Genomic DNA, 72,089 nt, shown 5'->3' with positions numbered 1-72,089 from the left:
TTAAGTTTTCTGGTGGAAACACTAACGCACTAGTAAATGTTTAGCATTTTGATGGACAACTATCGTGCTTTATCTAAATAATTCACCAACAAATGCTCTAGGTAGACTTAGTTCTGTAAAGGTGAGTGTACCGAATGGACGAAACACGCGAGGTTGGAGATCTTTGAGATGGTAGTAATAAATACTCGAGTTGTAAAGTTTACTTACAAGTTTATTTCTGACAAACAAAACTCACAAGGAGCACTACGTAAAAGTTTGACTCCAAAATATACTTGTATATATTATTACAATTACCCCAGAAAAGATATATTACATACAGATATTGCGTATTACTTATTGCATTGACCTAAACATTTTTATATTTTTAATTCGAATAAATCATTCAAAGTCTTTGCACTTTCGTGTAGATACATTCTGTCCTATCGGTTTTTCACTGCAATTTATTGACAGTTAGTCTACAGTTTATAAACTATGATTTAAAATTTACAATTCATTCTTATTATTCTAACGATGTTACGGGATATTAGGGAATATTAATACATCTTCTTGAGGTATATTTTTCCTCCTTTTGTATAATATTGAGAATGTAGCAGAACTTGTTTTACTGAATATAATTCTTCTATCTAAGAATAATTACTTTTGAAAAATACATTTTCAAATCTCATACTTATTTAAAAGAACAAAATTATAGAGAGGAAAATAATGTAGGTAAATTAACGTTAATGTATATGTAAAAATAAATAGAAAAATATTAAATTTCATCAATACCAGCTTTGCACCTTATTACGGGCACGCTGCACACAGTATATTAGCTCGTATGTGGAAAGTTTTACAAGAGATAGAAGTCTTTTGTAAATCTCAAACGTTATCAAAAGTTCATCGATGGAGTGTGTTTGACTTCTGTATTTCACCAGCTCATATTGGCATTTTTCTCATATAAAGCAAGTAATGTCGACATTGTTTGCATTATTCTGAATGAATCCGTACGCGTTGTCCTTGGCAGGCTATCTCAGTATATGCCTCAACAAGTATATATTTTATTTAAAACTTATCGCTATTCACACTTAAAGAAATATAATTCCGGTAATTTTTTCCCTGCGTTAGTAATATAAACACCGTTTTACTAAGTGGGTCCAATTAGATTCTAGTTTTATCCAATAGCAGTGTTACTGACAATGATTTATTAACCAGTGAGAATCTCCGTTAGATTACTGTCTAGCACTTCATAGATTTCATTCGAATGTAAAATACATGAGACTCTTGGATGGGACGTTCTTTGAGCTATCAATATTCGTGGGAACGTTCAGCGGATCTTAAAATAATGATTTAAACTTAAGTTGGGCAAATCTAATTTGTTTGAATTAGTAGCTGTAACATAGTTTACTCTAATATTAGAACATACCTTCACCAAACTGTTTAAACAGTAGTCATAACACTCATCGCTTTTAATACTTAACTGACGGTGAGAGGTTGAAACTTTAGTAGCGTTAAGTCTACTGCTTGAATTGTTTGACGAAGTTATGTGTTAATATTAATTGTCTACCCTCAGTTAGAAGGCCATAATATTAAAAACATAAAATTTACGTGTTTTATATTATTTAAATATATTGCACATACTGTTTGACATATATAATTGTATATTTTATTATATCTATTGGTTATTAGCATGATAAAACTAAAATGCGTACGTAAACACTGCTATCAACATATAATTCCTAAGTTACTAGCTACAATTAACTTGCAGAAAAAAACCAACGAAAAATGTTTGTAAGACATTTAATTACACGAGATTTTTCAGTAAAATACTGTTTATATTAAATGTTAATTTAAATGGCAAAATAAAGCAAGAAAGATGATGACGGATGAGATATTTAATAGGAAACTAAACTTTCGCGTCCTTGCAACATTGTTTTTCTTTGCTTAAGTTGCAGTTTTATTTGAATATATCTTGTTATATCTTGAAATGTCTATAAAGTTTGACTTAAATCTACACTTTTAATGTAGCTTTTGTTTTGTACTTTTTATGATTATGTATATCAAATTATGTAATATTATCTAAAAAATTATTATTATATCGTTTATTACAGATGAGTGTTATATATTTTGTAACATATATCTATATCATATGTCCGAAATCCTATTATCCTTTCAAATCTTCCATCGTCAATAACATACTTAAAAAAAAAGCTTTTGGTAGTTTTTCGCAATAAATATTGTATTTATAGATTTCCATTACATGTTAGTTTATTTTTTTTATGTCTACTGGCCCTTCAAGTTTTAAATTGCTTTATGTTACTGGGTAAAAATATTAAACATTCATAGTTTTTGAAATCTAAGAGTTTACCCCTTAAAAATTATAATTCCGTACTTGTTTATTATATTGTCCTTTTGGTATGGGTCTTGCCAATTTAATGATATTAAACATAGTTATTATTGAAGCTATTTCAACTTCAGGGAACTAAAATTGCAAAAACATTTAAATTATTTATACTTTTATACACAAATGTAAATAAAGCGAAAATAAAAAGAAATATTTTAACCATAATAATTTGTTGTAAGCATCTTGTATCTTTCTTCAATAGTTGGTGAAACAGTATTTATATTTGAGTAAAAAAGTAAATTCTAACTAATATTTAGAGACACAAACAGATTTTTGAAACCAGAATATATAATTAAAAATAATTATTATTATGAAAGTGTACACTTTTAAAGTAAGGTAGATAGTAAAATTAATCTAGTGACAGTATGCTGTTTCTAGATGATTTACATACATTCTCTGTTATGTAAAAAAAACTATATTCAATGTATATCTGGTTTTTTATTTCGTTTATATTTCTTGTTATCTTCCGTTGTGTAAAATTATAGTCATGTCCAAAATAGCTGTCTAATATTTAAGGACATAAACAATTCAGGAAAAAAGCATTATTAGGAGAGAAACTCTATCGTAATAAGCAAACGTTTATTAGTATGTAGCTTTGCATACCGCACATCATAGTCTCATTCAAGTCCCTTAGGCCCTAAACATGCATATGAGTATATGGGGACTTGCTTGTGGTCGGATATACATAATAGACAAACCATGCAGGTGAAATGCAAAGCTCTGCATTCATGTTGGGTTGTCTCTAGATCAATTTGGTAAAATGCGTTCATTTTATTAATATCAATGCGTTTTCTTAATACGGTAACATATGCTTTATCAAAACGTCGTTGTTGGGTACACTGACATTGATGATGGATAAAAATTACAGAAAATTAAATGTATTTCTTACAGGATGCGAGGAGAAATATGGATCTCTTTTTTCTATCAGCTCTCATAAATTACTATGGGTTTTGTACGTTAACGCGCATATGATATGCATATCTTCCTAATTGGCTTCATAAAAAGTAGGGAAGATGTTCACCTAGATAGAAAAGGCATACATTTTTGGGCTCTGATTAAGAAAAATTGAAATTTGGAAACTCTCAGCCTCCAACTTCCTTGATTTTTCGTTTTAATTGAAACAGTTTTCTACTAATGTACAGTTTATGGTAAGGTGCGGCTAAAATACAAACTGGTCCACACCATCGCTGATATAATTTGTAATTTGAAACGATCTAAATTTCCATCACGCTCTTTGTTGTATGATGCAACTAAAGTCTTAATCCAACATATTAGGTGATTTATACCGGTAAAAGTGATAAATTGATTCCTCTTTATTTCTGTATCCTTGATTATAAGGTTATGTATTAGTGTCTTTCATTGACTGTACAGTATAACTCTCCTAAATCAGTACGACACATTTCAAAACTCCTGTAATTGAATATAGCTGACGGAGTATCACTTTAGAAGCACTACTTTAAAATAAAAAATTAATACAAATTGCTTAAAGTTATTAAAACATTTGATCAATTTACGTAGTTAGATTTGTTATTTACTGAAACTACGCATTATCTGTTAATTATTGACTGTTATTCGATTAATTTTAATGCTTTGTCTTCTATAATTATATTATATTCTCGTATAATTTACTTTTCGTGATAGAAATCGCATTAGTACGATTGCCGTGCTATTTGAAAATTTTCTGAAAATTTATTTTGTTCAGAAATTTTGATATAGTATACATACAGTCTATAGTAGACATGAAAATAAGCAGAATTAAGGGTTAATATGTGTATGGCTTTCATTCAACATATTTATATCTGTCAAACATGTTTCGGTTTAACATGTTTGCTCTCACCAACAAAGTTGAAATATTTCATAAAATTAGTAGTAATAAGAAAAGTTTCGATACGGTGTGAAAGGAAAACATAGTGCAACTCTGAAATCAGACGCACTCACATACTTCAGTCCTGCAATCCAGAATCGTGTTCTTCTAAAGAAATCCAATTAAGTCGGCGGGAACGGAGAAGCTCAAACCGAACTCTCTGTACCTTTTCAATTTGAGATAACAAAAAGAAGTAATCTAGATAAAGAGCAACTCTCATTGTGTCACCAGGTACATTATTGAGTGCACTTTAATGTTTTAAACCCGAAACCAAGTCACAAGTATTATACAAATAACATAAAACTACTTACGTAAATTAATACTTACGGATTGGGCTGCGCCTGTGGTCGATGCGGTAGTAAATTTCAGTCTATAAACCTCATTTATTAAAGTAAATTTTATGTTGTAGCCCCAAAAAGGAATATATAAATATTTATTATGATTAGTTTTTTTAGTTTAATTATCGTATTTAACGATAATGCAATATGATGCGTTAGGAAAAACTTAAGCATTATGAATCTAATATTTAAGGTAGCCTTAAAGTTTATGTATACCTTCAGGACATAGTGTCAGGACAACATACAGGGAAGATGTCAAATGGATAGAAGGAAACACATTTACAAACCAGATAACTTTTTTGATTTTTGCAACACCCTGGTAAAAATATCTTTAAATTAAACAGTTTCCTTTACAAAATAAAGTAACTTGTCATTGTGTAAGAACTGAGAATATTATCAAACGCTATCTTTGTCTATCCTATAAAATTTCTTGAGGAAAATTTGATAAATGAAATTAATAAATATAGATTTGTAACGCTCTCCTCAACAGCGTTACAAAAAAATTTGTCCCTACCAAATATTTATTCTAGACAGATATCGGCCTGCGAATATCGGTTTTACGATATCACGTAAAACTGATTTGATAATTGAGTAGTTGCCGAAAGATCAAAAGCAAATGTCTATCAGAATTAATAAAAAGATAATGAAGTTGGACAAGCGAACAATCTACAAGCCAAAATAACGTAAACTAACGATACCAGTCAGTAATAGGCGACGCGACGGAGCATTTAGTGATTGACCAACTTTACAGACTGCGTCAATATTGATCAATGGGTATACACTGAGGCTAGTGAGCTGAGCTTAAAGTTTGGACTACTTTGCTACCGTTCATGGATATTTTACTAAAGAACTGTTGCAAGAAGTCTGCAATTATCTCTTGCTTGCTGTAAAATTTCATACATTCTGACATCCCACATTCTGCTCAACAGCGACCATTAATGATAAATAGTTTTTTTATTTATTTTACTCTGCCTTGATAACTTAATATATAGAAATCAATTTTTAATAATTCTACGACTAATTATAGCTAGTTATTTACATTATATGTAGGTTAAGGAAATAAAATGTGAATATATGACATCAAAACATAGTATTTTAAATTTAAATTATAAAATGATCTGCCTTTAGTAAGGGGCTGTGACTATGAAATAAAGAAATTAAAAAACTTATTACGCGATCTTAAAATGTCTCATATGCATTTCTCGAAGTAGTAAAATTTGTATTGGTGATGTAATGTTAGGCTATGGCTATCACTACGTTTGAGTTCGATGGGATATGTTTATAAAGTGCTTGGCTACAGTTATAATAAAGAATAATAAATATTACAACGTTATCACAAGGCGCCATCTTTTTGTCCATCTCACTGAATGTTTTTTCAGTTATATAATCTGTTGAGTTATGTAGGTTGCCCACGATTCAATGTTTAGGAGTTCGGTAACCAGAAGGATATCAGCATTTTTACATGACAGGAGTGTCAACTTCCTGTTCTTTCGGCTCGTCGAAATTGGCAGGCATAGTGTATATGAGTGGATTTTAAATAGGCGTACTGTATCTTAAGAAAATAGGATGTGATTATAAAAATAATCATTTGCAAAGATTTTGATTCTCGAAATAAATAAATATATATATATATATATATATATATATATATATATATATATATTGTCTTACTAAAAATCTGAGTTTAATCTTTCAAGTTTGTCCGAATTTAGCATACTAGTAAAATACGAGGCATATCCAGAAAGTAAGTGAATTGAGGCTTTCACGGTGAGAAGGATTTTCCTGTCAGATTGGGTATATTGGCTACAAGCCAATACCTGATTCCTTCTCGCCGAAACGGTACTAATGAGATTTATAATGAGGTAAAAACAGCATATGGTGATAAGGTTATCAAACGTACGAGTGTGTTTAAGTAGGGTGGGGAACTTTAAAATGGTCTCACGTCTGTGCATGATGATCAGAGGAGTGAATAACTCAATTGTGGGCCAAAATTCAAAGAAAATTTAACATAAGCTCCGTAACGATCGAGAATCTGACTGTGGAATTTCTGTTACTTTTTCACTAATCTCACGATCACTCAAATCAAATCAAATCAAATCAAATCAAAATCATTTATTTCTCATTAACATTAACATGTATCGAGAATTGTCAATATGTATAAAATAACTAAATACTAAAAATATTGCTATATCTGGTAAAGCTACAAATTAAAAATATATTGAAAAACAGTACTAATGATAGTTTTACTTGTAAGGTTGGGTGGGGCACAAAAATTCAGAGAGTGAGTAAAAACAGTTTTTCACAAGAAAGTCTTTTAGTTTGTTTTTAAAAGATGCAAGTGAAGTGCTGGCTTTTAAATAATCTGGCAATCTGTTATAAATTGTAGGTCCTAAATATTCTATTGATTTGCGGAACATATTGTTACTATGGTGGGGTACTGTTTAAACTATTTTTATTTCTGGTGGGATATATATGATTGTGGGTAGGAAAATCGGTAATGTGTTTAAAAGTGTAAATTGATACGGAATAGATAAAAATGGAGGGGAGGGTTAGTATACGTTTCTTGGTGAAACACTTGCCTACAGCTCTCCAGGCCCCTCAACCCAAACACTAAACGAATAGCCCTCTTTTGCAATTTTGAATACTCTTTGTAACAGAGAAGATGAAGCAGTTCCCCATGACATTATGCCATATGACATCACAGAGGAAAAGTAACCATCATATATCATTTTCAGTGCACTACTTTTCAGAAAATTTGAAAGACATCTTAAGGAAAACAATATCGAGTTGAGCTTAGAGCAAAGGGCCCTCCACATGCTGACGCCAAGAAAAACCAGCATCCAGATGAACGCCCAAGAAACATACTGAATCAACCTCAATGATGTCAACCTCGTCTAAAGCAATAAAACCCTTAGAAACTGTCTGAGATCGAAAGTGAAGAATGGATGTTTTGTCAACATTGAGGAATAAATTGTTGCGAATGAACCAAGAGTTCATTTTTTCGATTGTAGTGTTTAATTGAAGATTTAACGCTATTGAAGAGTCTGCCCGAACAATGACCGTGGTGTCATCAGCATATTGAGTGACGCGAGCCTCAGGGACACAAGAGCTTAAGTCGTTTACATATAAGGCAAAGAGAAGAGGTCCCAAGATAGAACCTTGAGGAACACCCATGGAGACTTCAACGACGAAATCTGACTGTGCCGTACCAAAGGAGTTGGTAACCTGGACACTCTGGTAACGATTTGAAAGGTAGGACCTGAACCACAGCAGGGGACAACCTCTGATGCCGTGTAGAGTTCAAGCTTATTAAGGAGTTTCAGATGGTTAACTGTATCAAACGCTCTCGTGAGGTCGCAAAAAACACCAGCTACGTGATTCTGATTGTTAAGATGAGTAAATACATATTTGGAAAATTGGGCAATAGCATCGGTGGTGGATTTAGAAGGAACAAATCCAAATTGGGTGTCACTCAGAATGGAATTTCTGATTAGAAAGTCTGTTTAGTCTAACATGAATGAGACGTTTCGAAGACTTTGCTGATGGTTGGTAAAATTGATATGGGACGATACTGTTGAGGCGAAGACCTACTGCCTTTCTTGAAAACCGGAATGACCTTAGAGAGCTTCATATCCGATGGAAACTTCCCCTGAAGAACTGAGTTGTTGAACAATTGAGTTAAAGGAGGGCTCAAGGGTGAAGCAACCCGTCTAAATTACTGAAGGACTCATTCCAAAAAAACGTCAGGTGTTGAACTGGTTTTCAAAGATGAAATAGTATTGGACATTTCATGGAGCGTTTGTTGGGGCTATGAAGAAACTTGATGGACAGTGTGTATTTTAGAAGAGCTGTTAGTGCAACTATTTGTTCCGTTTATGGTTCTAGCCAGTGGGGCACTCATAAAAAAATTTGGTTAAACATTTCAGCGATATGACGTGGGTCAGAGACTGCAGCTCCATTATCTTGTAGCTTCCTGAATATGTCTTTTCCTATCTGTTTGCTTTCCAGAGTTTTCAGACACTATGTTTCATACAGTTTTGGCAACATTCTTACTCTTATTCAGACGGCTTTCGATCTGAGATGTTTTCAGAGATGAAATTAGTAACTTGTAGTTTCTCTTATTGACCTTATACAATATCCTATGCTGTTCAGAAGGATAGTCACGCTGCAAAAATATACAGGTCCTTGAGATGTTCTTGACCAAGAGAACTTCTCCTGTCAACCAACCAGGCCTTTGACGTTTTTTACGCTTCGATGTGACTAAAGGAAAGGCCTGGTTAAAGCAGGATGATACTTGACTGAGGAATAACGAGTATTGGTCATTTAATGTCCTCGTATAAGAAAATATTATCCCAATCAACTGAAACTAAAAGTTCATAAAGAACATTAATATTTCTGTCTGAGAAAACTCGGTAAGGGGCAGAGTTACACCCCTTAGATGTAATTGACTGAATTACGGCTGTAACAAGCTGTGCTTCATGATCGGACAAACAGGAAGGGACCACCTCAGTTCTCACATGGTCAGGCTCGATATTAGTTAAAATATTATCGATGCATGAACCTCCTGTTGGTGATGGGCGGTCACTGATGAAATCTGAGCTCTAATTGAAAAACTTTGAAAAATGTCGGAAAATAGTAAAAACTGCCTGTCATATTGCCTATCAAAATGAACATTGAAATCCCCACAGACAAATATCCTCAGATCAGGTTTATGTAGGATTCTAAGCGATTCCTCAAAACATTTCAAAAACAATGAAAAATCGCCCTGGGGGGATCTGTAAATAGTGATGATAGTGGTGTTTAATTCAACTATGTGAATGGTGACGGATTCAAAATTAAGTTCTGAGTTCAGGTGAGAGGTAACCTGCTTTTCCACAACGGTATACGAAAAAGAATCACTGACCAGAGCACATACTCCGCCCCTGATCCCTATCAGACCTGCAGAAGCCACCTGCCACCCAATAGCCCTGAACACTCAGCGCAGCAAAGTTGTTTTTAGATAGCCAGTGCTCGGTTACACAAGCAATGTCGACATTCCTACTGTGTAGCAGAGCTTCTAAAGGACCAGTTTTGTTGGAAATTGATTGAATGTTTTGGTGCAGAATCTTGATAGGCGGAGTCTGTTGGACTGACTCTATAAAAAAGAGTTTGCTAGTATCCGAGAACTGTTGTATCACTGTTGTATGAAACCATCACAGAAACCTTCGGATAACATTTCGAAAAGAATACCTTCTACCGTGAGAGACTCAGTACACTGAATATGCCTCGTATTTGGGGATAACAATGCTATTCAAACTTATATATCAACAGTTTGTAAATCTACTATTGTACATACTACTGTTTGAATTTTCAAACAAGGAAATATTCACGAATATTCAAACAGTAAAAAAAATATTGTTTTGCACATAGTTACATATGGTTTTTATATAGCTAAGATTTATATAGCTGTTTCTTATCATAAAATCATACAACTAATATGAGTTTTTACGTTAATTTATTTCAGGTTGAACTGCATAATTAACACAAGTACACAATTCGTTCGTTATTGTTGTCTATGTCTGACACTAATTTTGTAAAGAAATATGGTACATATATAAATCAAAACATGGTGTATATATTAATCACAAAAATGTTCTTTAAGTATTTAAATTTTTGCTTATTCGATTAAAATTTATAAATCATTTGAATTTAACTGTGTTTTTACAATTCAATAAGGTAAGCTTGCCTTTTAAACTCCAAATACTGTTAAAATACGTTTGGAATAATATTCTACCATTGTTAACAATTGATAAATTCTTTAATGGCTTTAATCCATCCGTATCTAAACGTTCTAAAATGTTTTATAAATCGAATTCAGTTTTGCAAAGCTCTCAAGAACTGGATTGCCAAGTTTCTTTATGTATATTCCAAATCAAAAATATTGTGCAAATTTTATATACTGTTTTGCCTGTAGTCTGCACGTAAGGTTATGCACGTATAAAACATTAGGGTTTTTACGGGTTCTTTCATATGTCAAAAACCATAAGATACCTAATAAAATCAATGAGCTAATAACATCCACTATTAATTTTTTCATAGTCTTGTAAAAATTTAAGGAATGAAAATATGAATTGATTAAGTGAACTCATAAAATACTAGAATTAAAGAAATGAAACAATAATAAAGTTGAGTGTGGTAAATATATGTTTAATTAATAATATTTTCGTACAGTACAGAAAATTTAAAATTAAATGTCAAGAAAATATTAGCAAAAGAACATTTAAATGCAATCAATAAAATTGTTAACAAATGTTAAAAATTAAAAATATAGCTAGTAAATTTACTAAATTTAAATGCGCAAAAATCAGTCTTATTAATTAGCCGATTCACGCTACATCGCCGGGCTGGTGGGAGAGATGATTTCTCTGAACATTTTGTCTAAAAAAGATGTCAATTGAACCGAAAATTACGCTAATTTTTTATTTTTATTATGATTCATAACAAATATATATATATATATATATATATATATATATGTGTGTGTGGCAAAATATCTCAGAACAAAATACTTCAGTAGATTTTGGCGGAAACATGTGCCAATTCCAAGTCTACATTCGATCAAATTTCATTCCTAGGATTTTTGGAAGAGCTGAATTCTACCAGTGTGAAGTCAGCCATTGGATAATGAGATGGAAGGCTCACACTGGTTGCCCGCAGTGCATAAGGCAAAATTCAAAACGTTGGTTTTTGAATAATTTGTTAAGAAATTTTATTGGCCACAGTTGTTGCTGTGAAAAAAGCCTGTTGTTCCAAAACTCCTTTTGACTTTGAATTAAAAAATAGAGTCATATCACTGGCAAACTGCACCAATTTTCCATGCAAAAGCGATTATTTTATATCGTTGACGTAAAGCGGAAAAACCACAGTACTTAGGATAGTCGCCTGAGGGACTCCACAATTCAGCTAGGTTTGGACGATTTATGATATCCGGACAAATTGGGATCTGTGACTAGGAACGAACTAAGCCATTAAAGGGGCACGCCTCGAATACCGTGGGACTCAAGTTTGTCGAGTTGTGTACCGTTGTGAATGCAGTCAAATGCTTTTGACATGTCTAAGGACACCCACATTGTGTGGTTTTGACATTCAATCCCCTTTAAAATTATATCTACAACAGTCGCAACTGCGTCTGCTGTCAATTTGCCCTTTCTGAAACCAAACTGTTAACTTGAACGGAATTTGAGATATATTACCCAAAAAGAGAAGCGTTCATATAAGAGAAAACTTAAAAAAATTTGCTCAGCAATATCAAAGTTGAGACAGATCGATGGTTATTAATTGAACCTGGGTCGTTCTTGAAAATTGAATAGAAAATTGAATTTGAATAGTAAGGAATAGTTTGCTAACTGAGTTAAATGTTTGTGGAATTTTTTATGGGCCATGGGAATATTAGATTTAGTTTAATTTTCTGGCTGGCAATTTCTAAATTATTCGGTCAGGCTCATCTTCAGCGACTGGCGCTAAAGCTTTTGACAATATGGGCTCTTTCTTCGCATAGGGCGTAAATTTGTTAAACGGACTGGCAATCTCTCTTTCATTCTCCACAAGCCTATCCCCAACTTTAATTTTTTTAGTTTTGTGAACTTTTTTTATTTTTTAATGATTCCCTAAGTTGGTTTTTAAACGTGTTTGGAAAAGAAAATTTATTTTGAGACAAGATAGTAGCTTGGACCCTTTCCTGTATATTTTTTAATTCCTGAAAACATTTTAAACTGTATATTTTAAGTGTTTTTGTAAAATTTGGAGAACAGTTTTAAATTCTTTCTAAAAACTAAAATAACCTCTGTAACATAAATTTATTTTACAGTTTTGCAGTTACTCAGCTAATGCAGTAAAGTTCTCCAGAAAACAATTAAACATGTTCACGAAAATTACTTTAAATTATTTATTATAATTAATACCCTGTAGATTTGTTAAAAAAACGTTGCTCAGACCATCATAATGAGCAATCTCCTGTATTTATTCTGCATGTGATAGAGATGTGCAGCTGTTTTTTTTATCAAATATGACATTAAATAATGCCTGCAACTTTACCAAATTCATTACGAAAATGTATTACAGGTTTTTTACAAAAAATTTTGCTCAATAATTGCAATCTTTATTTTTTAAAGTAATTTTTAGACTTTATTTGACCTGCATACTCGTATATTGATTAAAGATCTAAAAGTAGAAAGATCCTGTAGAGTCTTTTTTTCTCTTAAATTCATCAGTAAAATACCTGTACCAAACGTGGATGAATTAAAGTTGGGTACATTACAATACATTATCGATCAAAGCAATTAATTAATAAACTTAGGTTACAAAATACATTTGAAAACCTACCTGCAAGTTATGAAAGAACTGGATTCTTATAGCGTTACTTATAATACTCTTTAAAATTCTAACTCGCAGCATGTTAAATATACCTCTTATGGTGCAGTATAGATGTACCCATTTAAAATAGCTTTTATGATTTTGAAATATAATCTTTCTGTTAATGATGCACAGTCGAAATCAGCAAAGCAAGCTGCTTCGTGAAGTGTAACAGGCACAATATCACAAAGCGGTGTTGTTGTTTTCAACCACAAAGTAGTCGACGCTTATCATTAAAACACATGGAACTGACTACCAACGTTTACCTATTTTTTTCAAAGGAATAACTGAACGAAGTGTTAAAAACTCAAACAAACCACACGCTGAAAACTGCAGAAGCAGCGTTTAGTGATTGTAAAGAAACAACATCACGGAAACCGATACTGAGTTATAGTAAGAAAGAGAAGCTAGGTTAAGAATTGGCGGTTTTTTGTGCTATCAAATTACTCGTTTTACATATCGAGCAATCTACTAGTAGATCGAATCATAGCTAGCGCATGCAAAACAAAACACCTTTGTTGCAGTAAACAGTTGTGTGCAACATTTTCACAGCCTCAAACTAAAAACAAATTCTTCAAAATAAAAACCAATGTTCTAAATTTTTCTTTTGCGATCGACAGACTGCGAATATGGTCCGGCCATCGTGTTGGATGAGGCCATATTATAAGAGGTCTGTTCCTCGAAATTCCTTGGAATTTACCTTGATCAAGGTTTGACATGGAATTTTCATATCGATAACGTTTGCTCCAAATTAGCCTCAGACGTTTATGTGCTGAGGTCTCTAGCTAAATACTGCCCTATTCAGGTTATGATGATTGCATATTATGGCTTGATCTATCCACATCTCACATATGGACTAGTGCTGGGGGTGCTTGTGCAATTAACCAATTTTTAAGAGCGTTCAAGCTTCAAAAACGAGCGATACGCATAATTGCAAAATTAAAATTAAGAGAGTCGTGCAGGCCAGTTTTCAAAAGATTGCAACTGTTGACTCTGCCAAGTCTCTAAATTTTAGAAAGAACGTCATATTGTTTGCTTAAATGCACCTTGACCAACGGACGGGATGTTCACTCGTACGGGACAAGAGGCAGAGAAAACTACTGAACCAGGAGACACAGGACGGTAGTTCATGAACGTTTGCCCTCACAGGCAGGAGTTCTTCTCATCAAAAGCTTTCCAAATGAAATTGAAAAATTCGCCTACGCATAAAGCATTTAAAACTCGTTTGAAACGCTGTTTAGTGTCCAACGCTTTTTATAGCGTGAACGAGTTTATGGCATATAACTGGGAGACCGCACAATCAGAAGACTTACTCTCGAATTGAGGTGGGTAAAAATTGGCGATTAATGGAGCAGAGTGAGTGTCAATGAATGTATGAATGAGAGGTCGATGTAGCATGTGTGTCAAAATTATTAGATACTTGACGTTTGCTATACAAATGTACTTTTTGTCTCCGCAATACTACTTGACTATTGACTATGTGTTTGTAAGTTTATGTTTATATGTGTGTATTTGTATTTATGTTTATGTATATGTGTTTACATGTTTATATGAATGTATATACGTACGCATGTTTATATATATATATATATATATATATATATATATATATATATATATATATATATTTTACATATAACCAAATGTATATTTTACATATAAATATACATGTATTTATATGTATGAATTTTTATCTTCATCCAGGGCAGAGACCTTGTATGTATTTTCCATAAATCCTGTTGCCTTCGTCTATTTGCACTTTAGCTAGTCATTTAGTGAAATTAACTCAATAGGGGTTTTTAATTTTTTATAAATTTAATTTAAATATGTATTTTTACAAATTAGAAGTATGAAAATCATAGAAAAAAATGTATAATGGTTTTAACAATATAACGACAATTTGTTACTGATGATTGTGGTATATGTTCATCTTACATCAAACTGTTTTCACTGACAACGTTGGAAACACGAAACTGTGTTTTCTTATTTCATATCATTGTGTTAGCTTGGCGAATTGGCTCAGGCAATCAGAGAAATTGATTAAATGAGTATCTCGGTGAGGAAGAGCGAGTACTTTATTTGTTGGCTCTTACACTCCAAGATTACCTTAGGGTGCTCTGTTGTTTCCATCGAAAACTAGGGTCTTATTATTAGTTGAATTTTCTTATTATATTTATTATTTTATATTAACAGAAATTAAATTAAATTGCGAAAAATAAATGAATACAGTAATAATGCGTGGATATCAGCACTCTTGTTTGTTATATGGTATGGAATGCTTTAATATATCACACGTTAGCAAATCAAAATACAAGTAACATTCTAATAAAGTGTACAGTTAAAGTCGTACATTGTAAATTATATTACAGATAACTTGGATACATTATCAGCATTAATTATCCATGGGGAAAACTATCAACACAATCTAAGTCTATATACAAATTCTCAACTTAAGAGAACATTAACGTTGTGTAGTAAACATCGGTGAGAAACGGCAAGTGTCTTAGATTTAACTGTTGATGTTACCGTAACGCTAAAAATGTTAAAATTAACATTGGTTTATCTCTTTAGTAAATGAATAATATAAGTAGTAAATAAGTTAAAAACTTAAATAACTTTTGAGTTTTTATGCATTTCAGGGATAACAACAAGGTTGTCACATTTAATATGATGTCTTAAAATCTCCATTACACAAATAAACTCACGTTATTTAATTATTTATCAAATATTCAGTACATTTCTAAAAATTAAATTAAATTTAATACCGCATTAACCACAAGGTGTATACAGTAAGACTGAGTGGATATCGAGACGATTTGACTTATTCAGTGTGAGGTGTTTCTAAAGTTTATATTTTTGCAAATCGAGATAAAAATTTAAAGATTTATAATGTTTATGGTAAAAGTAGATATTTGTTACAATATAGTATAAATAATTTTCTGTAAATAAATATCGATGAGAAATCTATCGCCATATTATAAGAAAATAGACAAAAACAGCCAAAGAGGGCATTAACATTTTGTAGTAAACATTGGAAAAAAACGGCAAATGCCTTTAACACATGATTATAATCATTATTTTGTTACTCTAATAAGGATTCTACATAGGTTTTTATGTAGAAATAATATCAATAATTTAAAGGGTTGAACATTTTTAATACCTGAATTATAATAACGTAATTTTTCTAAAAAAAAACTATAAAAGCAATATAACATTATATACAGTATAATCGTTGGTAAACATTTTTTATATTTATTTATATACATGTTTTGGCGGCTTACATTTTGGGAATCTAATGTTTATAATAAGCAAATATTTCTTGGGAATCTGGTTTTTAAAATAATGAAAAAATCTAGATTTCTATTAATATAATACCAATCAAGTAATACAGAAAAATAATTTTATTTACTTGATAATTTGTTGAAGTACAGTTTTTTGTGAGCATATTGTTATGTATCAATCGTGATAAGTATTGTATTTGCGTTCTTCTTAAAGATTCGTTTTGTAAGCGTATTTTACTTTTATCTAATTGTAAACGCTTCTCTTATGTTTCATTTGCAATTTTCTCCTCGTGATCTATTACATTTAACAGCATAGTACCATTAATAAACAATAATTTAAGCAATGCTTAAATTAGCTTTTGTTCACACCAGTTTGTGTATTTAAAACAGATTATTAAAAAACCCACTGTAGTAATACAAGCCTTTTTTATATTGGAAAACAAATTTAGACTATTTATTCACCACGCACGGCTTATTCAGATCTCTGCAACTATAGTAGCCAGTGGGTTTGAACATGGGCAATATGTAGATCTATTTTTTTTTTTAATGGCATGAGATGGGATGTGAGTGTATACGCAAAGTTACATTTCGATCGACTAATGGAAAGTGCTTTAATTTATACATTATAAGCGTCATAACCACAAACCCGCATACAGGGTTTGAAAGCTAATAGTTCGAATTGAAATATATGAAACATAAGAATGAGGATTATTTTAATAATCCAGATATTTTTAGGAACCTAATAACAACGATATACAGTTACAATAACAACAAAACAGACATACAAGTGCTACATATTAAATAATGTTATTATTTGAAACAAACATTTCCTTAGTTTTTTAATAAATACAAGAAATGTTTATTATTCGAACGACATAAAAATCACATGAAAGCCTCCTCTTTAGAACAAGCTTAAGGGAAATTTGACTTTAAAAACTTTCTCTTTGAATGTGCTGGTATTGAAAAGGAAACGTTTTCATAATGCATTCATAACATTGGTATTTTTGAAACCATTCAGTTGTTTTATAAAGTTTATGCCTGGTTATTAAGGTTGTGGGAGTTTGTTTTTATGATTATTTTTTATTTACGTATACATCTAATAATAATAACAGAAGCGTGTATCTTGAAGTCGCAAAAGCGTACAAACTCCTTGAAACCGTTGTTTACATTTAGTAACATAAGTGAATATCAATAAAAACTAACATTCAATTTGTATAGGATGATTGAATTTGAAAAATTGCAGTGTTTTAATTTTATAATAAATATAAATGCATTTGCTAAAGCAGCAATAATTTTTTTCCGGAGAAGCCAAAGAAATATAACCCTAAAGTAGGTAACGACAGTGATCCTGTCCTATCCTATCGGTTCACCTTTGGTAGTTAGTCGGATTTGGTTTTATACCGTTAGTCTTAATACTGAAAAAGGTTTAAGAACACGAACCATTATATAAAGCATTTGGTGTAGGTTTTAAAATGAAAACAGTTTACACGGTTGAAGACAAATGGTATAATTTTACTTTTTGGAATAATTGTAAAAAGTAGAATTCACCTAAATAAAATATGAATATAGTGGTACTATTTAAACCTTTTTAAGTGGCCTTACAACTGCAAGACTGTCCTTAATTATTAATCACTAAACAATATAAAAAGTGAAAGTAATAGTTTGAAACTATTTGCATCTACTTTTGCGAACTACCAAGCCGTGTTGTATTTTTAGATTTCAAATGAATGGATTAGGTTCTGAGAATCCTACTTTTATTGATAAATTACGTTTCCAATTTCTAAAACAATAATTACCTAACATAAAATACCATCTATTTAAGCCTTTTTTGTCTCTTAGGACAAGTAGCTTTATAAATTGCACTTAGTCATTTAAAAACCTTTGCGCTGCTTAGGTAGCGATATTCAGGATGGGTAAGGTTAGGAAGTAGGGGCCGCCTCCGATCGAGATCCATTTCGGTCACTGCATCTAAAGTCATGTATCCCCGGAAGAAGGGGAGAACAGCTCTGAACCAGCTTTCCAGTCAAAGTAAGCAGGGGGTGACATACCCTTGTTGAGGCTAGGACAAGAACCTCTGAGGTTAAGGAACAAACCCCACCAACTCCAACAGTCATCTCTCACAATAGACTAGACCTATCGAATTGCCCATGAACCCCAGAATCTCGAAATTTGCGGTTAGCGATGTACCACCCCTGGACATCCATAAGGTGGCCCAGATTTAAGTGATACATCGGTTTTTGGAAGGATTCAACTGAAAGGTTAAACCAGCCAGAATTTATCCCTTCTGGGCATATTGTAAGCTTTTTAAGACAAGATAAATACAGTAAATTTATTAAAATTCAGTACATAGTTCCTCCACATGTACAAAAAAGTGTTTGGGTTCATATTTACATATCAGACATATTTTGGATTGTGGATCAGCCACGATCCTAACCTTCTAATTCATGGGATAATCCTAAAACTCATAAATGCTATAAATAAATGGACCATATTTCTATAGAACAACATAAAATATACGCTGTATCGAGGGGACAAATTATTGCGATCTCAGTAGTTAATAATCAATTAGGGTGGAGTTATTGAGAGTACCTTACAGATATTACTACAAAATATGTATGTTAAATTATTTTAACATTATTTAGCTGAAATATATACACACAGTTTAGTAAATTGTAAAAATGCAGTTCGCATAGCTGAGAATGTATTATGAAAACATCTGTGTACTATCCATGCGTGTATCTATTTCTCCTTGGCTCACTGCCAGGACCAGAGAGCAGTTGACATAACAGGCCTCTAACAACTGCCGAGTGACATTAGTCAGCGGGAGTTTAATGTGGCTCGACATCGTTCAATCAATCGCCGTTTTGCATACACTCAGGACATTCAACGATCGTTCAATTTTGTAAACTACAATAACAAGTTTTGAAGCTAGAACGTTATTTGAAATTTGTTTGAGAAATGCAACCAATTTCACATTCTCTATTGAACTCATTTGTTGTCTGTCTTTTGCCCAAACATATCGAAACTGAATGCTTGCTGTACTTTTGGAGTTAATGTTATATTACATTATACATTATTAGGTATATTAGTAACCAGGATGTTCAACTATTTACAGTTATTTCTTAAATTTTAAACATGCAACACCATCGAATTCAGTGGACGAGTGTAAATTGATACCCTCACACGCTCTTTGCTTTAACCGGTGAAAGCGCTTTTAAATAAATTAAAATTGTGGAAGAATAGAAAAATGTCGTTTATATTAAATTCTGGTAACTTCCATCAAGCATAAAAAGCTGAAAATAGAAAACATTTTTAAACTAAAAAACATATATAATAAAACGTTTATAGATATCAAGTGTTTGAAAATGTTAAGCTTATTAGCGTAAAAAACAATAAAGTAACATATTTTTTAAAGAGTAATGAAGTTGCTACATTTAATTACAAACATTTTGTCACCAAAAACAAAAAAAACGTGTAACTAAACAAGGGAGATAACATTTGTTTTTACAGATGTAACGCACGTTCATTGCTGGCGTCAGCATTTAAACAATAATAATTTGCCGTGCAATATAACACTCCACTAAGCAATGGAGATATAAGCTTCTAATTGGTATAATGCATTGCAAATTATCATTGTTGCTTAACCAAGCAGCATAACCGTGCATTGCTAGAGTTAGTAGCTTACATCTCCATTTTTTAGTTAGTGATCTTAATTTTTTTGTCACATTGATTTTAACTAAATTTGACAAACTTTGTTATTCTTTATAAAATTTCATAATATTATTGGTTTTAACGGTATTAAGATTTAAAAACTTCAATCACACGATATCAATAAAGGTGTTATGATAATATAGTATTAATTTTTCTTTTGGTTCAAAACTGTTAATATAATAATAAAAACCACATATATATATACAGGTAGACTATAAAGTATGAATATCTGATCCATGTCTATACTACTTTTTTGTCCTGACGTGCATAAATTATCACTAAAATATTTTTTAAGAGTTCGTAAACACCCTGTACGACTTGAGGTATGAGACAAATATTGCAAGATTAACACTATACTGTTGAATAAGCATAAGCCAATTCCTCTACATCTGCGGATCAGAGAATCTATGGATGTTTGTTTGTTTGTATTAGTGTTCAATGTATATGGTAACGACCAAACCGTCTGACCTACTCTACTGAACTTTGATACGTGTTTGATTCTACTATAATATAGGATGAAATATCAAATTTAAAATTAAATGTGTAAGGTTTTCTTCTTTGGTTAGTGAACGAATTCGTATTTATTTCATAATCATTGTTGTGAACAGAATAAATCTTTACTAAACTAATGGTTTTGGTAAGCATTACAAATAACCTGATTCGTGCCTCAAAAACATATTTATATAATGAGGAACTAATCAGTCCATACACAGCAACGGTAAAAATAATTCGAATATTGCGTAAAAATGTGCACGATGATTTAAAATATAAGTAAGCAAAGGAAATGCTGGAGATATCGATGTCAGAGATAATTTATTATCAACCAACCGAATGAGAACTTTTATTCTCTTTATTTCTTTCGTTCTTGTTAACAAACTTATTTGTCATTTACGTGCCTGACTGTTGGTTTTAATCGTGTAAATTCACAAAAATAGGTTCAGGAAAAGGTTTTCGATTATTATTTTTATCACTTGCTGTATCAGTAAATTTTTCTTTTTTATCTAAAGTCTTTTTTTTTATTAAAGGAGAAGCCGATCTCCTTTTATGCCTTATTCTGCCCGTCCTCATGGGCCACTGGCCTGTGCGAGGATCTTATCAAACAGAAAACAACTACAACAACAAAAACTCTAGGACAAAATAAAGAATACATTTTTTTGTTTCAACATTTGAACGAAATGTGGTTATTAATTTGCTTGCAGTTGTTTATGATAGTTTAAATGAATAACAGATAAGATATACAAGGCATAAAGAATTGGTTTCTCAACCATAGCCTTTTACAAGAAAACTTTAAAACTAATCAGCTATACTTCCTAGGGGACATGACTTGAGATTTGTGCCCTAAATAAATCTCGACAGAAGGCGGCGCCCAACTCCCAACCTTAGACATCCCAAATATCCTGAAACACACCACAAGCAGCACAAAGATGCCCTCGTGGACAAGTGCAATTTTCCAGATTATTGTCCTAAGAGAATAGAAAAGGTATGCAAGGTGGGTGCGCAATTCGCTTTGAATCAACCCTTCCCTCCGTACTTATGTTATTCTGTAGAAAAATCGGTTGCTCCACAAGCGGAATCGTGTCTAAAACATCGTAGTGTACTCAATTGTAACACTTGATAGGACAATGAACACCTCTTCATACAACCTACACTTGATTTTGTAGCCGAGGTGTATCTGATGTTGAAACGATGCAATGAGTTCATTTTTAGGTTCTTCGTCGTCAACATTTTTGGATCTATTTCCTGACGGATGTTCACTACAAATTCAGGAGTGAAGCGAGTGACAGCGTTGGAGTTAACGCGTTGCACTAAGCGGAACGTAAAATAAAGTTGGACTTAATTTTCGTAAATACGGTTGTTTCTTTCGAAACCGATAAAAAAGCCCATCACTGAGCAAGAGTTTTTGACATGGTTACACAGTGTCATCAGTAATGACATGATTGACTGTGGGACATCTTGGTTGATCAAGCTCTTTCACAATTTATGGCAACCTAACATACGCTGTATACTGAAAAGTAGTCAAGGAAGAGAGACAATAATTAAATCAGGTATGTTCAATACTTTCTAACTACTTCTTTAAATTAACGATTTATTTTGAAATTATATTCAGTAAAAGGTGTAGTGAAAATAAAAGCGTTTTTTATACTGAAGTCAAATTATCGAGGCACCAACGACTGTTCAAAAGTGAAACACATCAGTTACATGTCTTTTAGTGAGACAAGAAATTACAATACCTTACCTAGGGAACCTCAGTGAACACAAAACAAATGCAATTCCTTAAGATGATTTCCCCAAGGGCTGGCATGGATAAAGCACTTTCTTACTGGTGCATAGACATACTGCTTTGATGTAATTGTTTAACGTCTTATGCCACTTGAGTTATTAACTAACACAATTATAACAAAATAAACTTCATAAATTCGCTTTTCCAAATATTCTTGTTTAAATATATGTATGTTTATCAAATAGGCTTTATATGTAAATAACTGTAATTTTAATATGATCTTAAATAATACCTTTTGGGTCTGGAACGAGAAGACAACACCTAATATAAATCAGATATAATGTTCAAGGGAGATACTTATACATTTTTATCTTAACCATTACATTATCATAAAGTTTGTAGTTTGTTCGTTTAAATGTGGAAAGAGGATTAAGTTCCTGTCGGATACCCGCAAACCTAGCTACGGGTTTTACGTTGCTCACTGAACGTTAAACCTTTAGCAAGTGATCCTGCTTTATAGTTAAGTAATTAAGCAGAGTACTTAAGCAGTAATTAAGTACTTATTGAGTGAATTATTAATCAAAATACTAAACTACAAGAACAATTCTTTGCATAATTTAGGTTATTGACAATTGATAATTTGAAATGATAATAGGAATTAGGATATGCTCCATCATTATAAATCAAGGAAACAACGATGATCAAATTAAATTTTAAGATTTAACTCTACACCCACCTTAAAATGTAAATTATCTTATTACATAAATGTGCCTACAAAAACTTAAAATCCAAAAATTGTAGCAATAGTATGACACTCAAACTTTAACATCTGACTGGTTCATTAACAGTACCAAGTTCTAACTGAAAAAGATAAACCAAAGCGATGTTACCAAACATAAGCAATTGCGCACACAACATGTAAACGGCCAAGTCTTCTACGCATTATATTACATAGGTATCCCGGATATTACTAATAGTTAAAGTTTAAAAAAACACAACTTAAGACTTAGATTACATTAGGGAATGGAAATGTGAGAGGTGGTTCGATCATTTTATTCATTTGGAGACTGGTAGAGTGGGGCCCAATGAGTAGAGCGCTGTAAATATCACCGTAGACGCGAAAAGGCTCGGGTTCGACTCTTGAATTGCGGTTGTTTATAAAATTATCCAGCCTGCCGTATCTTACCTCACTGCAAGCCATTACGCTCTTCTACGCTTTCCATCCCAACCTTCTCCTTTTAAAAAGCTTTCTCAGCCCACCTTTATTAGTGATACATCTTTCAATCTATAAGTTTTTTGTATAAAAAATTGTATATTCAGAAGTAAATGCACTAGTAACAATTACTAAACTGGGATGGTCAGATAGGAGTATAAGAAGTAGCAGGATTAAAAATCTTAATTATAACCAATGGGTAATATTTGTATGGACACGAAACTGTGCGTAATTACATGTTAGATAATATGACTGAATATAGATAGAACTTTTTCAAGTTTAATAATACATTTTAATACATGTTCATTGAAACGTAAAAGTTTTTTCCTTACTTAGAAAATTTGATAAAAGAATAAAACTAATGGTACGAAATAAAATACAAAATTAAAAAAAATTATAAAAAAATAAAATAATCAAACTCCCTGTTAAAGGTTTCAAATAAAATAAAGTGAAATCTTTAATTTTATAATCAAGTTTTGTTTGTTGGTTTGTGGTTGTTTGTTTTGTAAGTTTAGCGTTAGTAAAAACAATACGCTGTGTTTTTAGGAATACTACTCAGCAAACTTTTAAGGCACATTAAAAGAGAAATAATTAAGATATGATGGAGTTATTTCATTATTACATTTGGTACAATTCTGCAACGTAGAAAATATGATTATAAGTTGCAATGTGACAGATTGTTTATTACTGATAAATCATGTTAAATTAGTTTTCTTATATAATTGGTATCTAAATTATGATGGTTAAAGATGAGATGAAAATAGAGAGTAAGGGATGTTTAAAAGTGTGGGAATGGTGAATATATGACCAAAAATATATTTATTGTGATGCTAATGTATATAGAAATAATGTCATTCAATAGGTAACCTGAGAATAATGACTGTCATTGGGCAAATTATCACAAACGAAAATAAAACTACACCCTCTATCTTGTACCACAAGAATGGTTTCAGGCACATATTGCAACTGGATATTTAATTGTTCTGAACGCTTTGATCACCTTCCAGGTCAAATCTTTAGTCAATATTTGAACATGTCGCAACGAAATAGAGCTTAGTGAAGACAGAGAATTGGGGTATAACTTGTGGAAGTGCTGAGAGTATTTAAATTAAAATTATCACTGAACCGAAAATCGGAGAACTAGTTTTAGTAGGTCACTGTCCAGATTGAAACACTGAGAGATTAAAATATTAAAAAGCAATATTCAACTGTATTTTATATTTCAAAAGGTTTGTTCTTGTGAAACCTTTCTCTTTTGTGAATGCAACTATAATATTAGCTATTAGAAAATTATTATTTTATATCCATGTTAATATAAAAAAGCCTAATAGTGGGATATATAGAAATTAAAAAAGCAAAAATAAGTAAGTTAACGAATTGTGGTGGTGCAATTATTAAGTGTTAATTACAACTCAAATTGTGAGAACTACTTTTAAACTTAATAACTCTTTTTTATATCAGCGGGTAATAACCCAGCTTTTTCCAGCTAACCCATACAAAAACACCTTAAATAGCTTCAAGTTAAATAGCTAGTAAGAACGTTGAGCTCTGGATTCTCTCTAAGTGTTCTGAGAAACCAATGGTGAACCGGAAACGGAAGTCTTGGTTGCTCTGCTTCCTCTGAAAGTTAGCAACATTATGCTTCGAGAAATTTATACTCAGGCTTTTAGATTCAATTGATAAGTTAAAATAAAATTCAAGATTATAAAATCAGTTATTACATTATTATTATTACTGCGCGTTTTGCAGTAATGCATACTAAATACCAAGTTGTAGTTACTTCTAAATACGCAGAGAATCTGATATTATAATAAGGCTTGTGAGCTAGTTAGAATTCTTAAATGTGCTCTAGTAGTTATCAATTGTCCATGTATAATACTGTATACCAATGTATTGAAAGTTAATAGTGGCAGATTTTGATTTTTAAATATAAATGGAACAAATAATATTTGCAGAAATAAACCGGTACATGTCTCCATGACTTTAGAATTTAATCAAAGACACAATCAGCTAAAATATGTGTATGTTTGCATGCGCTAAGAGTCTTCATTGTAGTCAGTCAATGACAGTAATAATTGGGACGCCGCGCCGGGGAGGATAGTTTGAATGGCTGACGTGTTGTAGTCAAAATGAAATGTTGTAATTAACTAATTTACACAGATATCCAGTCAGATGTAGAGCTGTGATTTGAAGCTGCCTGTATCGTTGTTCAATACGATTATTTTATCTATCAGATAGTTAATTTATACTAAAGTTTATGTATATGTTCTGTGCTAATTAAAATTATAAATATTGTTGAGCTGGTTTCATATCATTATTGGTGGATCAGCTAATCTCGATAAGTACCTTTAATTGTAATAGTATTTTACTGAACTTGTCTTTAGTAGTAACATAGAAGAATTAAGGAATGTTAGTAGTCTAAATAATCTAGATAGTGGAAAATAACTCTATTGACTGAAAATTAGATGGAAATTATAACATTATATAATAATTGTACTATTTTTGTACCAATAAAATAATGCCACAATTTAATAATATAAACATTTTTTAGTACCAATAAAATAATGCCACTATCGGGGTTGCCTAAAACATCACATGACTGGAATTATTCAAGAAGATAAGGTTTATCCTGAGAAACAAGACCTGTGATATTATATCCACGATTAGATCTATGAACTGTTATACAAGAGTAGACCAGATTCCGTTACCTAAAGATTAATGAAAGAATATTGACTAAAAAGAGATTTAAGCTTTATTTAATCAAAAATTGAAATCATTTGCAACTAAACCCATCTTTGCAACAATTATTTTACTCCCTAAAAATATGTCCTGAACAAGACTCACCATAAATCTCCAGTTTTGTGACACAAAAGAATGCATTGTATAGTACATAAGAGTCCAATGTTTGCACAAAATATTAGTACAGTAGAGATCGTATTTATGTCAATGTAGAAGTTATATTTCATGCAAAATCTCAACTATTTGTGAAATATTTATCAGTATACATTTTTCCACATGAAACATCCAAATTTGTTCACTAAATTTAATTTCACATCAGTGTTTAAATGATGGAAGTCTCTACAGTAGGTACCATAAAATGATTTTGGAATTGTTGGGCTACCTGTGTTAGTATATTTTGTCTTTTATTCTATGAATAAAAAATGACACACTGTAATCACTTTTGCGTGTATTGGGTTAGCTTACAAATTTATTTATTCTGAAATTTTCTCGTTGCCTTTGTAGCTACCAATAACACCAATGTAAAACTATTCTCTACCGCTTAGCCAAATTCCATGCAGTGGTATCCACCATGATCGAACTCATGATATATAAATATGAAGCTTCATTCATAATTTCAGTATATGCATAGGTCACTTTATTTTCAAATGTATTTACAAATGTCTCTATAAATATATTTTTTTAATAAATCATTCATACCCACATTTATTACCACTCCATCCGCTATTCACGTCTTACGCCGACTAACTCGCCGAAATTTGTTCTAACAATTGAGGTTTCAGTAAGGCTGCAAACCGGTTTCAACTCGCAAGTGAATTAATAAAGAACTAATTTAGGAAGGAACTTTCAAGCTTAGCAAGCAGTAACGGAAACTGATGAGAATTACAGAAATTCATTCAAGCCAATGAGTGATAAGCTTCGTAAACGTTTTCAACTGATTGCTTACTACAATGGAAATATGACATGTAAATAACATGAAATATATGGTATAGTTGTGGCTGTCACAAATGACACACTAAACAAATAGTAGTTTTATTACATGATGATATGAATATAACCAAGGTGGTGTTTGAGATTTGGTATGTTCTTACGTTCCGCATAGAGGAAATTAAATTTAAAGGCCAGTGTGGCGGAGCTTTGAGGTCTGAGACAAAAATCCTTCCTTAGTGCATGAGTCATAGATTTCGATGGATAGACATCGTTGAGAAGACAAGAATAATTGAAATATCCATATTAAATTATTTCGTTGCTTTATATTCCCATTATATAGAAACCTATTTTTAAAGTTAGTGCAAAGGTTTCAAAAATTTTAGGACACAACTAAATCCCTCAATCATATTGGTACATAAGGTTAATTTTAACTTTTAAAACTACGTTTTATATTTAAATATTGTAACAAATATTACGTTTTAATAAAATCTTGCCAAAAACCAACGGGCACAAGTAAAATGACATGTTTTAGATATGTTACCTATTTATCAGTAGGCTTAAGGACATTACAACAGATAATATATGGTTATATTGGTAGTATTTTTACAAAGTAATTTGTTATGCATTTCAAAAGTACAAAGAAAAACTGCACTGTATAAAATTTAAAACGTATCAAAGCATGAAGGCATTTTCAGTATGATAATGTGGATTTTTCTACTATTGCTGCGTTTCGCAGAACATACTACAATACTACAAGATACAAAAATGATTGAAAGGCAGCTCTAGTGAGAGTGCTAGTTTTCTCGTTTTGATTATAGATGTAAATAATTATTTACTTTTTAAAATTATACTTACTATATAAATCTGGCATTTTTTTTAATATTAGTATCATAATTAGTACTAAAATGTATAGCTTTTACTGAATAGCTTATTAAATACCTCAATAAATTTAGATGTGTATTAACTACATAAATGTATTAAACTGTGTATTAAATTCAAGTTGATAAATAGGTTTCTTATGGGTAAAAGTTAATGTGATGGCCAGCTGTTAGTAAGGCAAGATTTCATCTAAGAATTGTATTAACAATTCATTCGTATTTTGAAAAGGAAAAAATAAACTAGATAGATGTGAAAAATGGGATCTTTTCAATGGTTTTTGTTTTAGAATCTGTACATTTTGACATGATATAAAGTCAATATTATTATCATATGGCATACAATACGCATGCCAATATGCATACTAATAAGTTGAAACCACTAATTACTATTGAAATTTCGAGTAACAGTTATTGGTCATTAGAATGTAAATTGTTTTGATGAGTGAAAAATGTAGCTGAGTTTAAATGGCATGTTTTAGTTAATAACGCTTGTAAATTGATGCCATGAGTGACAGTCAATAAGCCTTCATGAATATTGACCTTCATTTGTGTCCAAACAACCTTCACCTGACAAACTCTTCAAAAAGTATGACAGGGTGTCTTGTATTATGTATTGGTCCTAATGGAAAGTGTTCAGTTTTTCAGTTATAAAACACAGTAAATTTTTAATTATTCGCGTGTACTAATATAGCTCTGTAGTAAGTACGATGATAAATGGTTTTTGTTACATACATAAAGGAACACGAAACCTATGTGTTGTCTATAAAACGTTTTATTGGCTCACAATTAAAAGTCTAAAAGTTGCTAAAAGCATTAAATTTTTTGTGATTTTTTTGGTTCACATGATATCTTGTAAACAAAATAACCTCTAAAATTTTCATTAACAATGAAGCTTTGTTTTAATGCAAATCCGAGATCGATGATAGTACGTGTTAATCTATGGTGTTTTGATTAGAGGTAGTTCATAATTTTATATGTGTTTATATTGACATGTTTACGTGTATGATGAAAAGGAGTAAATCGCAGACTGGGTTCGCGCGGAGCATGAGAGAAGGTGGAGGTTGCAACCGGGCTTGAAAATGAGCAGAATGGTATTAAAGTCGCCTTCCTCCAGAGTGGCGTCAGACCTTCTCTCACTAAATAGATGAATGTCTTCTCGGGTTATTGGTCTTATCACGGGACATGGTCACCTGAGGAAGCATCTTCAAAGAGTCGGCATCCTTCAGGAGGATCCGCTCTGTAGAAAGTGTGATGTGCAGGATGAAACTGCTGAGCACCTGCTCTTTGATTGTCCTTCAATAGCAAGGGAGCGGTATGCCATCTTTGGTAGTTTGGACAAGGGTGGTGAATTTCCCCAGGAGGACCTGATAGGTTGTTTTCGGCGGCTTGTGGAACTGCTGAAATCATAGACTGGTAGGCCTCATGGTATGTTTCCGGGGTGCGTAAAAAGCCCTTGAGGCTTAAGTGCATGGCAGTAAACCGCCCCAAGAGGGGAAAAAATCGCAGACTGAGTAAATTTATAACCAATTGGGTACAGTAATACGACAATGTAACATGTGGTATACTAACACACGTAGCCTAATCAAGGGCAGCAATGAAATTACACATTTTATACAAAATGATCGAAGTCTGTTACGAGACGTGGTTTGACAAACTCCTAACCAGTATTAAAAGGACTGCCATTTAATATCAAATTCATGCCGTGTGACAAAAACAATGTAATGCAACACTCACAGCAATGCATAATATTCGGTAGCTATGAATTGCAAATATTATACAAAACAGACTTTAAGACATTTCCAAACCTTACTCTATTAGTGTTTTTAAGTTTTAAGGTGGGATTATTTGTTTGGTATATCAATCCCGAAATTAACAGAAAACCCCCTAACATTTTAAACACTGTTATACGTTTTTATTATTATTTATTATTACTCTTACTATGATTTATCCACTTTTTTTGAAATTTGGAGTGATATAGGAGTTAAAAATCTTACATAATAATAGATGATATCATAACATGGAAACTGTATTATTGTAATAGAAAGTATCCCTTATCTTTATGTACTCTAACAATAGGGGTTCTCCTGAATAATTTGATTTGTTTCAATGAAGATTAACTCAATATTGGTGTCAAAAATATAATTTACTCGTAGCAGAAGTGCTCGTACTTCCGCGAGAAACTACTAGTGTGTTGTTGTTGTTATATTAGGTTTGTATACATGCATGGCTAACCATGAAGAAAAGAAGAAAACCACAGAGTAAGTAAATTTGCAAACCAACTGTGTACCGTGGTATAGTAATACATTTAGCCTGAATAAAGCAGCTATGACATGACACATTTAATACAAACTTATCGAAGTCTGTTACGAGACGAGTGGTTTGGTTAAATCTTACCTTGTATTAAGAGGACTAGCATTTAATATATAATTTAAACACTTACAGCAATACATAATGCTCGGACGCCATGAATTCAAAATTATACAAAACACGGTTTTAAGCGGCGTTTTTAATCCTTATCCTACCAGTGTATGTAAGTTTTGAGATTTGTTGCAGATTTTGTAATGTTTTACTTATCAATCACAAAATTCATATAAAGTTTATACGTAGTTAAAAATTCAACTTAGTTATATTTTGTAATAATATTATCTATACTCTTTTTGTCAATTTTATAATATAATAATTTACCTCCCCTTAAATCTAATGGAAATATCATTCCAATATAATAAAACTATTTATAGTAAGGAAATAAACTCTGGACATTAGGTAATCAGCTAAAGTACTTAATCGGCAAGACAAGTCGCTACTCTACAGTCTCGTCACGTTGTGGAGATGCAGGCCTCGACCTCATTAGCCTAATGACTCGCATCATAGAAGCAAGTTCCAGTTAATGATGCATAAAGAACAGTTTTAGTATTTTAACATAGAGATAATACATTTTCAGACTGTACAATTATTTAATATATTTTTTCCTTTATTTATTCCCCTGATTAAAAAATTCCAAATCAAACAACATTTAAACGAACATTTAAATGGACATTTTAAAGAAATATTATCTCACTAAATGAAAAATATAATTTGTATTGCAGACTAAAAGTAATCAATATTTAACAATCGAAGCATACAAATATACTAAGTGCAACACGAGGGATATAACTTCCCTATATAAATACAATAAAAGGAGACTTGTACGAAAAACAATACATATATATGTAATCAACATTCACGTGATTAACATCTAATAAAGACGAAATAGCATGTAAAAACTAGATATATACTTAGATAATGTAAATACAATTGAGACTTAAATGGAAAACATAGTAAATATACGTAATCCACAGTCACGTATGTAATAAATACCAGGAAAGGTTCCTTTGAGAAATCATAAGTTTTATCCAACACGCAAACATTAAAAATATATTTTTTAAATAAGTTTTAACGAAAATAATAATATATAGTAAAGTTATAAAGCAGTCATAAATATATTAAACGCTTTACGTCAAATTTAACCGCAAGTAATTTTTTGAGGTTACATAATAATGCCTAACGGAATATTTAATGACGCAGAGAAACAACTTATTTGTATATTTTACTATAAATCTTTCTGTCTTATTGGATTTGAGAAACTTTATATTATACTTTCTGTATAAATGTTTAAAATTCATTACCAAATGTTTTAGTGCGCATAGTTATAAGTCACGGTCGGTCACTGTTTAGATGGTCCATTCTAATAACTTTGACCACGGATTCGAGCGTTTATGGCTTTTTTACTATCACATATCGAGGGCAATAACAGTGAAGGTTAATTATTCATACCCAACTTGATTTCGTATTCATTTGTGTCGGTAATCAAAATTTTATATCTGTTTGCAGTGAGTTGTTTCTATTTGTTGTAAAATCATATTACTACATAGAGGCAGAATTTAAATATGTATTCAAAAATTTAGTCTGGTTTACTTCGCAATTTATATTGACGGGCTTTCATTTTAAAACAGTTGGTTGGACATTTTGATGAAATCTCTATATTATCTTAGTACTACAACCTCGTGTTTCATAGTTTTCAACCCTAGCAAATCATATTTTTAGTGAGCACCAGACGAAGAGGCGTGTACGTATAAAATAATTCTAGTAGAATGTATCAATTTACAACTGATGCAGTCCGTTAGAAAACTATAGATAAGCAAGATAATTAATAAGATTTGTACAATAAGCATTTACATCAGGAAACTAGAGTACTAGTAGTATACTAGAGTACATAGTAAAACTGTACCGTATCAAGTATCGCAGTTAATATCAATACGCTACGTATACAATGCTAACAACTTCTGTTAGTATCATAATGGCTGAAGAAAATAAAACAAAGATAGTTCTAGGCACATTTTATATTTAGGTTGCATACGACATACATGACATAAAGTTAGAGTGTACCTTAAATTATAACAGCTAAATAGAATAAATTTAAGATTTGAGGAAAAATCATAAAGAGTAGCTTTTTCTAATAAACATTCCAAGAAGTTAACAAAAATGCTAATATTATTGTTTACCATCCATATCCTGTCATATACAAAAACTTTACAATTCCCAAAATCTCAGACTGTCACATTTGATCTAAGTAACACAGGACTCAATTACCTTTTGACGATCCGTAACTTCATGACGACTTGATGGCCTTTTGTGGTATACGTACATAATTAACTAGAATGATATAATATCTTTTGAACATGTATTACTGCTCTACAATAATAATTATTATATTTAGCCAGAATGTGTGGTATGAGAACTACACAAAATACTACTCATTATCGTTATTCCATTTTATGGGCTACTATAGTTTATAGTAAAATTAGTACCCGTCGCTTTGCCCCCAGTTACTCTTAAATTCAGTAGGAATTTGAGTGTATAGTTCAATCGATTGCAGTAAAACCTAAACTATTTTAGAAGGAGCCTAAAGTCGAAATCTACTTTAACAACTCGAAGTAACAATTTTAAAACACCTTTGGGTTAATAAGGGTATGAAACAGTATTCTTGCCCAGTTGAGTAACACAACGAATAAATACACTTGACTTAATTGAATCATGACTCTTTAAAACAATACATTTATCTCCAAGTTTATCATATTATCTGATGTGAAAGAGTATTTAAGTATTATACATTTGCCCCTACAATAGGTTAACCAAGTTCATTCAATATTTATAAAATACAGATTTATTTTATATGTAATCTCATTCTTTAAATGAAGTGTTATAGGTTCAATCAGTAGTTCCTACATTAAAATAAGAATCTTACTCGTTACTCTTTGTTATTGAAATAAAAAAATCTAGAGGTTCTATAAATATACAAGAGTAGATTATTGAATAAAAGTGATGCACAATGAATCAACAAAATAACATTGCTTTAATACTGTCTAATGAAACAAATTTATAGAAGCTCTTCTAGCAAATAATAAAAAACTCAGCTTTCTGTGAAAAAATCCCTGAAAGTTTCAAAAATAGATCCTGAATCAATCATTTTTTAAATGCAGAACACATTAATCAGGTATATTAGAATCTCAACAATTACATATACAGTACCTGTATTATTAACTCATTTTGGGAATCAGCCAGAAATCCCATTACTTCAGGACAAAATATTTTCAAATCTTGAGATATTTGAATGCTATTTGTTTAATAACTTCGACTATGTATAAAAAGCCCTTTATTATTAGATGTGGATAAGGACATTTAAGTTTTGTCGTTTAGGCTATAAGCCCAGTCTAGCCTGTAAAGAATCTGTAAGTTAAGGAATAAAGTTAATGGAGATACATGTGAAATGAATTACTGTTGAAAGTAATATATAACATTCACCAACAAAAGCGAGGTAAAGTGACATGTACAATTTTAAATTCATAACTCATTTAATTCCCAAAGTCTTCTCCGGGCGGTCATACAGACGGACAAATATACATAAAATAAATTACACGAGTATGACTCAGCTCAGCTAAATTCCATGGCAGCACATGCACAGGATTCTTTTACATTGTTGGACATCACATAATAGATTATTTTAATGCATGTATTTAATTTAATGAAATCTTTCTCGTGATACCCTTCCCCACTATACATTCTCATTTTTGTTCATTAGGTAAGGTTAAATGTCAGTTTTCGATAAATATGAGTTAGGGATGTTACTACAACGTAAGACATTCCCTAATGCTCAGTCCAATTCCATAAAGTAACATGCACTATCATCAAATTTATAGTAGCTCATGTAGAAATGAAGCGTTATGTAAAATTTAAAGTCTATAGACCATTTTGTTTAGTGGTAACTTTCGAACAAATAGAGAGAGAGAAAGAGAGAGAGAGAGAGAACGAGAGAGAGAGAGAACGAGAGAGAGAGAGAGAGAGAGAGAGAGAAAGAGAGAGAGAGAGAGAGAGAAAAGAGAGAGAGAGAGAGAGAGATTCTGTCCCTGGTAGCTCTGTGAAATCCTTACTTTACCTTATTACAGCTTAATGAAGAAAGAAAGATGGATTCAATCAGTACACTCAGCAGATTGAAGCATTTACCTCAGTATTGCTCCGTCCCTTACCTTAATTTATTCATGAAATTAGTTCCGTTCTCCAGTTTACATCATCATGGAACAGAGTTCTAGGATTAAATTATCCATTTTTTCGACCCATAAGTACAGGGGTGTTATATTAATAGTAAACGAGTTTATATTAAGTTTTCTTAATTGATAATACTCTCTTTACTACCGGAAATACCTGTATTATTTATACATCGTCTACAGTAGCCAGCCTGGTCACATCAATGAATTGCGGTTTAAAAATTATGATTTCTTGTTACTAGTTTTCAGTAATATCCAAAATGAACGCGTCATGACCCAAAATATTTTGATTAAAATTTTCCTCCTATTACAACCTCAAATGGTTTATGTTATTTAACTTTTATTGGAAAATGCAAAATATCATCGCTATAATTAGCTGTATTAGTTTATTGTAAGATAGTGTCGATTTATATTGTACAGTTGTTACCGCACTGCCTCACCACAATGAACGAGAATGAATAGATTGACATATCTTTTATTAAAATATAATAAATAGGATAAATTTTCATCAAAATATATTCAACTTTAATTGGGGATGAAACATTATGTAAAATTAAAAATCGAGAAATCGAGAAGGTACTGTTCTTTTGCTTTTTCACTTTGGGAGGCTACCAATCTGGAGCTACACAGAAGACATAGTTCGCCAAGGTGTCGCCAGTAGTGTTAAAAAACGTAATTTAGGCATACTTTTTTACCCTACGATCAACATTAGGTATCTGCAAATCTTCATCAGATATTTGAAGTACCTTATACTATACTTAATTATTTTACTTGACATCTTATATAAATGGCTCATTTTTAAAAATGGTTACTTAAAAAATAAACTCAAAGAGATAAACTTTTATACTTTTACTGTCTGTAAAAAAGATTATTTTCTGCATATTAATGAAATATAACAATATAAAACTTTGCTGTTCATAAGACACGACTTCTAGACACGTTTTTATGAACCAAATGGACCCTTCTGAACCTGACTATGATCTTAACCAAAATAATCATTAGGCTTGGTCTGAAAGAATAGATTTACTGTTGTACTGTTAATAATGCAGTATATCTTATGTATACAGTGCACGAACTCTGCCAAATGTGTGTACCATAAATAGCAATGTTCATAATTTAATAACACTCTACTAAATGCATGTCATTACTCAAAGACGACATGTAATAAGTAGTAATTAGCGTCCAGAAAGTAAAATGCAAATTATTTTAAGAAAAGCATCAGATGATTTTGTAAACGAAAAAAATTATGGGTAGTATGCTAATAAAGTATATGTAATCTGCGATAGCTCATGTGGAATGAAGAGGCCACTGATCTTGTTTTCACATCATAAAAACAAAAAAAGTTACATATATACTAGTAAAAACTATTTTTGTATTGCTTTAAAACGAAGGTAAACGAGAACAATCCTTTAAATTTTATAACCAAAGAGTATCAAAGGCTTACAAGGTTGTAAACATTTGAAATTCCACAAGGTATTAAGTTTCCCTCACTTGACGTCAGAGTTGACAGTCTGCGGTTTCTTTGTTCGCGTAAAGTGTCAAAACTTCATAGAGAATTACTAAGTTTAGTATTCAAAAACATGTCCCTTGTGACATATGAGATTTCTAGTTGGTATAGCACTGTACTTATATTAGTAAAGAAATAATTATAATTGTTATATTGAGGTTCATTATTAAATCTTATTTCAGAGGTAATAATCCTTAAATGTATTTGGAAATTTTGCACACTGTTTCGTGGTGGTAAAAAGATAACAACTGTTTATGGACCTTAAAGCCTAAGGAGACTTAAAACATTGGAAGACAACTTAAAACAGAAAAAACTAGTTGGAATTATCCTGAATAGTTTTGTTAGTGCAGTAAATTATTTACTTGATTTAAATATTTCAAACTCCCAAATTTTATTTTTCATGCGTCAAATTTGCATAGTGCTTTTCATAATATTATTATTTTAAATGTTTTTCCATCTAAACTATCTATAAATATTACGTCAAAATTCTTAAGATTTTTAAATCCTCTATAATGTAGCATTAGTTTATATTACTTCAAGAAAAAATAATATGCTACCAAAATTTGACAAGAATACAACGTTAAACTTCTTTCCGTATACTTTTCTAAGGTAAAAACAAATATTCCAGACCTTTTCCAGTTTTACTATTTCTTCTTCAAAAATACGTTTTATAAACTGTGTTAACATTTCACTTGTTACTAAAAAGAGCAATAAATATGAACTATTATTTATTGTTTTAATTATGACAAATTAAAACAACGTATTTACTAGTATGTACATGCAGATTAAGGGAAATGCACGTATTCTATGCCATACTACCAATTATTTAAATTATAAATTTTAATTTATTTTCATTTGTATATGTTTAAATTCAGAATATATGATACCCACATACCACGACTTCAACCATGGATCACCAGTTCTTTTTAATTGAGAAAGTTAATAATTTATGTAGTAAAATTATATGACTTAAAATTACCAGGTTCTCTACTCATTTTTATGAGAAATGGGCACGACTCGGAAGGCTGGGAACCAATATACGGGATATTGATGTAGAACAGAATTATTATCGTCGTCATTCCCAAGCAAACTCAATAAGCAGTTTCAGTTTTCAATATTTCACCCCCCCCCCAAGGCATTAAAATGATCTACTTACATATTACTGAAACGCTCCCTAATACTTTAGAATTTTACTAAAGATAAAAAAATGGAAATGTTTTACACATTCAATATATAAATAATAAATTCATTAAGCTCATATATGTTTATAAGTTAATTACACATCAGTAATATCTTATGTGACACGATGTGACTCATAAGACAACATCGTAGTGTACTCAGTTGTGCACCAGATAAGATGATGAGAACACCTCATCATCTTGATACAATATATTTGTAGATCTAGGGTGTCTGTGATGTCTAAACGATGTAAAGTTTGTTTTGATTGTCTTCATCGCCAGTTTTTTTTTTTATCTCTTCAGATTTTAAGAGTTAAGTTGAAACAGACTCATATTTCATTAGCTGCGCTAAGTGACCTTATTGACTATGGAAAAATATGTTTTTGATTTTCTAATTTTTAACGGAGATATCCCTGTAAGTTCTGAGCGCTTATAGGAAACATTGTGAGCTGTGGATCAGATTTAAACACTGGTCCACAGATGTGTTCTCTCTCTCAAATTTAACAGAGAATACTTTAAGAGTTTAGTTTTACTATGATTATCTAAGAATCTGAAACTCAGGTAATATTTACTAAGTGAGATTACAGTTGCATTAACCGCATAGAATGAAGTAATAGTAAAATATAGTACTGAAAGAGAATTAATGGTATTTCTGTGCTTTGTTGTTTTCAGAATACAGGAGACTGTTTCAAATCTTATAGTAACATATTCAAAGTCACTAACTGTTGATTGTGTTGTTATTTTTCGTTATCCTAATCTTTTAACACGGTGATGGCTGTTCAGTTGGGAACAGCTGTTTAAAGTTATTCTTCTGGCCCCGTTTGTCCGCGTTGAGCTGGTTTCACTACATGATTAGGTTTTCTGGATACATTATTTCTGTGAAATATTTTCCCTCCCAATAACACTTTCGTAGAAAATACTCGTAAAAACTGTTATTGGTACTAGACATTCCTAAAACTTTATTTCTGTTCCCATGCATATAAAGTTTATTCAAAGATGATTATATTTTATAGACTTATTTGTGAAAACGTGTTCACAAAAGTAGGATCAATGGAGCTGAGAATTTGAAAAACTACAGCATTCGATTTTTTAAAATAAATTTATAATTAAATATTGTTTGAAGTAAAACTACCCAAACTTCTATATAAGACAACAATATACTGTATATCATTCAACTGGAATATCCGGGACCTTGTTTTTGAACAACGACTAGTATTATTGTTTAATTATTATTATAAATATACTAAATTATTAATTTTTGAGCAATGCAACAATCGTGCTATCATTACTAGAATGTTTAGTAGATATAAACTCGAATCGTGTTTACTAATGCATTATTTAAAGCCAATAGATTACGCAGTTTAGACATGTTAATATATGTATGGTACAAAAAATTACATAGTACACCATCGCAGTTGGATTATAATTAATCACATTTTAATGATAGCAAACAAGCATGAAATATTACCTGGTATTACAACTTCAGGAAAACCACTTACTTAGTAAAATAAACTAGGAAAATTGAAACATTTGTTGAAACATTCTGAAGGCCCGGACTTGAATACTAAAGTATAGAGAACCACTTATTAATTCAGATACAAAATCCAGTTACTAAACAATCATTTAAAGATTTTTCAACTCTAGCATTGAGTGATTTCAGCAATAGTGGATAAAATCCATTCCAATACGAATTGGGCTATGTCATTTTATAATATGATAATTTTCCTAGCAAGGCAAGTCCTGAAAGTATAAATATTTTTTATAAAGGAAACAGGATTTTTCCGGACATTTGCCATCGTTAAGTGAAACAAGAAAACAGTAACACTACGTTTCGAGATCTGCAATCTGATCTCTTCTTCAGGTAAAGAACTAACCTAATACATAATTACAAACTAGGTTAAAATAAACAAATCTTACTAAAGCGTTGTGGCACGCCTGAGTCAGGAATCACAACCTACATGTTGTATGTCAACTTCACTAACACTAAAGACATGCACTTAATACAAAACTATACACAAAACACTAATCATTAAAACTAAACTACGGAAATACAGGTCACAATACGTCTTCACTCGTCTACTAACCATCTACGACTGACCAGAGGGACTAGCCAATGGTACTCGTGACGGCTGGCTAAAACAAGATGGCGGAAATACAAGGGAAGGGGAACAGGAATGGGCCCTTTCGTTATTATTGGTTCATGCGAGATGAACTTCTTAAAACCATATTGTGACTCCGCAGTGGTTTATTACAAATATCCGATCCGTTTGATACTTTTGGTTTTCTCTTTAGTTCATTTTTTAGAATTGGCAACCAAAGCGGCCTAATCTCGACTGATGGTTGACTGATTGGTTGGTCTGCCAATTTAATGTATGTTGCCTCAATTAATTTCCTTTTGAAGAAATGTGGTTCCAGATGTATTATGTGGGCTTCATCCCAATTCATATGATGGTCTTCGGACCAACAATGGTGTGCAATTTTTGACTTTTCTGTGAAACCCTTTCTCGTGTTTTCTTTGTGTTCTTTTATCCTTATGTTTAGTGGTCTTTTTGTCTCGCCTATGTATTCCCTATTGCAGCTACATTTTATACTGTAAACACAGTTTTTGGAATCCTGTGTGCCATTTTTTGGTTTTGTTTTTACGAGACTTTGTCTAAGAGTGTTGTGTGTTTTAAACGCGGTTCTAATGTTGTACTTTTCTACCTACTCTTCTAATTTTCTCCGATAATCCCGGCACATAAGGGATTGACATAAACGCAAATTTATCACAATTCTGTTTTTCTGACTCAGGAATGATTCTTCTGGTTCGTTTGCACTTATTAATTACTAATTGAGGGTATCCATTGCTTCTGAGATCCGATTCAATTTTCTTAAATTCTTCTTTTAGTCCATCTTTATCTGAGCACAAGCTCTTTGCTCTATCAAACAACGAGTAGGCTACTCCTTCTTTGACAGATTTTTTGATGGTTGGATTGATAATTTAAATATTTTCCTGTGTGTGTTATCTTTCGAAAAACAGTTGTCTTAAGGACATCCCTATCTCTTAATACACACACATCCAAAAAGGGAAGCTTGTTTTGGACTTCCACTTCCATTGTGAGGCGGATGGAAGGAGAAATACTATTAATGTGATTCAAAAAATTATTTAATTTAATGTCTCCATGAGAAAAAATAACAAAGGTATCATCCACATACCTCCACCAAATCTTCGGTTTGAACTGAGCTGAAGCCAAAGCTTTTCGCTCAAATTCCTCCATAAAGATATTGGCGAAAATAGGAGACAGTGGAGAACCCATTGCCATCCCCTCATATTGACGGTAAATTTTACCCTCTAACTCAAAATAATTGCATTGAGTGCATAGTTCTAACAGTTCCATAATTACTGGCACGGGAAGTTTAGTTCTTTCCTTAACGATGGCAAATGTCCGGAAAAATCCTGTTTCCTTCACAATCCTTCCATCGTCAAAAATAACCTTCAAACAAAGTATTTTTTATAATTAAAGGCGATAATTCAATTCCCACATAACAAAACTGTATTTCTTAATTCCACATGCAATAAAGAGATTAGAGATTAATGCTCTCAAGCTCACAATACACATACCTAATCCCTTCGTAATGAACCAGAGTTACTCTAGGGACATTTTGCTTTATCAATTAATAGTTACAATTACCTTTTATGAATAGCTAAGTATTTTATTTATTTATTTCAACGGTTCCACCATTTTTACAAAAGTAATTCAACAAATCAAGTACTTAGCAATCAAGATGACAAATCATAATCAATATACACAGTCTTATGTAAGCTCTAACTTGAACAACATAGGCAATAACAGAGTGATATACTATAAATATAAATAACAAAAACAACAATAAATAACAAGGAATAATAACAATACAGTAACAACAACGATAAATAAATAGTTGACCAATGCTATAACATTAATAAAATTTAGAAACTCAACAATATACTATCAATAATTAATACAATCGTAGCTGTTAGTTACTGTAAGTGGATCTGTTTAAGCATGTGTTAGGTGTTTAAATTTAATAATTTGTTTTTCAGGGTGTATTTTGAATCGTGAAAAAAGTCGATGTGCGCTGCCTCGCTACCCAGTTTTAGAAGTCTGCATATTCCATGGTTTGATGCATAATATGTGGGCCTAAATCTTCTGCAGAAAAGTGTCTTAGAGCGGGTACCTCTTGGTATAGAGAAGTCTATATCCGACACTAGATGAGGGCAGTCGAGGAAGCCGTTCACCAGCCTGTACAGGAATAAAATATCAATATATTTTCTTCTTTCCTGGAGAGGTTGCAGTCCATATAGCATCTCAATCTCAGCGACGGGGGTACTAAAGATGGGTAATTTTAATGAGGTACTAAAGATTATCCGACATGATTGCTTAAGATATCTGTGCAGTACAGTCGGTTGATTTAATGCATTTATAAACACTCAATTCATGACATATTTATTACTATAAACAATTAAAAGTATGCCCTAATTATGTTTACTTTACCCATTACACGTGAGCCTGTAAAACATAGGATGCATTTTAGTTCTTAGGCTTATGTACCTGGTGTCACGATGATCATTTACTCTCATTTCTGTCTGGCCATCTTCAGTAAATAAATAACCACTGCTAAAGTAGTTAAAATTATAATGTAAAAACAGAATTCGAACCGAGTTAACATGAACGTCTTAAATCAGTATATAACAAGTTTTGATTGTACATCTAAGATTCCGCCAAAAACAATGTAGGTGTGTATCATTCTACATTGACGATTATAACTATAGAGATTACACGAGGTTATGATCACATTTGGCTTATGAAACACAGACTGTAAGAAAACAGCAATTGGAGAATACAATTACAAATAAAACATGCAGTAGAATTGTAAAAAAACAAAATCCCTTAGTATCATACGAGGAAAATAAGAGTAACCTTACAAATAGTTAAAAGGAAATAACTTCAATAAGGAAAACAGCACCAATTTTTAATTAAATATAGCCTGTCATACAAAGCCTTAATTATTACTGGTTAGTCATAGCAATTGATTATGTGCTTTAACCAATCTTGGTACAGGACCTCCCTCCTAATCTCACTTTTATAATAATTGTTTTGATTACTAGTTCTACCAGTGGTAGACTGAGGGTGGAGTTATGAAAATATTTCACTTTTAAGCATTGTCTCGACATAGAATGAAACGGAAAACGTATTGGTAAATTACTCATGTATTTCAGCTTACGCGTTAAAAATAAAAGATTTAAAACTTTTTCTGTTTATATAGTGAAAAATATTAAATTTTATCTCAATGTTATACCAATCCATGTAAATAGTTCAATGAATAAATAGCAATAGTCTTTTGATTTACACAACACCAAAACATTACTTAAAATCAAAAGTTTTTAAATATTTAGGCCTCGCAGTGGGGAACCATCTTCAGATTTTTTAACCGAAACTGCCAATAATAAATATACTACTTTATAAATAAGTTGAAGTGGCGTAGCTATTTTGAGATAGACTAACTTTTAAACTATCAATCGACCAACTATATAACCAATATGGCTTCTTTATCAAAAACATAGTTGAATCTACCTTCTGTTTTATTATTTTCAAAGTTTCCTTATTATCCTTGAAAAAATAGTAGTGTATTTGTCCAAGTAACTTTGTTTTGTTTTGTTCCGTTGTATACTTGGTTAAGTAGTAGAATTATTTTTGTATTTACACACACATACCCAAGAACGCAATCACACTCTCGTACACACAGTAATATTCATCATCTGATACAATTCTGTTGTTTTGTATTTAACCTACTGTTATCTAATCTTGTAGTTTGGCTTACTATTTTTCTGGTTAAGCCAATTTGTATTTGAATAGATTTTTTATTATTTATATTATAATGTAATGTATCTATTATACAGGATGCCACTATGATCTGTGGGTGATAGTACTCATAATATAAAAAATACATGTGTTATGTAGCTACTAGTCACCATTTTTGTATTAGGAATTTAATATTTATATAATTAGTAAAGCTACAGATACCAAATTTCACACATAGGTTAAATATATAATAGTGTTATTTACTTTAATACTATCTAAATGACGCCTGTTCAAACTAATTAAAGTCAAAAAAGTTGTGTGTATGTCAAAAATAAATAAGCTAGCATCTATTTAGTAATTATTGTAAATATTCAAACGACATATTTTGCAACGAAATCCTATAACGCATAAGCGACCACGATCACTTTATGATATGCCTGCACAAACAGGGAGTAACAACGATTTTTGTCAGTTCAAATGTACCAGCTGTTTTGCGTTAGTTTTAAAATAATATAAATATGTTAAATATTTTTGACTTTTTATAATATTTTCAATGGTACTTCTTTGAACAAAATCCATCAACGCATAAGGCAGCACGAATACCTTATAGATACGCTTGCACAAGCCGGGAGCAACGAATAGTTGATACTTCTTATTTGTGAGATCGTCTTAAAACGTTACAGACACAGAAAATTTCATATATTAAACTTTCTTCCCCCAATAAAAATTTTCAAATATAAGGCGTTTGGACGCGTATTATTCACTTATTTAAAATTAAACATTTCTTATATTTTTATGAACAGAAACATGAGCATAGTTTAGTTTCATGCTCAAATTTGTGTCATAAGGCTAAAAATCAAAACTGTTTCAAACGTAATTTATAAGTGTAATGTATTGTATATGTATTACTATTTTTCTTATTAATATGTATATTCTTGTTCATCAATTATGTTGGTAATACAAATCATGCGGTTATTTAATAAACGTTGCATTGGTGGAGCAAGTCAAGCGATCCTACTAACCAATCATATCAAAGCATCATCCCTCTTCAACAAACTAGAGCCTTTCTCTTTCACTCCATGCTCTTCCAGCAACCATGTAACACCACGTAATTTGTGTCCGCACCGCCGGTGTAAATTTAAAATTCTATTCGAGTCTTATTTCACAACCTTTACAAATTAATAACATTAATGGTGCAGTGCATAGAAACATTACAGTTTGGCGGCGACATTACGATAAGATTCAATGATTCATAATTACTTCATCATAATGTGAAATTTTCCATTGACGATCATTTATGTATGAATGCATGGAGATTTAACTGTGTACTTAAAGAAGAGAGCAGTTATTAGATTAAAAAGTGGACAGACTACTAGTTCATAGATGTCATTAACGTAATACTTGCGGGAGAGGCGAAGCTTGATAAGAAGTGAGAACTAGCAAGTCATAATGAGATCTCGAGAAATATGTAGTTACCATTTAAATCTCAGCACATTACTAACTAAGTTTTAATATAAACATAATAATTCAGGACTTATTACTTTACTTACTTACACTAACAATACTCAACTATATATTGTATCATCCTAATTTCTATATTGTTTGATGACAGAAACAAAATAATTTGAATTTAAATTGCTACGAAAACTGCAAGCTTTGTGGGTAATCATCATGTAACGACCAAAAATTGACCACATTTCATTTGCCCTAAGGAAATACATAACTGATACTTTGATCAAGCTTGTAATATATAAAAGTTATTTGAATTGAATAATGGTTGCTATGTACTCTTATTGCTTTAAAAACTGGTTCTTAATTTAAAAAACATAAATATGTAATAATTGAATTACTTAAATTTGACCATTTTAAATATTAATTACTAGATTCATAATTCAGTAACAATTCGTAGAACATTTAAATCAAGTAGGAAAAACTTTATTTAATAACCCACTTTCAGGTTCTGGAATGAACATATTAATTACAATTTCTTCAAGAAAAATACAAGAACCATCGGTTGAAAAGATCCCTCAGTACCTAATTTAAAAGTTCCCGTGATTTCCCTTTCTCCAGCCTATGATTACTTGCTTTCGAATTTTTCTTGCCCTAGAAGGTAACTTAATGAGAGTATCCTTACTTAGTAAACAACTTTCGTTTACGGGACTCCTCTACAATTATTTAATTTAATCTACCATTTGTTTTCATTTAATGTCTCTTAAGTTTAATATGTTAAGTTTAATGGTTTATTCGGTTATGCTATATTCGTATAAACACACTATCTGGAGCTTCCGACCTCATCCTACGATAGCATTCATAAGTTGTATAAGTTGTACCTTAATTCACCCATTGAATATCCTCAAATTTTACTGATTTTACTTTATATTGGATTGATTAGGCCTCACACTACACGTATGAACTATAAAAACCTATTGGTAAATAAGGATCAGTTTTCGTTTTACAATTTAATTTCTTTGGTCTGCTATAGACTTTTGAACTTATTAAACTTTAAATTACCTCAATTTCGTTGTATATACTTAATATATCATTTGTCCTGCGCTTTCGATCTTCCCCTATCCTATTTGTCCCCTTACCCTACCAGAATCTCCAAGTGTTCAGAGTCCTTCCGACCACAAGCCTCTATGTCCCGTTCTAAAGAAAATATTTTTACATTGACTAAAGAATCTTTTTCATGTAAAAGTTTGGTGATATCAGCTGTGACAGTTGGTTTCAATAATTACATACAACCTCAGCGAAGTCTGTTACGACACGTGGTGTGCTGTCCTTGCACTTTTTATATAACTGAATGACAAATCCCACATTCTTCTTGGTTGGTTCGTTTATAATCAGGTGTGTTACTAGTTTGTAAACTGCCCTTTAGTCTTTATGTGGAAGCACATTATCCTGAACAAAACTTTTTATGACTTTTTAGTGAAATTTTAAGGTGTATTAAAAAAATAATGGATCCCTAATTTTATTAAGTAAAATTTAAATTATGTTTTTTGTATGAATGTTTATATGGTATATTTATGATATTCAGGTAATGACGAATTATTAGTACACCTGTTCTCTTTATACTTGAAACGAGGAAGGTCTAAAGTGGATTGAAGTAACTTTGAAACCTCTCTGGCTCTTTATATAAGGTAAATACCTACTCCCAACTACACTTTTAGATGCAGCAAACACTTTAACTTTTAAAATAAAAGTTTTAGTTTATAAGCATAATTTGAGTAAAAAATTACAAAGCGTCTTACATTCCCATATCTTCATTACTATTAAATGAATAATAAATGGTCGTGTTAAAAAAACTAAATTACTATGCGCATAAAAATAAATTAAATTTGTGAGCTTAAGTTATTATATTAACAGTTTAAAACAATGGAAGCTTATTTAAAAAGGTATTTCCTTAATTTTAAACTTCATAAATAGTCCCAAAACATTGAGATATCGGATCCTAAATATTAGTGGAAATAAAAACAATCACGTATAAAAAATCACTAAATTCCTTTTTATATTGACATAATAATAACATACAGGATTTTCAATAGGATTTAAAAAAAATGTATTTAATTGTCCTCTTTATTTTTCTGAAGCAACGTTTGGGGTTTCGTATAACTTAGCGCGGAGATCGGGTGCCAAGTGTGTGTTCTACAAACGATGACAACATCGGAGGAGAACTGAGGGGTACATACAAGCAAAGGGATTGCTCAATGGACAATGGAAGAACTTTGCAGCAAATTCCCTTAGAATGAGTAGAACGTAGATCTGTAAGCTGACTGTTTTATTACAGGTCATCATATATTGTGAAGCCACCTGAATAGAATATGTTGTCCGGTCCAGGAAACCCTGTCCAGAAAATTTGACGAGGCTGAAGAAACAGCTGAGCATGTCATATTTGAATGTGAATGCACTCAAGAGATTCCTTGGGCATACTGCCGAGGGATTGTAAAAGGCAACTTGTTCAAACGATATCATGGTTTTGTAAAGCCCTGACCTTTAACATCGCTTAAACGTGGAAGAGGGTGCACAATAAGCTGGATGGCTAAGAGGCAATTACCAGGTCCAGGAAACCCAGCTCTATGTTATATAAAAAACATCTCTATTGTTACTTTGTGCACTATCAGATTTTCAAAGAAACGTTAAATTTTTAAATAAAGATAATCTTAGCACAAACCCCTATTACTAAAAATTTACAATAGCTTTTTAGCGAAATGTTTCTAAATATGTAATATTTAAATCCAATCTTGAGTAATTAATGTGTATTTAAAAATTAATCTGTATTCTGTGTTTAATAATATTTTTCTTTTCATAATTTGTGGTTGCAAATGCTTCATTATTGTTCTCTGATTACCTTAAGAATAAGGCCTTAATTTGTCATCAGAGCTGAGTGTTCTCTTATTTATGCACTTTAATAGGTACTAATTAGGGTTAAAATAATTTTATTTCAACATATACACGTCTGTATGTTGTATACCTTTACGTGGTTTTACCCAAATATTAAATGTTTAATAATTAAGTCATTTGTAAAGCAACCACATGTTCTGAAACTATTCCAGAAATGAAGGGTTGGTGGTTTATATTTGTATGGAAATGTGCTGAATTGCTTCATTGAAAGTCATTAGAAGCATTCAACCTTAGTAGCCAATGAATTTTGACCTATTTCTGTAGATTGCTCCATACTCGTACAGAAGATTAATCACTTCAAACCTGCTCTCAATCAGTATTGTACGATTACTTATGTAAATCTTATTGTTTTAAATACTTAACGCCTGTTATGGGTTAGCCAATTTTTACATATAACATTAAAATGCAGAGTTTTATCCAAAACATCAGCCAAAGTGGTTTGGACACTCAAAGACAATTATTAAGAATCACTTTTAAACCGAATTCTCTAATAGGGTTTAAATTTAATCAGGTGGTTTCTTACATCCTGAAGTGTGAAGTGTGATGTTGATTACCAGGCATTCTTTAATCGAATATGCAATGCACAAAATTAGAAATTTCTCATGCTTTAGTTTGTTATGTTTTTTTCCATGTTATAAAGATCTGTATAAGGATAATGCATAAGTTAACACTAATACATTTACGGTTTATAAAAGAGTTTATATGTTTAAAAAATATATTAGTAGCAAGTTTTAAACGAATATTTCGTGTGAATTTTATAGAATACAGCCCGTAATTTGTTTTATGTGGGTTGAAGTTTAACATTTTCCGTATGGATATTTTTAAAGAGAGGTTATAGTAATGTATAAACCAAATGTTGGTAAAGAGTCATAAATTACTATCCCTCTTTTCAGATATTAAAATAATACAGGCAGAATAGTTAGTAACTAAATTTGTCTCAATGGAATCTAATAATAAGAATAAAAATGTCTTATTCGTTATAAAGACGTGATGTAATAATACCATATACGCTCTATTCACATTTTCAAAAATAAAATGGTTTCCCAGAAGTGGGAAAAAAATTAAAGTGGGAGTAGTTTCCCTTAAGATTATAAAGGTAGACACAATTTGTCAAGTAAGCACTTTCATATTGTTACTGAATATCACGATGGGCAATAAGGACAGTAATATTAAACCGATATGTTAATATTTCATTTTACTAAATGCGGAATCTAAATAAGTTTGGTAAATAGGGTAGTTGATATGGCAGTTATAATTATTAACGGACAGAGATTGCGTACGAATGTGTCATTTTCTTTACTTGTATTTTCACCCGTTGAATATTTTTGTAAATCTGTACAATAGTACTAATATTGAAGCAGAACTCCAGAAAATTTTCGGTGTCTTTTTCGAGTCCTCTACACCTTGGGTGTATATGCCTTACACATGAATTACGCTCATGATTTTACACAAATTGAAACAACAAGGAAATTATTTTATTACAGTACTTATTGTATGTAGGATAATTCAACATTTACGTCATAGTTCTTTTGCCACACTTTAAGTAAGCACATCAAATAGACAATGTATGTTTTTGAATCAGATGTCATAAAAATTCCATACATATTAAAATTACAAAGTGCCGTTATATGTATCTCACCGCAAATATGAATGAGGATACAGCTTCGACACTAACTGTGTATTTAAAACGAATACCTACATTTTGTAGAGTACTAATATCCGCACTACCCCCGCATATGTTTAAACACCACAATCTATTCTCAGCGCGAGCAACTTTACAGTAACGCTTTACTTTCTCATTTTACACTTTTTCAGATAAGTTACACTTCTATGTAATAATTTCTTGACAAAACTTATAAGTAAATGCTAAGTGTTATACTTCGTATACCTAGTGTCTTAAAAGGCCCATATTAAAATTTTTATGAATAGAGATGGAGTTATTTACTTTGGGAATGTTTATATATGACCAACAGAGGATTTATTTATCTATGTATTATTTTTATTTAACACTGCCAAACTGTCTAAAACCATATACCCCGTGACAGTTTATCGTAAATATTCAAGCGTGCTAATATTCATAGGGTTTAATTAGATTGATTTTAGAGTGTGTTCAAAAGAAATGTTAATTTACATGATTTATCTTTATAAATTAAGATATTCTACAATAAAACATTTTGTGATATACAAACTATTTTTAATAAATTTTATTGTAAAGGTATGATAAAAATATAAAAGACCTGTGGTTTTATAACTTATTTTCTTCTAAGCTAATAACAAAATGACGAGTGAAACGACGGCTGTTTTAAGGTAGTTTTCTTGTGAGACGTTAAACTGTAAACAGAGATCTAATGGTGGACTCAAGGGTAGTAAACATTGCAGTTGAGTATCTGTCAAAGCTCTTAAACCATTTATTTTCTTTCTGTCTGTTTGTTCCAAAAACAACATGGATTTAAAAGAACGTCATTAAGACGGTCCAAGAAGAGATTAAAAATGTTGATTCTCGCCATTATGGAAGTTCATTTGAAGTATATTTGTAAAGAAATTTTTTAGTTAACATTAGCGTTTTATCTAGGAAACGAATGGACTTACAATTAGTCTTGATAATAACATTAAATTAGTCTTAATGATAACCATGATGGCAAATATAAAATAGCAGATTAAGTAAATTTTTTAACGGGCTGAGTATAATCTTATGATATTTACCATGTTACATATTAACATGTAGCTTATTTATTCTGGAAACTGAACAAATAGGCTATCATAGTAGAAAGGCAACTTTAAAAGTCTGTGACACGATTTGATTGTATCCCACTATTTACTTAGTACTTGTTAGTTATTTAACACTGTTATGAGAAGACAATGAAAAAAAATGTGGATTTCTCATGTGGCAGGATATATAGAGAAAAATTTCATCAGTTTACTTCATCTGGATGAAACCTAATTTTTACATAGACAGGAGTTAGTTCTATGGATGGTGCATGTCCAACCTTGTATTGTGGCTAAAAAATATTATACCTTTCAATTAGGTATTATACCTTTCAAAGTTATTAAAGCATTACCTTTCAATCAGTAGGCTAACAATATTTATCTTTTTTATGCAGGGGGCATGTAAATACTTAACGTCTGTTTGATGTATGTACTTCTGTTTGTACCCAGGATACCTGGAGAATAAAATGAGCTTCTGAATTTAAATTCGTAGGAAGAAACTTGATTATGTGAAATGTTTCTTGAAACCTTACATCTTTACAACAAATATATATTTTTTCAAATGCAATGTGTATTCTCTAAATGCATATGTGTACTATGGTTTACAGAACCACAAGTCAAGAAGAAAGTTATGGACCAAAGTTTTTACTAAAACGGAAAGATTACACATTTTTATGTCAAGTTTTCAAGTTTACAGAATTAAAATATCCCCCTTTTGTAGTGTTTTAGCATTACAAATGCACGATTTAAAAATGATGTAATTCATTATATTCAAAACGCCGTCTATTTTAATAATTAAAAATAATGTTCCTCTTTCTTTCGTTTTGTGTAATTAATTCCATATTTAAGTTTACAAATTCACTTCCACATAGCGCTCAACAGACATAAAATATACCTGTTTTCCTATTTATGAAATGTTCAATCATTATGATTAAATCATATTATGACTAGTGTTGTTATTCACTTTTATTTTTATTTATGGTTTAGATAATTTTCGATATCCCCATAATAAACTTATAACCAGTTTTATACAGCGTATAAAGTATTTATCTATGGTTTGTATCTTACTTTCACGATATATGAATTAACTAATAGTAAAAGTGGCATTAAACCACCTCAGAGTCGTAATACGTCAAACATATAGAAATAAATCTACAAAATAAAAAACCCATTTAAATATGGCGTTCTAAGATTACAGCCCTCTTTCTTCCTAATGTTTTACAAGGAATATTTTGTAAAACTAATTTTCCCCAATGTATCGTTATTCAGTATTAGTAAATTGCGTCTTGTAATTATGCAACAAAATATATTGTTTCTTTAACGAAGTATCATATACTGTATGGCTATTAGTAAGAAACATCTTGCAAAATAAAAAAAAAAAAACAAAAAAAAAATAATGAAACAGCGGTGTAAAAATATAACGATAAATAAAAGTGTAAGCTTGTTCTTGTCAAACGTGATCGTCAAGGCTTTGGAAAACGCCGACTTTGATTGATCTTTCCACGTCTCTTTGTAGTTGTTTTCACTGACATACAGTTTAACTCCGAAGTTTCAATGTAAAATAATAAGCAACAAATTATAAACACACGGTTTTTATAAGAGTAGTAACAGTTAAGGTTTTATACTATTTCGTAAATACAGTGTAATATGAATTTTGCACCTTTGTGTCTAGTTCTGAATACTCTACAGCATGTAGGGTCAATAAGTATTTATTCTTCAATCATACATGTGTCGCAACACACTTGCAATTAAATAATTTTAAATGTAGTAATACGCCACACCACGTGTCATGTAACAGATTCGCTGGCGTGTGTACAAAATATAAAATCTACACCTTCAAGTGTTGTAATGTCACATTTTCAAATGTCATATGACTGTTTTTACTATTTTTAAACACGCACTATCAGCAATCTACTTGTTGCCATAGTGGTTAGTCAATTTAAAAGGAACATCAATTTAAAAATGTTCACTGGCGCTCACTCCAATATCATGGAGGTAGTTTGTAATACACCATCTCCTTCAATAAAGGCAGTAAATTCTAAAATGTAATGAACAAGTTCATTAGGAGATATTTAAGTCTGAATGCCAGCTTGGTATAATGTTTTTTTAATTTCACTAAGATTACTTCTTAGTGAATAGAATTAATAATCAGATAAGGTATACAACAACCTGTAAAACATACCACTGCAGCGTTTTTAAGTTATTTCACTGATGACTCCGAAACAAAGAACTGCTGAGGCGTGCTGCAGCTGCTGATTACTCTGTCACGGTCGAAATCACAGGGAAATATAAAAAGAATATTTCTTTTCTTCACTTAATTTGTAACAGACGAGTTCCTTTTATTATTGACCTGAGAATATTGTTAGTACGGTTAGTAGTGAATTATTAATGACAAAATATTGAGGATTTTAGTTTTTTAGCTGTATTCAAGGTAGCTCCCAACATAAAAACTGTTTGTGACCAGTGAAAATTACAATGGCAGTGTGTGTTCTAGATAAATTACATAACAGATGTAATTGTTTCCATTACGTGACGTAGAGATGAACTTCCACTCCGTGTTTCCGTAATTTTAAGAAACTGTAGTATAAATTTGTCGTGATAACGACTATGAAGATATTGTTTTTGTGAAGTGACGTAAGATCGTACAGGACTAATCCATGGAGCGAATATAGTCCTAAATTACACCCATTCTCCTGGTAGGGTCGTCATTCCTTGTTCCTCGTTATTGAATGAAAAGTTATGAACAAACATAACTTACCGATTATTTTAATTTATCTAAATTTATTGATTTAACCCTTAGAGTGTCAGATTATCGTTTAGACTGTGACGAACATATACATAGTACTAATTAGGGTGTGATGTTGGCACTAAAGGTGTTATACAGCAATAGACAACTAACTATAATAAATGTTAAACATCTATAACTAACTATCTATACTGAGTGTTGTTAAAGTTTAATATTAGTTATTTCCTCTAAATAAATACACAGTATGTTTCCTTTTGGAGTAAATATTTAATCTCGATTACCTCTATCTCATTTTATTAAGCGGAAAAGTGTATACTTTTACTCCGTATCGTGTAACAAAGAGAAAGCACTATCATGTGGTGGTCTCCATAAAGTACTCAATTGCTGCCTGTTAACAAAGACGTATAACCGAGAGCATTCCTTAATATAAGGTAATTATGATTTCGTGTTTCTAAATTGTATTTTAAAACTAACTTCTAAATCTATTTCAGTTGCACAACCGGCAGAAGAAAATTTAATGGAATTGTTTTATATAGTTTCATTAAATTTATTATACTGTAATGTTCGCTGAAAACACTAGGCACAATTCGTTGCCTGATTCAAACAGAGGGGCCTAAAAATGGGAAAATTGTCACTATAAAGTTTACTCTATGGCACAACAGTATCAAAAACAAAATTTTAAACCCCGAATAATTTTGGCAAGCGGTCTGTCAGCCATTAATCCCATCTTCCAAATTAGATGTCTTCACCTATAAAATTTTCTTAACATTTATAAACGTTGTTTTTATAATTTTAACCATTTGAACATTCAACAACGAGAGAAATATGGATTGTAGATAAAGGTTTGTATGGTATCCAAATGACAGTATACAAGGTTTCAGCTATACAAGCATAGCATTATCAGCAACGTCACTGGACTTGTGAGAGAGGACTAATAAATCATTAAATTACTTTAGAAATTATGGAATTTCAAAAAAATATATTTAATAGGGGGGTACTATTATAATTGATTCAACTCAGTTTCCAGACGAGTCACTAGACGGAAGGTGAACAGTAGTTCAACTCAGCACTGACAATAAATCATCAATTCTTCCTAACATAGCTACGTTATGTGTAAGAATAATACATACACATACTAGTATAGAAATGTCAAATACAGTTTTAAATAAATTGCTACGTATACAAATGTATTTACCTTCCACTTCCTTCAATATAAGGAAATAAAACAGAAACTTGTCTCCAAAAAAGTAATTTTTGGATCGTATTTAAACATTTAAAAGGTAATGTCTCAGTTATTAACCGAATTATCACAAATCTTATTTAATAGCTTTCACTTTCAGACTTTGATGAAGCAAATTTTTATTTGATCATTAACAACCATTTGTCGAGGTAGAAAGCTTTCAAAGTAATGCGATTAGTTGCGACAGAGGACATTTCAAACCATTTTTATCAGCCTTGCGTTACTTCTCATTTTAAAAGCCAGAAATATTCCAAATGAATGTCAAAAATATTTATAAAATATGTCAGAAAACACCCATACACGTTTATATAAATATACCCTAGACTAATTACCTAAATAAATTAAAACAATCAGCTGCTTCATATTGTAGCTTTAGGTTAACGTAAAATATAAATCAATAATTATTATTGTTGAAAGGATAGTAAGTTACGTTTATATTTCTTCGCTACGTCTCTAGTTAAAACACTGATATGTATATAATATAAATAGAAGGATTTAGGATTATTCGTAGTTTATATTGTTACAATGCTACAGTTTTTAAACACGAATACCACCCGAACCTTAGGCTGGGTAAAATAATATCGGAAATCTGTTTTAATATTCAGGTCATGGATAATATCTTATATAAATTCATCGGTTAATCCATAAATTTTATAGCAGCAGGTACGAATCTTGTGTATTTCTACAAATCTAACACCAAAAACAGTATTTTATGGATAAGAACGCGTTTGAATGCGTCCTTTGACAATTTACTGGTTACTATGTCATATCAAACCCAATCATATTATTATCTTACTGTACAATTTTTATGTGTTGAGCTAACTCCACTAAACACATGGTCAATGATTGTAATTGTATTATAATTTTTATTTCTACGGAAACTTTACAACTGTTTTCAATATATATTGCTTAATCACACGTGAAATTCTCGGATTCTCACCAGAATTCCTAATAAAACTGAGATCAGTTTCGAAAGAAGGAATGTTTATAAAAATATACGAGTATTTCTACGTTTTAAATGTATTTTTTAATATGTCTGCTCACAAATTATTTTTAACAACCAAACTCTTAATAAATAATAAATTGTAAGCTAATTTAAAGTAAAGTGCAATATATTTGTAATTGTTATACTAAAGTACGTATTGAATCACTTGACACATTGAAATAAGTTACATACTTTATTCGTTAAATTATGGTAATACATTTCTTTACAGCAATTTTCATTCAAACATCTTCAGAATTGCGCAATAAGTGTGAACTGCATAGATGAATAAACATATTAATGGTGGCATGCCATGGACGACAAATGACAAAAAACAGAAAAAGCTGATGTCTGCAATCTATTCTAATCTTATAGGGGGCCATTCCACGTGGCTCCCAAAATGATGCAGAAGTGCACAAGCTTTCATAATGATAATTCACAGATTCTGATAGTGCCGAGTACCGATGTAAACAAAAACCTGACGTGAATATGATTTGTAATACATAACAGTTTTAATTTTTTTAAGTACAGCACACTATTGTGTCCGATGTTTCTTTTGAAATAAGAGTTTTCATGTTATTTTGTAAATGTTCTTGTGCTTGTTGTATTAACTGTATTTATTCACCCTGTTAAAAGAATAACGTACGAATATGTATCCGAGTATTCGTTGCCTCTAGAACAAAACTCTGTTCAAAACGTATAAAGCTTATAATTTTAAACACTTAAAAACAAATAAATTTACAAATCACCCAAATTTGATTACGTTACATGTGCAACTAGTATAGATTTTTACGAGTAATCAAAATTACGTTATTCAAATGAGAAGTAACTGTATATTCTTAAGTGTGTGATTATTTTTTATAATAACTCTGTATACACACTAATAATCTTATACAAACATAACATTAACAAAATGTTAATTGCACCTAATTTTAGAGCCGTTTCTTAAGTTTCACCTTAATAGTTGTGTTGCACATAATGTAGATTTATAAAGGCTTAGAGCAAATCATTTGACATAATAACACTTGGAAATCAGAATTTTTAGGAAAAAAGTTTACTTTGTTATGAAAAAAATAATAAATAGAACAAACTTAATATTATATTATGATTTACTCTTAAGGCTTTAAAAATATATTGTTTAATTTAACAAAAAAAATATTAAAATTTGTAAATAAAATTGTTTTTTTTAAATGCGTATATTTTACTCAATTTTATGTTACGTACAACCTTAATCAAGAGTTCGATTTACTGGTAAGGAATAACTTAGAGACCTAGTTGATTTAATTTGGGTCAAAGATATCAGATACGAAGTAGTGTAAAAAAGTTCCTAAGTTTTACTGAAGTGGATTGTGAATTTGATCTCACCCTAACTTTAGTAATTATCCAACTTCTGTTGAATCCAGAAAATGTAATTATGTTACCTTTAACGTCAAGTCAAGATTCCGTACGTTTTACGTTAAATCCTTCTCCCACACAACATTTACTTGTGTTATAATATATGTAGCACTGATTATATATTATAGGTACTCATAACAAATAAAAATTCATGTTATTATTTTTTGCTGGAGATCATTAGGAGTGATACATATTTTATCTAAAAAAGCTCTGAATAACAAACTTGTTTATTATTTTTGATGTTTATAAATACTTGTTTTTATATAAATAAAGTTTTCTCAATGTCCATCATAAATATATCGCTTGATTTCATTATATTAACTTCCAAATACCTGTACATAACATAAATATTTGTCCGTGATTCGTTCTACTTTGGTAAATAGTAGCAATAACAACTTTCCAATGGCAATCTATTAGGCTATATATTGTTTAGAATTAAGGTGTATAAGTGCTGATAATGAAATTGAGAAGATACCAAAAACGCTATTGTTTGAATAAACTTTATATGTACTATAAGTTATAAGCTGAGTAAAAGATTGATTAATAAATCTAGTATTTTTAGTAATTATCTTTTGATTTCTGCTTATAATCGGATGTAATTAATGCATTTGAAGCTGAAGGATACACGCTCTGCTATTGAAACTAATTGTAACGTAGTGAACCGTCTAAAAAAACGTATTATTAAATTGTTATAATGCTAAATACCATTACTACATCAAGATATTTTTTTTTTAACTTCAACTACCTTAATCAAAGATAGCGAAAATTGCAGAATAAAGAAATTTGTAAATTATCTGAGTACAATAATAGGACATTTTAACATGTGACATACTGTAGTAGGCTATATCATGTAATTATAGAATTAAATTTTACACGCAGAAAACCCTATTGTGCATCGTTAATTGATCTAAACTAATTTTAGTTGTGTTTATATAGTTGTACTGTTGTACTTATTCCATCAAACATTTGTTTCTTCAAATCGTACCGTGTGATATGTATTCATGTATAAGTTATTATATTATTATTCATGACCATTTTTTGTCTTTCCTATGGATGCAATTGTTATTAACAGTTCCTTGCCTTACGTTCATTTCCTAAAAACTAAAATGTGTCACTAACTAGTGGAAATTACTGGAATCTGGAACCTAGTATTAGCAGTCTCTCATATACATTTCAAATTTAAACAAGTTATTTATTAATATTTTGTTTAGTTAATTGATTAAGGTAAAAAATCTAGGTTTCAGGTCCAGGAACTAATTAGTAAACAATGACAGATTTCAAACTCTGAAAGAGAGTGGATGTGAGGCAACATTCCGTTATTACATTATGATTATTTCCTTACAGTTTGTAGCTGACGATGAAAGGTTTTGAAGGATAGTAGCATTTTGGACATTTTCCATCGTTATATGTTACAAAAAGTATAACACTAAGTTTAGAGATCTGCAATGTTATTTTCTGATCACTTCTTTTGGTGAATAACTAACCTAACACCTGAGGAAGTAGTGATAGGTAAATTTATTCTCCTGAGGAACAGATCATATTGCAGATCTTGAACTTAGTGTTATACAATTTGTAACATATAACGATAGCAAATGCCCTCCATCACATTGTGATTGTTAAAAAAAATTGTAACACCATTGTAAGTTACAAATTTTCTAACCAAAGTAAATTCTAACAGTTAATAAATTTTAAATTTTAAAATTTATGTCTTTGATGAAAAATATTTAAGTACGATCTCGTTTTTATACTTATATAATCAGTGTAAGCTTCTATCAAGAATATAATAGAGATATAAAATAGCGTCATTGCCATTGCACGGATATAGCTTACAACCTGCGTTACAACAGCGATATAAACCGAGGAAAGTTGTCAGTCACGGAGTCCTGTAATGGGTATATCTGCAGTAAGAGAAGAGGTTTATATCCTTTTCATTTCTCATAAATGGTTCAACATTTCAGTACACGTGGCGAGTTTTCTTATCTTGTATTGTATAACCGGCCTAGCAGATTGCGTGTATCTAATTGGCGAGTATTTTAGATTCACTATCGTTGAATAACACAACAAAAACTCACTGTATTGTAAACCTCTTATAAGTGGAAACTGTTTGATTAAGAATAATATGTTTTAATAAAAGTCTCTTTATATTTTAATACCTACGGTAATATTAGGTACCGTATTTAGTTTGCAATTAAATGACGCAAAGGCTGTAAATAAATAATTTTGGATCGTGATATGAATTGAATACTATAAATAAAAAAATCTTTGATTTGACATTTAGAGGACATTTTAGTTATGTACACATATTCTGTACATTAGAGTATACGTTAGTAAATATTTCACTACACATATTTTGTGTTATCTCATAATGAATATACAATAATCTAAAGAATTAATTCTTTAATAGGCACAATTGGTAGAACTGGCTAGTAATATTCCATATTAGTGAATACTTTACAATAATTTGTTTTAACCAAACTGTAGTTAAATATAATTTGACCTAAAATGGCATACTATTTCGTTGTTGGCAAGATAAATACCAAGAATTTGATCAAAGGATGAAAACCTTTTATCTTATCTACGATTAATAATTGATATCTTAATTAACTTGACCGCGTGTAAAAAAAAGGAATTAATGAGTTACCTAACTAAAAATATTATTTATTTACATATAAATGACGTTTTTCTGTTAGATACATTATTGTGTTATATATAATTACAGTATAGGATCTCCTGGCATTATTTTGCAGCATATTTTCGGATTTAAGGGTCTGCGGTAAGGGACTAAGCCTAAAGAACCCTTTATCCATCGAATTCCATATTTTAAAACATTTTATAGATTGACAAGAGAACACTATTCAGCACATCACGTTCCACTTCGTTACAATTATTGGAAATGTAACATATTCACTTCAGTGATGGCTTAAAGGAGGGTGTAAAAACAGTTAACAATTCCATGGATCATTGATTTTTTTAAACTCAGAATATATAAATTATTATAAGTTAATTCTTAGTTGCGTTTACTACACAGTTTAATATTGCTATACGTCCTAAGTAAGATGACTACAATAATGAGCTCAATGATTGAAGAATTCTGGCAGATCAAGGCCCCGATGAAGTTTACAATATATTATAATAAATCACTTGTGTTAATGTTGGTTTATAAACTCTCGTGTAATTTTATCAAGTATTAATAAGAGAAAGATTGCTTCATCTAAACACGGTAAATTTTTTATGAGTTTCGTAATATATTTGGTTGTAAGTAGTAATAAACCTTACAGTCATCGTAAAAAAACTACTGAAAACCATCGTCTGCGTAACGAAATTCATGGTGTCAGTTGTAAAATTACCGTATTTACTCATTGTATGAAAATTTTGAATATAAATTGTATTGTGGAGTAGGCCCTGGTTAAAATAAAGTGCAATGAAATTCTGTGTTATCCATTACGAATAATTCTAAATATACAATTATTTTTCTTTGCTAGAAAAAATAGAAAAAAGTAGAAAAAATGCTACTATTCACTGTGATTTATTTACTATTGTAAAAAAATTATAATCATAACATATAATCTTAAAAATAATTTATTTCTTAGTAATATTAATAATTAGGAAGAATAATTAATTTATTTATTATACGAGTAAAAGTTCACGAACTAAGTATTATATGAGTATAGATACACAGGTTTTGTATATTTAAATTTAAAATTGCATGCACAGGATTTATAAAATCCTTCTCGACTTGATGAGAATATCCTCGCAACACAACAAAGACTACCTGGCGTTTTATAGCAAGAAAGAGCTTCATAAAGTTTGAGCTCAGTAAACCACCTCCCGTTGTTGAAAGAGTCTCAAAGCCTTCTGGCCCTTTCTAAACTTTGTAAATACATATTTACTGATTCCTTTCAAAGTAGGATTTCTAACATGTATATTGTTTACAGTTATACATTTAAAATAGTAATAGTTATAATTTTAACTAGGTTAATATAATAGAAAAAGTAATATGCGAAAGGGATGTTTCTAATGTAATGAATAAACATTACATAATATGTACTCCAATATTATGGAAATATTCCATATGTATTTCACATTTATATCTTATTAGACTAGCAAATGAAAATTATTTAGTACTTTCTATTAATTATAAGACATCTTATTTCTTTTATGATATCCATGCTTTTTTAAATAATAATACTCTGGATTTGTAGGTTTGTGATTTTATTGGTGTTCTTGATTGAACAGAAGTTTATAAAAAAAATAACGATAGTTTTAATAAGAATTATAAAAATTTAGGCTTTTAAGCTATAAAATATGTTTTTATACCTAGAGCTCTGGAGATTGGGCATGTGGGCATGTAATATTCTAGAGCAATGAATTGAATTAGTGTGGTCTTTATAGAGTGTGTGAATGTGAAAAATTGCAAAACGGAAGAACATTACTCATTGTAATGAATACGTATTTTAAAATCATGAGAACCACTTCAATGTTCAAACAAAAATATTAATTTACTGTTACAAATTATGCTCTTTTAAATGTTTTTACATTAAACGTTTGTATGTAATTCTGGAAGTTGTTTTAAAAATACATTTACAGACGAAGAAGAAAAATTAAATGTATTTGATAATTTTTATTTTATGTTTCATAGGGCACTAACAACTGAAATAAGTTTACCGTTTGAAAATAGATAATTTTTATTAATCGTATGGAATAAATTTTCTAAAAGAATACAGATTCATTGCCTTCATTTTTCTATATGTTTAAGTGGATAAATATTTTTTGAGTTTCATAAATAAAAATGAGTTATTTTTTCATGAGATTCAGTAATGTATATAACTACCCACCTATATAATAAAAAACGAAATTGTGTTGTAAATAAAATAATTAGTTTAAAATTAAGAACATTTAGTTTGGAAATTCACAGATAAAATATTAAAACTATAGTATTATATTATGTTACAACTTCTAAATAGCGGTAAATTTAGATATTGTGTGCAAGGTAAATAATAACACACATTTTGATAAAATACAAAGTAGTTTATAAAAGGTTTAAATGGTCAGACCCTACTGGACATAAATTAGTAAACAATAAACTAAGAGATATAAAATTTAAAACATATTTATTATTAAAAAATATATAGTAAATCTTAAATACAAAAACGTAATAAAAATTCGTTGTAGGCTATTGTAATAGATACAGCTTTTGTCATAAATACTTAGTAAACATATTTTTTACATATAGAAAAAAATAACAGATTGAAGTCACTAAATTGTAATTAGAGCTTTGCTTTTAATAGGTCCTGCTCTTTAATAAAATCTAACAGCGTAAGTGCAAAGATAAAAGATGTGACCCAGAGTTTTTGTTCCGCCGCAGGTTCACATCCCAAGAGTGTCATCTGCAGAACAGAAGATTTACTTCTGCAACTTCAGCAATATATTTCTGATTTATACCTAAACGACGTTGTTAGTGGCGTAGCCAGTCCGCATATCTCGAGAACGAACTAATCTATAGATATGAAAATTTTCATGAAGTTTTTTTTGCATATGTTACTCCATAGGATTTCTTCCTAGGAGTTATTGAACATTTTTACCTTAATCTTAATCATGATGGCATGGAGGAAATACTACATAGTTACAGAAGTCGCCAAATGAAATGAACTATAGACTTGATATTTTGCTTGAATCCTCAGTGAAGCCTGTTACAGGACATATAGTGTGGCTCACTCATATCTTGTTTACTTGCCTAAGCATTAGCTAAGCTTATCTCTTAGTAGGGTTCCACAATTTCCCTTTAGTATAACGGAGGCATGTAAAAAATTCATTGGCTGTATATTTGTACATCTGTTGGAAAAATAATTACTATTCAAACTCAAGTTTTAATTATTAAATATTTATTGATCAGGAAATTGGATATCTTTCAGAGGCAGTCAATCATTATCAGATGTCTTGGTTAAGTCTTTATAAAGAATATGTACTTGTCATTCAATAGCAAATCACGTTCATAGCCACGGATAACTGCTAGTTGTTAAATAAACTATTCAATAATACCACGAGGAAAACTTTTCTAGTTGAAGAAAAACCTTATCAAGAGCAATAGATGTAGCTAAGTTTGAACAAGCATTAAAACAATTAAAAATGATTAAATCCATCAATTGAAAAATAGGCTACACTATAATATTATTTTAATGAAATGTATATCAATAATAGGGAAATTATTTATATTTTGTACTCAATTACAAAAACATACTCGTGTATTCCAATCAGTTGCAGATCCACTTGGCAACGTTTAATTATTTTAAGTGGATAGAGATGGATCAATCTGGACATTTCTCTACTAACTAGCATTTTATTGAAATGAACGATTTTAACTAGTAACGAGCTCAGTTAATGGTTCTTCTCATCCATAATTAGTGTATCTTAGATAATTTTAGTGTAAAACGTTTTTATTTTTGGCGCGTTAGCTGTGCGAGGTGATAACTTATCAAAGTTGCTGTAATAACTCGGGTAAGCTTTGTGCTATTGTGGAACTTTAAACCGTCTCAATTGCTAATCTATCTAATCTTCCAAGAACTTTGACGTGATTAGAGCTACCTCGACGGTTTTTTCATTCATTTCAATATTCGCGCATGTGCTTTGTGAACAGCTGATGCAAAGAAAACAGCAGTAGAATTACCATGCGGCGCTCCTGTGTTTCAGCAAGCTTACCGAGAGGAGGCAGCACAAGACGGGCAACCGGTTACCCCAACTCATGTCCTACCGCAGCTCCTACAATCGTCTTGACTGCGTCCGATATTTGCAGACGCTGCGTGCTGCCACGTTTTTATCTGTACCTGACTAGAAACTGAACTTTGTTGTTGACTAGTTTTATTTATTGTTATTAATTTATTTCTTATCAATTTACTATTTATTTGCTTGTTGTTCTTATTAATTTATTCGTCTGTTATATATTGGTGTTTTAAAGTTATTTTTTATTTACAAAACATTACTTTAGAAATACTAACCACTTCAAACGGAAAAACTCATATTATTTTTAAGGGCACAAATATAGAGAAAGTTATACTAAGAAAAGCGGAAAGAAGGTTTGGAGATGTCTGGGAAAACCTGCAGTGCAACTGTAACAACCAACGCTGACACTACTGCAGTGATAAGCTCTAAACCTCAGCACGCTGGACATCATTCAGTTACCATGAGGAGTCTTGCCTCTCCCAAGTCTGGCCACACGACATCTCAATCTGCGACAGCCGCGGCCGAGAGCACGGCGTGCCACCCCTCTGCCGCGCTATCCATCCTACCCTCACCACTCCCAATCAAACACCACTAGAACACACTCACACACTTAGTTCTCAAACGTCCATTATAAAATCACCTGTCATCCTCATCCATTCCACTCCTAATTTTTCAACTGAACAGAATGTCTCCATCAATGAAAGGGCATTAGAGTTAGACGATTCTTATCTCAAAAATGAAAATAATAATCTAAAAAAAAAAAAAAAATACAGTTAAGATATATGACAGACCACGCCATAGCATCCGACACACGTCTTCAGCAAATGAAGTTTTCGAATTGCCACATGGTATTGCAGAAAAACCACCTCAGCCTTTTGGGCCGCTGGAGGTACTCGTACAATCAAGGAGGAACAGTACGGTGAGCGGTCCCTTACCGATGGGGCCGATGAAGACCCCGCAGTTACTGAGCTTTCTTGCAGTGACATAATAAGTTTTGAATACAAAATCGCGCAATCTGAACCAGATTTACAAATCCTAGAAAAGTTATTGAAAATTGGAAAGGGAAAAAAATGAGAAGATGCAACAAGAAAACCTTGCTTTTAACAGTACCTTGTAAATAATGTGATATATAGATAAAGAAGAGACTAAACTAATTCTAAACACACTAAAAATGTTTGAAGAAGAAAATACTGAACATCGCCCCAGCTTCCTCGCATCCTCCAGACCACTGTTATGTGTTGCTTGCCGGGACTAACGACGTGGCTACCGGGGGCACGACATAATCTTCAGGGAACTGGAGGGATTAATAAAAAACTGCACGAAACTCTCTAGAGTCCTGGTGTCAACCTTACCCACGAGACACTACCTGCCCACCGACAGTCCCGTTCAATGGACCACGGCCCTCGCCAACAACCAGCCGAGCTCTGCTGCCGTTACGAGGGCGCGGAGCTGCTGGACATCAGCGACATCGAGCGCCGCCACTTCACCTCCCTCGGCCTCCACCTGCGAGCCAGTGGTAAACGGTTACTGGCCGACCTTATCGTCTGCAAGCTGGCCCGTATGGTACCTCGTCCTAGCAGCCGCACCGCCGAAGCTGCACTGTCGAAGACTCCGATAACTTCTTCGACGTAAGGCCCGTTTGTTTACCTTGCTTTACAACACATTTGCCGAAACTGTCACTGGGACTTTGAAACCACCAGCTACTGAATCTCCAGCAGACTCAGACGCCAGGATAAATTTTTTAAGAAAAATTTAAATTTCTGGCAAAACGTATGAAAACGTAAATTGTTAACAACATTGTATTTTGTGTCGGATGCAAAACTAGATTAGGCATCTCAGGTCGGACTACAAAAAATTATAAACGCGATTATTTTAAAAACACAAAATATTCTTCAAAATTACGAAACCAAAATTGTTTTTCGAAATTAAAAATTAATCATTTGAATGCGCAATCCAATACTAAAAAAATAGACGAGCTAACACTTCTATGTGACGAATTGAAACCTGATATCCTCGTCAGTTCTTAACATGGGTTTTCGGAAGATACCTTTAATTCGTTCAAGACCGCAGATTACACATTGGCATGTTCATATCAACCTTAACGTTTTAAATAGGGAGGTGTTGCTGTATTTGTAAAACCCCCAATACAATTCTTGGCTTTCAAAACACCTGAAAGCAGTGATCTTGATTTTGAAGCTAAAGGATTAAGCTCATCACCGGAAGGTGATATTGCAATTATAGGATTTTACAGATATGGCTGTATAAACTCCTTTTTTGAAAACATTGAATCTCTTCTAAATTCCGTAAGTACAAAAAGCATGACAGTCCTTGTGATCGTTGACTTTAACATTAATGTAATGGACAACACGAATTACGACAAAACGAACCCAGTGATTACGCGATGTTCTGAATTCTTTTAATCTAAACTGGTCCCTAAACTCGCCAACGAGAGTAACTGCTCACTCGAGCACAGCCATCGACAATGCTATTACAAATATCACAAACATTTCGGTCTCTGTATTGATCGTTGCCATCTCTGACCATTCGAAGACCCATGATCAAAACAGTAGTGCTCAAATTCCGAAGGTTCTCCTTGGATGTGGATATTATAAATTGTTTTATTATTATAGATTTTGTATTTATAAAACACGCCTTTGCTTCTAGCAATAAATTACCTAATTAATTAATTATCAAATGCTCTAAAGAACCAGCCTTATATTTGGAATATTAAAAATATAGGTAACAAGTTTGTCATCGGTTCAGTAAATTACACAACGTGTGGGCGTAAGTACACGCAAGAGGGGACGCTTGTCCGATTTACAATGCGTCCAGTATTCCCTGTTAATTGGATTTTGGGGTCAACACTGGAATGTATTGTAGTATTGTGGCCAGTGTTGGTTTTGCAGTGAGATCAGGAAAGTAATAAAATCCTCCCCAGTTAGTTATCTTTGATTTCATACACGTTACTAATTTGGCAGACCGAGAAAGTAACCTAATGAAATTTAGTCTAAAAAGAGATGATATTAGTATAATCATCGTAAAATTAACCCTTATTTTTATCCTTAACATGTCGCGTTTATACGGGACATTTAAACAGCAGTTAAGTGGAGTCACATTATTATGTGACTCACAATATTATGTGAGTCACTAATCACAAAATGGCAACATTTATGTTTTAAATATGGAATAGAAATTAAAATCAATTTGTTCAAGTAATTTTAAGTAGTGGGAGGACAGCATCCGTGCATACTTATGCAATTCCCATATTATGGAAAAATGCTTGTATCAAAAAAACAATCCTATATTTATGATGCCCTGATACATGCAGGTATTATGTATTTCGTTTTAACAAATTATTTCCGTAACTAAAATTAAGAATTAGGTTATTTTAATGTATACAAGTAAGTATTTTGAACCCAGTAACAAGAAATAGAAGGAGAAAGGGCAAACAAAAGTGGTGACTCCAAACTTCCGTTTCCAGCCCAGATTTTCTCTTTGTTTCATAAAAGTTTTTTTCTCTTTGACTGTAAATACATTTGCTGTATGATAGAGATTTTTTTATATATCAGTCTATTAACAAAGAGTGTTTAGCAAGGGGTTTTTTAAAATAAGTTTGAAACAGCAAAAAGCGAGAGGTGACCTGAGTGATCTCAAAGCTTGACGGAGTACTTGGCGAGACATATCGGCAACCAGTGATCGCTGGGGAGCGTGACTCGCCACTTGGTTGTCAGACTTCAATTCAATTTAACTTACGGTATAGAAAGTAAAAATATCCGCCATTTTACTTGTTTATAAGAATCGTATACATCAACAAAGGTAGTAAAACACGTAAATCTTGCGAAGTGAAATCATTATCTGATTCTTCGTCACATGCTGCTTAATATGGTTGATATGCTTAACCCTCTCCCGGTCGAAATACCGCGACGCGCTTTTGGCGCTACTGGGTTGAATTAAATCGCCCGCTCTGCCGCGAGGGCACACTTATTCGCGTTTTTACTACGTTAAGAACTTTTTTTTAATAAAACTATTGTTTATGGTACATCGTTCGTTACAAAGATGATTAAATCCTCTATAATAACGTTGTATTTAAAAAAAAATATCAACCTTATGAGGTAACTTAAAATCAAACAAAAAGTCAAACTTACATGAAAAATCTTGTTTTAATTGTTGTATAAATTATCGAATATAAAGGGTTATAAATATAAAAAATTAAGATAACACTACGACTTTGTCTAGTGTTATCTTTGTGTCTGGACCAGACAGGCGGGACCCCGAGTTATTAAATGTAAATACTTTATTGTGTTATATGAGTAGTGAATCAAGATTTAAACGTTATTATAGTTATCCAATAAATTATTACTTATATGGCAATCCAAAAGCTGCTAAAGAATTTTCAAAATATGTTATACTTTTCTAACAAAAATTATTACTGCCGTGTTAAATAGACATTATTATATTGACTGTTTATAGCTACTCACAAAACAATAGACATAAGTTACTTGCTACTTTTTATAAGTTATACAATAACAGTTGTAGAGTTGTTAGCACAACTGCGGCATTTCTAATTTACCCTCATCTCTCCTATCTTATGGAAATTACTAACTATCACTTCTCTACCTATATTACAAAATTTATTTAAGGCCCCGAACAAGTAGATGGCAATGATGAAAATATGTTTGCATGTTAAGTGAAATAGTGGGCCTTGAAATTGTTAAATATTTAAAGCAATTGTAGGAAAACTATATTAAGACTGAATGTTACTTAAAAACCGGCGCTAAATAATCATCAGTAGTAATATGTGAGGGTAATGGGTTCCTCGTTTTTCCTCCTGTAACTGTCTAATAAGAGATGAACTGCATTAAAAGATAGTTATGAATTTAATTAAACACTGAAGTTCTAGTATAGGTCTACATTTCTGCCAGGAAAGCACTTAAAGCGATAGAAGTAATAAAAATTGTAAAAATAAAAATTAGGAAGGAGCCAAGAATCTGTAATAAATATGATAAATTATAAAATTTCACGGCATTAACAGGAAAGAGCCAAGAAACTCTAATAAATCTATGTAAAATGTTATAACTACACTGGAATATCATTATTGGACCAACTAAGTTGTCCGTTAAGAAAATCAAAGTTAGAACCGTGTAACCTGTGGTTACAAATAGTAATGCCGATATGTAATTTTATACAACAATTCACCTCGACATCGTGTCCCTTCGGGACTGGAAGACTTATTGCTGGCCAAATACTTATTTATTAGTCCGAAAAATAGTTAATTCTACTCCAGAGCTGTTCCCTAAACTAAATGACTAATTAAAATCACACCCAGCTTTAAGGGGAGCACTTCGCCCTATCTTCGTAATGTTAACATAGGTACACTTATCTCAAGAACTACTTGAGGTATCTTCATAATTCTTTTTTTTCATTTAAAGAGGGCTTCTAGGGGAACACGTGGAACCAAAAAAAAAATTTTTTTTGGCATATACCCTAAAAGTTATATATTTTTGTTTTAACGCTTGTCAAAAACCTATATAAATATGTGTATATGTATGTATATAAATATTGAACTCAGTGAAATGTGATGTTTTTAGTGGTTCCACATATGTAAAACAGTGCTACAAACATACAAAAAAAATTTCATATTCCTACCATTTGTAGTTTTTGAGAAAAATGTACTTTTGTATTGAAAACCGCAACTTTCGGAAAAACACAAAAAACGGAAAAAATACTGCTTTATTACCTTTTTCAGTACATTCCAGGTGCATAGGCTGGCTGATCTCCTTCCTGCTCCTCATATTCATCCTCCAGACTTCTTTTTAGTAAGTTTTTCTTCTGTCTAATTTTTTTCTCTATATCTTCTTGAGCTTTCTCTGCCTTCCAAATTCGCCGCCGGTCAAGCTTTTTCATTGCTGTAATAAAATGCTGCCCTGGTGACACTCCTATTTCTTGAAATACTTTGCATTTGCCAATGTAGCCATCATTAAAAGCTGTAACAGCTTCATATATGCCAAATTTCAAAGTTTTTAATCTCCACAAATGTTCTTTTAGGTATGTAGGTCCAAATGACATTGTTGAGGGACTCATTGGGATTTTGAGTTTTTTTCCCTTAGTACATTTGCCCAGTAGAGTTGGATTGGCTAGATCTTGAAAAATAGGTTTTAATAAATGTCATTAGGTTTTCAGGCAAGTGAAAATGGCTGCCATGATCATAGTTTTCATTGGATTTTACGGCTTTGCGGTACTTACACCTACATCCTGAGAAACTAGGCCTAGGACTAGTTGGAGGGTTATGTTGATTTCCTTTGAAAACGCGTTTCTTGAAAGCAGGCTTTGAACGTGGCATTATAAAATTCACTATTATTCAAAATAACAAAAAATACTCAGAACTCTCCACTAAACTCACAAAAAACCATAATCATTTACGTAATTTTCACTCTCTAAAACAGAAATGTCAGTAACCAAAACATGTATGCTACCTAGGTTATAAGCAATGGTTATAAAACAGATGTTTTGTTGGTTAGTGTAAGTTGTTGATATAACAAACTGTCACTGCCAACCAAATCATGAACATGACTGCAACGAAGTAGTACTATAACAGCACCATTCAAAGTGTGACTGCTACAGGCCCGAAACTGCCTGCAGGCCTATTTAAAAAAAAATATTTCGGACACTTCTAGTCATCATAAAAAAAATTTAATACCACCATTGTTATCGGGAAATTCCAAACTTTAATAAAAAAAAAAAAAAAAAATTTGTAATTTTTGAGATTTTTTACGAAGTGCTCCCCTTAATGAGGACCTTCGAATAATTGAGAATAATAATCATCGTGTAACTAATTTAGTGCTGGCTGATTCCTGCCGATTCCACATGGCCTGATAATTTGGAACTGAATAATTGTCAACTACATGGTTAAAACTAATTTTTCCCTCCTAACACCTCACCCCCGGGACTCTACCCCTAATTAAAGTGAATTAGAACATGGTATTAATAATTTACTACAATCTTAAACTAAGGTACTCACCCGTCCGCGGTCTGCACGCCTCAAGAGCTTGTCCCCGACTCCTGACTTTATCGCTATAACCCCCGCCCTTCCTACGTCACTCGTGACGTCATTTGTACCTTGTCCCTTTTGGACTTACCGTGGCTCCGCCACAACCGCTGTATTCTAAGTCGGAAAAGTGGTGACAATCAAGGCAGAATTATCCAGGGCATTGTGCAACAATGAAAAGTCCAGGCCGTACATACAGTATGGACGCATGAGGGAACGTGTCTCTAGCACTGAAACTATTCTACCTAACACAACCTGATCTTATTGTTCGAATAAAAACAAATTTTTTTCATCATTTTTAGCTGACATTTTGTCTTGAAAATGTATTCCATTTGTAAGCAAATACTGGAACCAACATAAACACACTGAAGATTTCGAAGAGGTAAACCATTTAAACACAAGATTCCTTAGAGAAGCTTTCATGAAAATTCAGTTCAATAAGTTTTGGACATTCAATAAGGCATGTTCTAACTTACCACGAAAACAAAAAAATATATGGTTGATCGATATCAAACATTTTTATAAAAACGGAGGGGCTTAAATTTAGAATATGTCTTCAAAATTGTTCCATGGCTCAGTACAGGACTTCCGATGTCCTTGTATACTGTAATTGTTGAATAGTAATTCTTCCTTCATTGGCGGCTAAACAAGATGGCTCCCTTTCTGTTTATTCTGATTGATCATTCGATTTACAATGATCTTCTTCCTCTCAAATGCCTGAAAATTCTTGTAATACAGTTGCCAGATATAGCCATGAGTTGCGTGTAAGGGACAATAATACACTTGGTATAGTGATACTAACTCCAAGATAACTTGTTTCAGGATCTGCATTCTTATACATTTTAATATTAATTAGGAGGGAGATCATGGTTCCAACTAAATATTGAAAAGAAGTTATAGAACTTACAAATACCAAACAATGTTTATCAGTGGATCCCATTTGGGACTTGTCACCCGCTTTTAAACCGTTGCTATATTTTGCCGCTTAGCAATCATTAACAAAAGCAAAAGACTGTTTCCTAAGCAGTTACAACCATGTTACGACTCAAATTTCTCCTCATATTCTTTGTACCGTCCTCCCAGTGCAAATCGGTGAGAAATGCAAAAGTCGTAATCACATGACTAATGGCTCAAAGAGTGGAAACTACTTTTACCGTTTGAATAGTCTATCCTTATCTGAAAGTGTTATTGGTACCCCAGGCAATCTGTAAAAGATAATCCTGCTTTGTCAAAGAAGAAATTATGTATTGAGATAATTTATATATCAATTTTACAAAAGCACTGGGGTCGAGCTTCATAGTTGGCTGTTATGGTAACTGAATAACATACAAGTTGGTTTTTACATGGTAATGTTAGGCTATACACTAAACTTAATAACATTGGATTATTATATGATCGTTAGTGTATCACCTGGAAACAGGAAACACTAATACATGTATAATAAATTAAGCTGTGCCACAACCCTCCTTTTATTCACTAGAGGGTTTTTTATAGAACCTGACATCTCTCTATATAAAAGGAAAAACTCTCACCCACTCAATCACTCGTTATAATTGCTTCCAGTTTCCGATATCTAAGAAAAGAGCCAATTGACACACATAGGCCTTATGACTTAATTGGAAATAGTAAATTAATTGCATAAATGTCAAACCACTCACGGCGTTGAAATGGTTTGCAAACCACAGAAGAATATTTTGTTTTATTATTCTCTCGTTGTCTTACGATGATCAAATTTTACACAGACATCTTATGCTCTCAACTGACAATTAGAAGATCGTTCATGAATATCAAATAACCATAGAGTTTGAAATGGGGTTAGAATCATT

Source organism: Homalodisca vitripennis, chromosome 1 (assembly GCF_021130785.1).
Source record: "Homalodisca vitripennis isolate AUS2020 chromosome 1, UT_GWSS_2.1, whole genome shotgun sequence".
In the NCBI taxonomy this organism is placed as follows: Eukaryota; Metazoa; Arthropoda; class Insecta; order Hemiptera; family Cicadellidae; genus Homalodisca; species Homalodisca vitripennis.
Note: the sequence above shows the minus strand (reverse complement) of the source record.